Source organism: Thamnophis elegans, chromosome 15 (genome assembly GCF_009769535.1).
Source record: "Thamnophis elegans isolate rThaEle1 chromosome 15, rThaEle1.pri, whole genome shotgun sequence".
NCBI lineage: Eukaryota > Metazoa > Chordata > Lepidosauria > Squamata > Colubridae > Thamnophis > Thamnophis elegans.
In genome coordinates, this window is record NC_045555.1 from 45,436,100 (window position 1) to 45,508,188 (window position 72,089).

General features: G+C 40.3%; 1 protein-coding gene across 5 annotated transcripts; it reads left to right on the forward strand.

Moving 5' to 3' along the window:
* Positions 1-10,039: 10,039 nt before the first annotated feature.
* Positions 10,040-52,546, forward strand: TNKS2 (tankyrase 2). Of its 5 annotated transcripts, none has more exons than XM_032231612.1 (27): positions 10,042-10,431; positions 13,620-13,844; positions 15,772-15,867; positions 17,941-17,977; positions 19,668-19,743; positions 22,266-22,360; positions 24,192-24,258; positions 24,915-25,101; positions 25,283-25,404; positions 26,367-26,458; positions 28,196-28,274; positions 28,788-28,959; positions 30,098-30,177; positions 31,995-32,140; positions 33,010-33,175; positions 33,394-33,613; positions 34,154-34,263; positions 38,155-38,343; positions 39,573-39,822; positions 40,530-40,612; positions 41,928-42,048; positions 42,212-42,309; positions 43,422-43,496; positions 44,411-44,516; positions 45,698-45,884; positions 50,123-50,279; positions 50,785-52,546. In XM_032231612.1, exons 1-27 carry the CDS (start codon positions 10,182-10,184, stop codon positions 50,845-50,847), a joined length of 3,549 nt encoding a protein of 1,182 aa, XP_032087503.1. In that variant the 5' UTR covers positions 10,042-10,181; the 3' UTR covers positions 50,848-52,546. The 5 variants fall into 5 exon arrangements, with proteins under 5 accessions (XP_032087506.1, XP_032087507.1, XP_032087503.1 ...); XM_032231613.1 differs by having other exon boundaries at positions 30,101-30,177; XM_032231614.1 differs by lacking the exon at positions 38,155-38,343.
* Positions 52,547-72,089: the final 19,543 nt, after the last annotated feature.

Here is a 72,089-nt window from a genome sequence, read left to right on the forward strand (position 1 = left end):
CAATAGCAGTTAGACTTATATACCGCTTCATAGGGCTTTCAGCCCTCTCTAAGCGGTTTACAGAGTCAGCATATCGCCCCCACAGTCTGGGTCCTCATTTCACCCACCTCGGAAGGATGGAAGGCTGAGTCAACCTCGGCTCCTCATAATGGAGGAATCATAATGGAAAGAGTTCTAAAAAACACGAAGTTTGAAAACTGAAAGGTTTACTTCAGTTCATTTATTTGGGAAGCCTGCCATCTTTTCTCCTTCAACTCTTGCGGACTGGCAACACTTCATTTTTCATCTCAAAGCATTCCCAATTCCTTCTTTCTGTACCCAAAGCTAATCAATAACAATGACACTTGAAGGCTATTATATTAGGATTTGATTACGTTGTGTGTTTGCCAGGATCCATAATTAGATTGACATATTAGGCGAGCTAAATTAATTCCAGGGATGCTGTAAGGAACAGCTTGGTTCTTCTGTGCTTTTTTTACAACTGTTCCCTATTGTTGAGTAACTGCCCGTCTCAGTTTTGATGTGAACTGACACTCAGCCCTATTTTTAAATGGCCAGCTGCATTAAAAGTTTAGTTAGCAATAGCAACAGCAGTTAGACTTATATATCGCTTCATAGGGCTTTCAGCCCTCTCTAAGCGGTTTACAGAGTCGGCATATTGCCCCCAACAACAATCCGGGTCCTCATTTTACCCACCTCGGAAGGATGGAAGGCTGAGTCAACCCTGAGCCGGTGAGATTAGAACCGCTGAACTGCAGATAGCAGTCAGCTGAAGTGGCCTGCAGTACTGCACCCTAACCAATGAGCCACCTCGGTTGTTTCCTTGCTCTCCTTCAAAACTCTTCCTAGTTAGAAACCTGACAATGGAAACACCTCTTGATTTTATTATTAAATGTTCATATTCATATATCAAGTGCAGATCATGCTTCTTTTTCCGAAACCAACTTGTAATCATCGTTAAAAAAATACAGGTCAAGGACTATATCTCTGCTCCTCACTTGGATTGAACAGCTTGAATCCATAACTACAGTTAAGTATGTTGAGGAGAGCTCTCCCTTCACCAGAAGACAGGAGGGTTTATTTCATGTGAGAGAATATGCTTGGTCAGCCCAATATCATTCATTACACCAACAGTGTTCAAATTGAGAATGGCCATGAAGGTGCTGTTGTGCTTTCTCTCTAGCACCTGTTCGGTGCCCTGACAGAGAGCGCTTTATTTGTGAACTCACAACTTGCTTTACACTTCTATTTACATTTGTAAATATACACTTAACGTGGATGTGCGGCATCCTTTTGGACCATCCATAACAGTTTGGAACAGGGGTGGGATCAGTGGTGGGTTTCAAAAATTGTTCGAACCTACTCTGTGGGTGTGGCCTCCTTTGTGGGAGTGGCTTGCTGCCCATGTGACCGGATGGGAGTGGCTTGCCGCCCATGTGACGGGATATGAAGATGCCGACGACACTTGTCAGAACCACCTTAAATGACCCCACACACAGCACTGGCATGCATAAGAATATGATGCAAACTTGTTTTTTAAAAGGCGTCTTTGGTTTGCGTTAAAACAACTTCAACACACACAATGTTCTGATTGCACCACAAACGCAGGAGTCATCCTTACCTTTCACAGAGGCACTGAGTTTTATAAATAGGAGCATGATAGTGTAGAATAATCATATCCAAGGACCAGTGGTGGGTTTCAAAAAAGTTTGGAAGCTCTTCTGTAGGTGTGGCCTGCTTTCTGGGTCCACTGGTGGAACCTCTTCTAACTTCTTCTAGACTAGCATCATGTGGTCTTTTTAATTTGTTCCTCCGTTTTTTTAATTCTTCCTCTTTTTTAAAAATTTATCTTCTGTAAGCCGCCCGGAGTCCTTCGGGATTGGGCGGCCTATAAATTTATTAAATCAAATTAAATCAAAATCAAATCTTGATTTTCTGTTCTGGACAGGCGCGGAACAATCTTCATTGAAAAAAATGTATTTTTTTTTCCTTTTTTAATGTGCGCATGCACAGACCCCTTTTTAAGTGCAAATGTGCACCCGGGCAGAGCGCAAAGTTTTTGGGGCGCCGGCAGGAATCCACCCTTGACCATTGTGGTCCAGTTTTGATTTCTCCATTCCTGTGAAGCCTGAGTGTCTTATCCATGGTTCCACCACAAAGCCACGTTCGACTAAAGCGCGCTCGCCGAAACCGCGTAGCTGATGTCATCACAGTGCGACGAAAAAAGCACGCTGTGAACGTTAAAGCTAAAATTAACCCCTAAACCTAAACCTAACCCCCCTAAACCTAACCCTAAACCTAACCCTAAACCTAACCCTTAACCTAACCCTAACCCTAACCCTAACCCTAACCCTAACCCTAACCCTAACCCTAAACCTTACCTTAACTTGAATCGGCTTGCTTTCAAAGCGCTTTTTAAAGCGCCCTTTTTTCTCCGCAGTCGCTGTTGTCGCGCTGCTGATGACGTCAGTGACACGGTTTAATCAGGCACGCTTTAGTGGAGCGCGGTTTTGTTGTGCTATGCTTATCCATTACTTATGGCAACAGATTAGGTTCAGTATAACTGTCATTAGGAATGCAGATTAGTTAACGTCTATTGGCTGTGATGCCCATGTGGAACATTCAGATATTAGTAGGATTATGCCCCTAAATGCCACGAAGGATAGAAAACATGTTTCTTTCATGCCCCAGTTGTGGGCTTCCTGGAAACATCTGGCAGGAAACAGAAGGTTAAACAAGACGATGACCAGAATTTGCATGTTTTTTTAAAAAAAAAAGTAGGAATTATTAAGAAAAAAACTCCTATGAAATAAAATTAAATTGCCTTGGATTAAATTGTGAAACCAGGTAAGTCTCATTCTACCTTTGGATATGAATTGCTAGCACCTCGCTTAAAATATAGTGCAGGCAGTTTTGCATATCCCCAGTTAATTGTGCTTCAAGGTTTCACTTGCTAGTTTGTTCTTTAACAAAATACTTTTTTATTTTCCATTTTCATAATATATAATCACATGTGTACTGTTACATAACCAATATCATATTGTATTAATTAATAATTACATCAGTTCATCTGGCCATCAACTCCCGGAAAAAGGAAAAAAAAACTTATAAAGATAAAAACAAATTATTGGCTCTTCTGCTCTCCATACACCACTTTCTTCTGCCTCTCTCCTCCCCTCCTCCTCCTCCTCCTCCTCCTCCTCCTCCTCCTCCTCCTCCTTCTTCTTCTTCTTCCTCCTCCTCCTCCTCCTCCTCCTCCTTTTATCATGTTTTTTGCAAAGGATGGTTTTTATTTTTCATTTTCATAACATATAATCACATGTATACTATTACATAGCCAATATCGTGTTGTATTATTAAATATTTACATCAATTCATCTTACCATCAGCTCCCAAAAACAATTATTGGCTCTTCTGCTCTCCATACACCATATTTGTACCTTATCCATCACTTTCTTCTCCCTCTCTCCTCCCCCTCCCTACCTCCTTTCTTCCCTCCATCATCCTTTTCTATTCTACTTCCCCTTCCTTTCTCCTTCTCCTCTCTCCCCTTACTACTCCTCCTTATACACCTCACCTTCCCCCCTCACCCTCTCTCCTGTCCCTCTCTTCCTATCTTTCTTCTCTCCTCTGCTTCCCACTCTTCTACATCATGTCTTCCCTCCATCCTTTTCTACTCTACTTCCCCTTCCTTTCTCCTCCTCCTCTCTCCTCTTTCCACTCCTCCTTATTCTCCTCATCTTCCCCCCCTTACCCTCTCTCCTATCCCTCTCTTCCTACCTTTCTTCTCTCCTCTGCTACTCTTCCTCTCATTCACTTGGTGTATTTCAGCTTCTGAGCAAACTCCATTCTGTGTTGGTGGTATTTATACTTCCATATCAATGTACTTAACATATCTTAGTTTTAAAGAAAAAATAAGAGAAGACAGTATACATGTGCAATCATATTACTTTAAAAACTAACACCCCTCGTCAAGCCTAATATACTTTCCCCCCTCCCACCCTCCCCCCCAAACCCCCCACCCTTCCCTCCCCTGACTTCCCAGAACCCATACATAAATCTCTAACAAAAACAGTCTAAAATATATTTGAGAAAAGAGTAGGAAATTAATAACATCTTTAAACTGAACTTAGATCCTCCTTGCTAGGCTAACTTTAAACAATTTATATCATTCCTGATCTTAGTCATAAGCTACCTGGAATTTCTTAGTCCCATATTTATTTTGAGTATAATTGATCCATTTTTTTCCCAGTCTCATTTATATCTCTCGTTTGAGTAGTCCTTAAGACATGCAGATATTTTAGCCATCTCGGCTAAATGTGTGGCTTTCAATGTTGTTCTTGAAATATATGGAAATTCAGGTAAACTGCAGTGGCCTAATCTTTGGAATGATTACCAGCTAATTATGTTTTACCTTGTGTTTTTCTGCCCCCCTGTGGCAAAGAATATTTTAAAAACGTTACATCTTAAAGGAATGATCAGGAAATATTGAATCTTAGCTAGCATATAGTATATAGCTGAGTCATTACATAGAAGGATAAAGGATAAAGTTACCGTATAAAGAATTATTTCTTATTAATAATTATTATTATTACTTTGAGCATTAATGTTGTAGCCTAATAAATACTCATTGATCAGATGCATTTTTATTAGTTTGTTTCACTTGTAACAATGCTGCATAGAAGAGCATGTTACATGTCAGTGGTGGGATTCAAATAATATAACAACCGGTTCTCTGCCCTAATGACCATCTGGGTAGGTGGGGCTTGGTGGTCATGTGACTGGATGGGCGTGGCCAACTCAAGATCACTCATGTCGATGGGCGCTTTGCCTTAGCTGTGACAATGTAATAAGGGTTAACCGGAGAGGCAGTTTCTGTAATCAGGGCAATAAAGATTAGGCTGGAAACAACACCAGAATGTTTCCTTCCTGCCTTCCTTACAGGATTAGCCCTGTAAAGTGGGAAAAAGGAGATTTCTCCCAACAATCGGTTCTCTGGCGCCACCTGATGGCCAACCAGCCTCTCTGCGCCCTGCTCGGAGTCGGAACCTGGTCCAGGGTCCTCCACATTCTCATAAGGCTCCTCGCTGTCGGAGTCTGGTGGCAGCTCCAACGGCTCCTGCCTGGCCACAACTCTTCGCTAACCCTTGTTCCATTCTCATCTTTCTTTCTGATAGCTGAACTATCTGTCTATAGTATTTGCAGCTTGCTTATTAGCAATAGCAGTAGACTTATATACCGCTTCATAGGGCTTTCAGGCCTCTCTAAGCGGTTTACAGAGAGTCAGCATATTGCCCCCAACAATCTGGGTCCTCATTTTACCCACCTCGGAAGGATGGAAGGCTGAGTCAACCCTGAGCCGGTGAGATTTGAACCGCTGACCTGCTGATCTAGCAGTAGCCTGCAGTGCTGCATTTAACCACTGCGCCACCTTGGCTTATTATACCATATCCTAAATTATTTTTAAAAGCACTACACAAAACGTTTTCCAGACTGGCAAACTTTAAGGTGAGCTGGACTACAATTACTTGCATCCCCCAATTTAAGACTATATTTTGCTGTACACTTAATCCTTGACCTAGGACTGCTGTTCTAGGTGGCACAGTGGTTAGAGTGCAGCACTGCAGGCTACTTCAGCTGACTGCAGTTCGGCTGTTCAAATCTGGTTTGACTCAGCCTTTCATCCTTCCAAGGTGGGTAAAATGAGGACCCGGATTGTTGTTGGGGGCAAATATGCTGACTCTGTAAACCGCTTAGAGATGGCTGAAAGCCCTAGGAAGTGGTATATAAGTCTAACTGCTATTGCTATTGCTATGTTCAAATTTACAGTTATTCAGAGCTTCTGTGACATTGTGGGATAATTCTCATTCTTTATTCACGCTATTTGCAAAGCAATTAAACATTAACTTATTTACAATTCATATTAGGACGCTACCTTGATTAGGCAAATTTTAGATCATAAACAACAAAAAATCTTTCAACCTATCCATAACGTCTAATCAGGGAACATGATTTTTAAAAAGACAGGATAGGTGCTATTCAAATAATAGAGCAGGCATAAATAATAACTGTGGGTTTTGAAAAGTATTATTACTATTATTGTGGCTTTCCTCCTACCAAACCCCCTGAGTAATTCATGCAAAAGTTTAGATGAATTCCAAGTAGCTGCTATCACTTTCACTCCCTTCCCGCTTCTCTCCCGATAGCCCAACATTAACATCGTGTTTAGGATTCTAAACTTACATGAGTGAACAGAATAAACAGTTAAACAAAATGCTGACCGAGAGGGGGAAAAAATAAATATTTGGACTGGGGGAATTAAATGAAGCAGAACAAACACCTGCACAGAGAACCAGAGTGCCACATTAAAACTGGATTTTGGAGCAGAGATGTGTTGAAAGAAATGTCCTTCTGGGTTCGGCTCCAAGTGGGGGAAAAGACACTGGAGACATGGAGGCTGCTTGGAAAGATGGTTTATTGTTGGACAGGGCCACATGGCTTGAGCCCCGAACAGAAAAGGTGGATCACATGCTTCAATGTTGGTGGAGAAGAAGAGAAGGGCTGAGGGAGGGGCTTGCTAGGCTTTTTACACCCTGTTTAGTCTGTTTCCTGTTCCTATGTAAGAAATGTATTCTGATTGGTTGTCAGACTCCCATGGTGCCATGCAGGGGGCTACTCTCTAGGCTGTGATGAGTTCTCAGATGCCTTGTGGTCAGTTGAGTATATTATCATGACTTTCTGTAGCTGCTGGTGAAGTCTTTATTATGTAAAGTGGGCTTGCCTGCCCATCTCAATGGCCCATAAACTGGGGATGGGCAGGAAGCTACAGGCAACTCTTCTGTCTTTTAAAGCATGTTTCTTTCTTTTCACATCCAGAGAAATAGTCTGCCTTTTCAATATTTCCTAAGATATTTCATTTTTTTCTGGGAGAGGGCTGGATGATAACTTCCCACAGATACAAGCAGACTGGTTTAGTTAAATGAAACAATATTCATTCCCATCCATAAACTGCGAAAGAGGGTTTTATGTTTGAAAAGGCAACCGGACTGATTTTTTTTTTTTTTTTTTTTTTTTTTTTTGTGGGAGAAAACATTCCACTTCCTATTCTGGAAGCTTCGTTGGTTGCATTGGATGCTGTGGAAAAGGGAAGGGCAGTTATTGACAGTTGAGATTAGTTGGGGCGGGGAGTAAGTGGTACTAACAGCATGGAGGTGGGGGTAAATGGAAAGATTGTGTTTTGTAATGTTGGAAGGAAATGTCCTTCTGGGTTCGGTTCCAAGTGGGGAAAAAGACACTGGAGACATGGAGGCTGCTTGGAAAGATGGTTTTAATGGTGGACAGGACCACATGGCTTGAGCTCCTGAACAGAAAAGAGGGATCACATGCTTCAAAGACGTTGGAGCCGAGGTGGCGCAGTGATTAGGGTGCAGCACTGCAGGCCACTTCAGCTGACTGTTATCTGCAGTTCAGCAGTTCTAATCTCACCGGCTCAAGGTTGACTCAGCCTTCCATCCTTCCGAGGTGGGTAAAATGAGGAGCCAGATTGTTGTTGGGGTCAATATGCTGACTCTGTAAACCGCTTAGAGAGGGCTGAAAGCCCTATGAAGCAGTATATAAGTCTAACTGCTATTGCTATTGGGTGAAGAAAAGGAGCTTGTTGAGATTTGCTTGTTTGAGAGAGGGGGGAGGGAGGGAGAGAGGGAGGTGAAGGGATAAGAAAAAGAAAGAAGGAAACTTATTTAGCAAAGGAGAAAAACAAATGCTGTCACGTTAAATCGGAACTGAGCATGCCTGGCTGTGGAATTCTGGGACCTGAAATCCACAAGTCTAAAAAAAAAAAATTTGCTGCCTCACCAGCCATTAAACCTCACCGCACGTCACTGCGGTGATGGTAGTGGGGGCTTCTCTCCTTCCTGTATCTCACTGCGCAGGCGTCCAGCTGAAGCTACAGGCATCTCACTGCGCAGGCATCCAGCTGAAGCCACAGGCATCTCACTGCGCAGGCGTCCAGCTGAAGCCACACGCATCTCACTGCGCAGGCGTCCAGCTGAAGCTACACGCATCTCACTGCGCAGGCATCCAGCTGAAGCCACACGCATCTCACTGCGCAGGCGTCCAGCTGAAGCCACAGGCATCTCACTGCGCAGGCGTCCAGCTGAAGCTACACGCATCTCACTGCGCAGGCGTCCAGCTGAAGCTACACGCATCTCTCTGCGCAGGCGTCCAGCTGAAGCTACACGCATCTCACTGCGCAGGCGTCCAGCTGAAGCTACACGCATCTCACTGCGCAGGCGTCCAGCTGAAGCCACACGTATCTCACTGCGCAGGCGTCCAGCTGAAGCTACAGGCATCTCACTGCGCAGGCGTCCAGCTGAAGCTACAGGCATCTCACTGCGCAGGCGTCCAGCTGAAGCTACACTGTATCTCACTGCGCAGGCGTCCAGCTGAAGCCACACGCATCTCACTGCGCAGGCGTCCAGCTGAAGCTACAGGCATCTCACTGCGCAGGCGTCCAGCTGAAGCTACAGGCATCTCACTGCGCAGGCGTCCAGCTGAAGCTACAGGCATCTCACTGCGCAGGCGTCCAGCTGAAGCTACAGGCATCTCACTGCGCAGGCGTCCAGCTGAAACCACACGCATCTCACTGCGCAGGCGTCCAGCTGAAGCCACACGCATCTCACTGCGCAGGCGTCCAGCTGAAGCCACACGCATCTCACTGCGCAGGCGTCCAGCTGAAGCTACACGCATCTCTCTGCGCAGGCGTCCAGCTGAAGCTACACGCATCTCACTGCGCAGGCGTCCAGCTGAAGCTACACGCATCTCACTGTGCAGGCGTCCAGCTGCAGCTACAGGCATCTCACTGCGCAGGCGTCCAGCTGAAGCTTATACACATATATATATATATATATCTCACTGTGCAGGCGTCCAGCTGAAGCTACAGGCATCTCACTGCGCAGGCGTCCAGCTGAAGCTTATACACATATATATATATATATATCTCACTGTGCAGGCGTCCAGCTGCAGCTACAGGCATCTCACTGCGCAGGCGTCCAGCTGAAGCTTATACACATATATATATATATATATCTCACTGTGCAGGCGTCCAGCTGAAGCTACAGGCATCTCACTGCGCAGGCGTCCAGCTGAAGCTACACTCTATCTCACTGCGCAGGCGTCCAGCTGAAGCTACACGCATCTCACCGCGCAGGCGTCCAGCTGAAGCCACACGCATCTCACTGCGCAGGCGTCCAGCTGAAGCTACACGCATCTCTCTGCGCAGGCGTCCAGCTGAAGCTTATATATATATCTCACTGCGCAGGCGTCCAGCTGAAGCCACACGCATCTCACTGCGCAGGCGTCCAGCTGAAGCTACACGCATCTCTCTGCGCAGGCGTCCAGCTGAAGCTACACGCATCTCACTGCGCAGGCGTCCAGCTGAAGCCACAGGCATCTCACTGCGCAGGCGTCCAGCTGAAGCTACACGCATCTCACTGCGCAGGCGTCCAGCTGAAGCTACACGCATCTCACTGCGCAGGCGTCCAGCTGAAGCTTATATATATATCTCACTGTGCAGGCGTCCAGCTGCAGCTACAGGCATCTCACTGCGCAGGCGTCCAGCTGAAGCTTATATATATATATATATATATATATATATATATATATATATATATATATATATATATATATATATATATATATATATATATATATATATATATATATATATATATATATATATATATATATATATATATATATATATATATATCTCACTGCGCAGGCGTCCAGCTGAAGCCACACGCATCTCACTGCGCAGGCGTCCAGCTGAAGCTTATACACATATATATATATATATATCTCACTGTGCAGGCGTCCAGCTGAAGCTACAGGCATCTCACTGCGCAGGCGTCCAGCTGAAGCTACACTCTATCTCACTGCGCAGGCGTCCAGCTGAAGCTACACGCATCTCACCGCGCAGGCGTCCAGCTGAAGCGACACCACCGCCGCCGCCCCGCCCCCCGGGTGCGTGCGCACCTCAACCGTTCCGCCTCCCCGCCTGTTGCTGCTTTGGCCGCCGCTGACGTAGCGCCTCCCTCCCTCCCCCTCCCCCCTCCCTCCGCCTCACCGGGGAGACTCCAATGGCGGCGGCCGCTCCGCTGTGAGCACGGAGGGCGCTCGGCATGGCCGGGCGGCGGGGCGGCGGCGGCGGCGGCGGGGCGTTGGCGGCGGTTCCCTTGGGGGAAATGCTGCCTCAGCCGCTGTCGTCGTCGTGCTGCGTCGTGGCGGGAGCCTCCTCGGAGCCCGCCCGCGAGCTCTTCGAAGCGTGCCGCAACGGCGACGTGGAGCGCGTGAAGCGGCTGGTGAGGCCCGAGAACGTCAACGGCAGAGACACGGCCGGCAGGAAGTCCAGCCCGCTCCATTTCGCCGCAGGTAAACCAGCCTCGGCCTCTTCGGGGGTGGGGTGGGGTTGGGAGTGAGGGGGCGCCTGGTTGACAACGCGGCCTCTTTTCTCCTCTCACACACCCGCAAAAGCAGGTATGGTGGGTTGTACGTCTCTCTCTTGTCTCTCTTGGGCGGATAGGACGGAGCTGGAGAAGAGCCACTTGACGGGGAAGGGCGCTTTATTTATTTATTTGGCATGCCTGGGCGTATCGTTAATGAAATTGGGAGTGTTTGTGTGTGTGTGTGTGTGTGTGAGAGAGAGAGAGAGAGAGAGGGAGGGAGAGAATAAATGGGAGCGGAAAGTGGCCGTTAATGTGATTAACCTCCTTTGAAATGAAGGCTGGAGGCTCAGGATGAACCGAAATAAAACAATTTCTAAACAAAATTAAAAGTATGGGTGGGGGGAGGTAAGGGAAGAAGAAAGAGGTAAGGAGAGGAGGGAGGAAGAGAAAGAAAGAGAAGGAGAGATAGTAGGAGAGGAAGAAGAAATGTGGAGGAGAGGTAAGGGAAGAAGAAAGAGGTAAGGACAGGTGGGTGGAAGGGAGAGAAAGAGAAGGAGAGAGGGCAGGAAGAGGAAGAGAGAGAGGAGTAGGGAAGAGGTAAGGGAAGAAGGAAGGGAAAGGAGAGGAGGGTGGGAGGGAGAGAAAGAGAAGGAGAGATAGTAGGAAGGGAAGAGTGGGGGAGAGGCAAGGGAAGAAGAAAGAGGTAAGGAGAGGAGGGTGGAAGGGAGAGAAGGAGAGGAGGGTGGAAAGGAGAGAAAGAGGAGGGTGGAAAGGAGAGAAAGAGAGGAGGGTGGAAGGGAGAGAAAGAAGGAGAGATAGTAGGAAGGGAAGAGTGGGGGAGAGGCAAGGGAAGAAGAAAGAGGTAAGGAGAGGAGGGTGGAAGGGAGAGAAAGAGAAGGAGAAGAAAAAGGGTAGGAGTAGGGGAGAGGTAAGGGAAGGAAGAAAGGGATGGAGAGGAGGAAGGAAGTAGAGAAGAGGGAAGAAGGAATGGAACGGAGTGGAGGGTAGAAGAGAGAGGAAGAGAAGGAGAGATAGTAGAGAGGAAGAAGAAAGAGGTAAGGAGAGGTGGGTGGAAGGGAGAGAAAGAGAAGGAGAGAAGGTAGGAAGGAGAAGAAAAAGGATAGGAGTAGGGGAGAGGTAAGGGATGGAGAGGAGGAAGGAAGTAGAGAAGAGGGACGAAGGAATGGAAAGGAGTGGAGGGTGGAAGAGAGAGAAAGAGAAGGAGAGATAGTAGGAGAAGAAGAAGTGTGGAAGATAGGTAAGGGAAGAAGAAAGAGGTAAGGGAAGGTGGGTGGAAGGGAGAGAAAGAGAAGGAGAGAAGGTAGGAAGGAGAAGAAAGTGGGTAGGAGTAGGGAAGAGGTAAGGGAAGGAAGAAGGGGACGGACAGGAGGAAGGAAGTAGAGAAGGAAGGGAGGGTGAAAAGAAAAGAAAGAGAAAACAAGGTGTCTTAGCAGGTGCGAAGGATGGTAAACAAAGCATTTCAAACTATACCTTATACCCTTTCAAATGGAATAATAATAATATAAGAATGGCAAAGAAAAAGAATAATTATGTGAATGTATATCTATAACTGTATGTAAGAGAATAGATGACAGTAAGAATATAAAGCATAATATAGGTAAATAATATTTGGTCATAAGTAGCTAAGTTTAAATAAATAAAGAATTGTACATAAAAATGGATAACGAACAAGGAGATTATGAATGAAAGATAGAAATGTATAGAAGGGAAAACACTAACTGCAAAGAAACCGATTCGGAACTGCGGTATGATATACGATGGAACTTATTGTTCCTATGTTGTTTTTAAGTCGTGTGTTTGTTTTTGTTGATGTGCTTATGTGTTTAAAATAAAAATTTATTAAATAAAAAAAATAAAGTATGGGGGGGGGGTTTCCTCTTGGTAATAGGGGACTAGAATTAAAAGGTTATTAAAAGGCATTTCTGAATACAGCTAAGTCCTTGAGTTAACAGTCGTTCACTCATTTATTTATTTTGGTTTGTCAAACATGTAAAAGATAACAGGTATAAAGTATAAACATACGAACACAGTGAATGGATATAATAATAAATGGATATGAATAGTAAATGGATATGAATAAAGGACCATTCAAACTTTCGCAACATCCCGGTGGGTCACACGATTAAAATTCAGCCGCTTGGCAATTGCCTCCTACTTACAAGCAAAGTCGATGGGAAAGCCAGATTCCCTTTACAACTGGGTTACTAACTGTAATGATTCACTTAACAATCCTGGCAAGAGTGGTCGTAAAATGAGGCAAAATTCACTCAACTGTCTCACTTGGCAACATAAGTTTTGGGGCTCAATTGTGATCTTAAATCGAGGACCACCTGTACCTTGAAAAATAAAATGGTACTAGGAGGAGGAATAGGAATGAGATTGTCAAGGAAGTGGAATGGCTACTACAACATCTTCCATATCTATCTCTCATTCCCTCCCTGCCATTCACCTGGAGTGGAAAGGTGGTTTGCGGCCTGCACTTATGAGGCTTCTTTCTCCTTACCAAAAGGGAGAAGGATGCACGTAGATAACATTGAGTGCGCATACACGATTAGCCTAAAATAAGGATGGGCCTGTTTTGACTTCCTGATATGTCTAAACCACCTCCAAATACCTGTTTACATTTCACAGTCAGTGGCAAACTCAGGCAGAAATGCAGGTCATCTGGTTGAGGTTGCAGATCAACCCTCTAAAAAATGTCCTACGGTTGTTTCAAACGGAAATTAAAAGCAAAGGAGAAAAAGATAGGATTAGGAAGCTTCTGTGGAAGCTAAATATTCTTACTATTGACTCAGCTATCTGAAACTACTGAAATGTTGTGACACACAACCCCAAAGGGTACCATGATTTGTGGTATGGCACCAAAAGCTGTACATATATTTATAAGGACTAATAAGTCAATATTCAGGGGTATCCAAGAGCTATTTCCCCTTCTAAAAATGTAACTTGAAGAGACAGTTGCTTATGGCTGATAATTATTCTTTATTTTTCCAATTTGCTCATTTCTAAAGGTAAATATGTTTTTTTTCTCTCTCTCTCCACAATTCCAAAGTTTTGTTAGAAATGTTATGTTTCTTATTTGAAGAATGTACCCTTCAGCCTTTATTTTTTTTAGTGATTCCATACTAGGTCAAAGACTTCTTTTTATTTCAGGTTTTGGCCGGCGAGATGTAGTAGAATACTTGCTTCAGAGTGGTGCTAATGTACATGCCCGAGATGATGGAGGACTCATTCCACTTCATAATGCTTGCTCATTTGGTCATGCTGAAGTTGTCAATCTTCTCCTGCGCCATGGTGCGGATCCTAACGCAAGAGACAATTGGAATTATACTCCTCTTCATGAAGCTGCCATCAAGGGCAAAATTGATGTCTGCATAGGTAACACTTCGATATTCTTTTTCCAGTGACTTCTACATAAAAAAGTTCGAGAACCTTTCTTAGCATAACCAGACCTCCAGTCTATCCAAGTCAAATTGACATTCTTGATTTAAAGTACTTTCAAATATAATCAGATATTTTTGAAAGCCTTTGTTCGTCAAATATGTTGAATTTTGTGGGTTATTGCAAAAGAATCCTATTATTTTTCTTATGTTTGTGGGAAGTTGGCTGAGGAATTAGTAATATGATCAACATTAAGAATGGTTTAGGAGTTTATCCTTTAGTGTGTGCCTGGAAGTATAATTAACAGCCTAACATAACCTTATTACTTGATCCATAAATATTTTGGAGCAAACTACTATACTAATTGGAATTTGTCCTGATATGATTTTTAGACCTAGGCTCAGAGATGCAGTTTCCGTAATTTTTTTTTTGCCAGAGGGAAGAGACTGATAGAGATGCAAGATAAACATTTTCTGTTCCAGCTGGGAGAGAGAGAGAGAGAAAGATAAACATACATATAGCAGCAAAGGAAAAGAAATGTTTCCATTATAGATAGCACTGAAAATGTGGTATAAGATACTTATTCCTGAAAGATGTTTTCCAGGCTTGTTCTGCTCCTTTATTATCTTTTTCCTTGGTTCTTGCTTAGTCCTGCCACATAGAAATGTGAAAATATTCTTAGACTATTTTACAAATGTTAATTTTTGTCAATTAGTAATTAGTTGCTAGATTGTATTGAGTATTCAATTTTATTGCTTTAGATACTAAAGTATTATGGATTAGAGTATTTTCATGCTACTTTTTTGAGTGCTTTTAGGTAGAAAAATAGCATCAACATTTATGGTAATAAAAATATATGGGAATTTATATCTTCATTTCTGTAAAGTAGATATATTTCAAATACGCGCTACTACAATTTATCTTTATTAATACTGGTAATATAATTATCAATCTCAACATAAGAGATTAACCTCACCATTTAAGAAGGCTTGTAGAAGAAATAGGTGTTTTTGCTACAGTTTTTGCTTAATTGAATGTCTGGTTATCTGGCACATGAGTAACTGCACTTAAATTAGGCACAAGAAATAAATTAATTTCCAGTTCTGCGTATTTCCTTGAACATTTTTATGTCCATTTCCTTGGAAATTTAGCAGAGTTGCATCTGAATTGGTCAGCTGTTTTTTAAAACAACATGTAACATGGCTATCTGGAATCTGAAGATCAGGAACTTGAATATTTAAGGGAATTTTACCAATGTGGCTTATAGAGACTTTCTTAATTTTTGAAAACAAAGTTAAGTAAAGACAGTTGTTCAACTTGGCCAAACAAATGTACATGCAGATGATTTGAATATTTGAAGAGAAGCTGTTTAGCATAAAGATGAATTAAAGCAGTGTTTTTCAACCACTGTGCCGTGGCACACTAGTGTGCCGTGACATAGTGTAAGGTGTGCCGTGGGAGAATTACTTTATATATAGTCAATATAGGCACAGAGTTAAAATTTTTTAACATTTTCTAATGGTGGTGTGCCTCGTGATTTTTTTCATGAAAAAAGTGTGCCTTTGCACAAAAAAGGTTGAAAAACACTGAATTAAAGAAGCAGCTTGGGATATTAATGTAGCCTGACTGTATTGAATATGTTTGTGTTCAGATATATCCCACTAGATAAATTAATCACAATAGGCCATTGATTGGACTGAGAGATAAGAGCTGATGCTTCTCCTGGGAACATTGAACCTGAAGATAAATGTGAATCTCTATATCTCTGTTCCTAGTCTACCTTAACGACTGAACTGCACTCACTCTGATAGATACAACTCAAATAGTATGAGGAAGATTCATTGTTGGTTTTGAGATATAGCATGCCTGCTAGAAGGCTAAGCATTCCGCCACAGGATTTTAAATATACTCCCCCTCCTTTTAGTATTGTTGCAGCATGGTGCTGATCCGAGTATTCGTAATACTGATGGAAGAACAGCTCTTGACTTAGCAGATCCATCAGCAAAAGCAGTGCTTACAGGTGGGTGGAATCTTCTATAGTCCATTTCTTCTGGTAATTATTTTTTTTCTTAGCTTGATGGAATTTGAGGATGGTATAGATAGTTACTTGTTGTGACTCAGCAGAAGTTTGCTGTGAGTTGAGTCGGGATGCAGGAATAACAATGCAGCTGGGGCTCGTCAGTGTGGTCTTCTGGAGATAAAAGGACTGATGGTGCCACGCCCTGGTTGCAGAAGTCAACGTTTTGTGAAAGGCACTTGGATAAGTGATTTGCTTTCTGTAACCCTGATTCAAAGAGACACTTGGATAAGTGATTTTGCTTCCTGAAAACCTGGTGTTGCTGTAAGAGCTCTTCGTTTTTGCATTCTGCTGCGTAACTTTTTTTGCCAGAGACTTTATTTATGTTTATTTTTGAGCTAGCAGCCAGCATGAGCCCGGACTGATAAAGTTATTTCCTTTTAAGTCTGTCTGACTGTCGTCTGTGAACGAGCGAAGAAGGGGGGTCAGAACAGTTATTGATATTATTTATTAAATTTATTTATTAAAGAATAATGCTTCCATCATGATTCTGAACAAACATCAGTATCCACTTCAAAATAAAACAATGCACATATCGCATGTCTGGAAAAGTAATATAGAATTTTCACAAAGTAGTCTTTCTCCCAAAGACTCTGTCACCCATACTAGGAGGAAAGAGCAAACTTTTTAAAAAGTCCTGGGAAGAGCATATGAACCTATTTGGGGAATATCATTCCACAAGGCAGGTCTGCTTCCTGTGTATGGAATCTAAATAAAATATATGGGTTTTGTATACCGTTTTGTTATTTAAAAATTGAGAATTTTTTAAATTCCAAATGAAATTGTAATTTTTTTATGTCCTGCCTTTATTATTTTTATAAATAGCTCAAGGCAGTGAACATATCCAACACATCTTCCTTTGCTATTTTCCCCACAAGAATCCTGTTGGACTGAGAGAGAGTTACTAGCTTAAAGTCACCAGTTGGCTTTCATGGCTAAGGTGTGACTCACAGGCTTCCTCCCTGCCTTATATAGGTAGTCCTCGAACAATTCATTTAGTGACCGTTCGAAATTACAACAACACTGAAAAAAGTGACATGACATTTTTCACACAACCATTGCAGCATCCCCATGGTCACATGATCAAAATTCAGATGCTTGGCAACTGACTCATGACGGTCGCATTGTCATGAAATCATATGGATCTGCATGAAATTGCATTAAACAAGTCAGTTGTTTCATTACACTATTTCAGTTCTGTGCTGAAGCTGAAATGTGACTTGAGATGCCTTCACTGTTGCATATTTGAAAGGAACAAAAACTCATAACATTTTGGAATCCTATTTTTGTGTTGTTTGTTTAGAAATTTGGAACAACCTCTTATTCCCTATTAGGAGGGGCTCCTAGTGATGAAAAATAAGTTATATACTAAATAATTCTGAGTGTTAGCTAAAACCCACCTTACAGAAAAATTGGCTGTGAACTTGATTTTTAATTTTTTCACACACTGTAGAAATTATAGTAAACAATCGTAGCAAAAGTTTTATACACAATCAGATAAACACAGGGTATCCACGCAGACATAGCCTATGTGTACTAACAGCCACAAATTGTTTTATGCAATATAACATACTTAATAAAATGATATCAAGCAGGTCTTGATATCTTCAAGCAATCTTCAGTTTATTTTTTTTATTTATTTTATGTATTATTAAATTTATATAATGCTCATCTCCTTGATAAGGTGACTCTAATTTACTTGGAGCATGCGCTTAGTTGGATGTCCTTTGCCCAATCTTTCTTCGTTATCTCCACCCAGTGGTTCGCAGGGATGGAAGCTGTACTTGCTTTTTTATTAGCTGTGCACAGGCTGTGTCTCCATTGCAGGAGGATTTAAAAAATAACACATCTATTTGCAGTATGTAAAACCATTCTAACATCCATGGAATAAAATACCCCTCTAGTACTATTTTGAAGTTAGAATATTGGGCCCATTCCTATTAGAAAGGAAAATAATTCTAAAAAAAAAAATGTACATGAATTAGAAAATCTTAAGATTGCTGTGTTAATTTTCAGGTGAATACAAGAAAGATGAACTATTGGAAAGTGCCAGGTAGGTGATGTTAAGAAAACAAAAATTATATTTTAGTTTTGCTGGAAAAATAACATTACATCCATTCCTTGCATTTATAACTGTTGCAGTGCTCCCATGCGATCACCATTTGGACACTTCATTTCTATCTTCCAACAAACATTAAAGGCAAAAGTAACAATAAAATTCTTTCCTGGTCATATCTTCCTTAATGACTTGTGATTTACTTAAAGATTGCAGTAGAAATGATGTTGTAAGTCTCCAGCAATCATGTGATGTTTCATTTTGTAATGAGTTACCTATCCCATTTGTGGTCATTAGGCAAGGACTACCTGTATGCAGATATTTGTCCCATTATTTTGATGGGTGGGGAGATGGAGTTGCAGATTAAGGATATTAATGCACGTATCACATCAAGGCAAGGTTAGCAGCATAGTTCCCCTTCTTCCAACAACAGAACAATTGAGTAGATCTTTAGTTCCTTCAGGGGTATTTCTTAAATTTTAATTTGTTTCAAATGTAATGATCTCTTGTAATTAAATCTGATCTGAAAACATTAGCTTGAGTAAACATACCAGCAACAGTGTGTGCCAATCTTGCGAAGACTTACAGAAAACATTTGACCTCTGTCATTGCCAACAAAGGATATATAACAAAGTATTGAGATGAACTTTTGATATTGACCAAATACTTATTTTCCACCATAATTTGCAAACAAATTCTTTCCAAATCAGACAATGTGATTGTCTGGATTTGTTTTCTCATTTTTGTCTCTCATAGTTGAGGTCTACCTATGATGTCAATTACAGTCCTCTCTCATCTTTTTAAGTGGGAGAACTTGCACAATTGGTGGCTGACTAAATACTTTTTTGCCCCACTGTATTATACATTTATAGCACAGTTATCTTCGCCCATGTAAGAGAATGAATGAGAGAACTTGGAGGCGGAATGAAAAGAGGAATAAGCCTAGAATCTCTATGTAGCTACAAGCAAACTATGTCCCAACTCCCATTGAGTGCCACTGACCCTTATCTAACTCCCATCAGGTGCTGACTTAGTTGAGAAGATTCCCTGTGCATAGGCTGTTAGCAATAAATCAGCTTAATTGAATCTTCATATGTGGACCTGATCTTTCACCCCTTACAGGCTATTTGGAAGCAATACCAATTCAGCTACATTTGTGTGCAGGTTAATATGTATATAATATGTATACGTATTTCACAATACTTTTCCGTTTGTGCCTTTGAGTCAGTATTGACTCCAGGCAACTATCTTGACAAATCTCTATGGTAATCATGGCAAGGTTTTTCAGAAGTAGCTTGCAGTTATCTTCTTCCTAGGTGTGAGAGAATGATTGGCTCATGGTCACCCAACTGGTTTTATGCCCAAGGCAGTACTCGAACTCAATCTCTCGGTTTCTCGCCTGATGCTTTAAGCGCTATACCATGTGTTGTTGAAAAGGAATAATTAAATCTTGGCAAATGGGCTTCAAGCATAATGAAACATGCAAAGCATAATAGGTAGAAAGCTAACTACACTTGTAAAATCAAGCCTAAAGATACATATTTAATAATTAGACTTAATATAGTAATAGTTTGCTTTGCAGAGAGGAGTAAAATAAATAAATTACCTTATTACTAATCAGTTCAAGTTGAGTAAAATGAAAGTTTGCAGTTTACAAAATGTTCATGAATATTGATTTTCTTTTTAGGAGTGGAAATGAAGAAAAATTAATGGCTCTTCTAACACCATTAAATGTCAATTGCCATGCAAGTGATGGCAGAAAGGTATTTTTAAACATGTTTTTGAATTAGCAAATTAAGAAAATGACATTAAAGTTATATGATAATATTTCATGTGATGCAATCTTTAGCTTTGGGTGGTTTTCCTTATATTTTTACTTTAGTGTTTATAAAAAATGAAAGTTAAACAGAACTTTTCATAACTCAGGTAGCAATATGTCTAAGAAAACTGAGTTTGTTCAAGTAATATAATTCCCATATCATAAAATACTACCAAGCTAAGCATTAAATATATTTGTGCTTGCAGGAAAAATAAATGTAAATTGGTTGCCTTCTAGGTTCATATTGGTAGTATCTTAGAGAGCTGAAGTATTTCCTTACATCCAGTTTCTTTTTACATTCATCCTGAAGCACTTCTTTAAGTGCATTTCACAGTTCCTGGTCCTCTTAACAATGAGATTCAAGGCTTCTTGGTGTTTTCCTTGAAAAAGGTGGTTACATTCTGAAAATCATTGTGGAAAATTGGTTATCTTCTTTAGTTTAAATTGGAACTTGCTCAAGAGAAGTTCACATTCTGTTCAGTAGTTAGCACACCTGGTCATGTTTTTTGGTGTTATCACCAAGCTTTTCTACCTCCCTTTTACAAAAATGTAGTCAGTTATTTTTATATATTCCATCTGGCAATGTCTGTATATATAAAACCATTGCTTTAAGAGCCGAGGTGGCGCAGTGGGTAGAGTGCAGTACTGCAGGCTACTTCAGCTGACTGCTATCTGCAGTTCGGCAGTTCAAATCTCACCGGCTCAAGGTTGACTCAGCCTTCCATCCTTCCGAGGTGGGTGAAATGAGGACCCAGACTGTGGGGGCGATATGCTGACTCTGTAAACTGCTTAGAGAGGACTGAAAGCCCTATGAAGCGGTATATAAGTCTAACTGCTATTGCTAACTGCTATTGCTTTGGTTGTTGGAAGACAGTGTTAGCTATGAAGGAATAATTGGGTGGCAGAAACTGATTTCTCTTTCATTTTGGTTTCCTGAGTCAGAGTTCCCCAACCTTTCTGCCTATGCGGACTGGCGGAAGGAGGAGAGGGAATGGTTCTGCATGAGCACATGTGCACAGCTCCATTTGCACGAGTGGCATACATATGCTTGCCTGCTGCTCGTACTGATGGGGATGCGCACATGCGTACGCCCATTGTTTCCACAACCCGGTTGCAAACCCCTCACAGCCTAGAGGTTGTAGACCCTGGTCCTAAGTGATATAACTCAACTACATTATCCTATTTAATGTTTTCAACTTTACGTTCTAGTAGTAGTAAATCCTGTTTGTATACTTTGTTGATTTCAAGTTGATCATGAACTCATCAGTCACTTCATCTACATCAGTAGTATCATAAATTTGGATGGTGATCATATTAATACAATTGCAGTGTAGACAAATACTATTCTTGCTCTACCCTTCCTAACTATAAAAACAATGGATGTTCCTGCTGTGTTTTTCATATCCTGAACAGTATGATCCTTTGAATGAAAGTGTCCAATCCTAGTCCACTTCAAGATACCTAAGATATCAATTTGCAGCTTTTACATTTTTCATTCTGTTGAGTTTGCTCATGTTCATACTTCTTACATTCCATGTTCCCACTGTCTTTGCAGCTTCAGATTTTCTTTTCCTGAATGGCAACATCAACAGCTAGATATCCTGATTCTAGATAGTCTAGCCACCTTATAAATACCATTAGTTCTCTGAAAGATCCTGGGCTCTTTCTCAGTGGCACGTTGAGTGCCATTCAACCGGGGACTCATCATACAACACAGTATCATCAATCGTTCGATACTTTTCTGTCCATTTCTGGTTAAAAAAAAAACCAAATGTAGTTACCATTTCCTTCTGCCAGTATGAATTAATGCCTTTGGTATTGTCCATAAAATGAACATCTGCCTCCAGATGTTTATCATCATCACTGAGAGCATATGCACCAAAGACACATTTCTTGTGTGTCCAATCATACTTGGCCAATCAAGTATTCTATTCTTGTTGGCTATTTGCTTTAGTTAGCAACTAGGATGACCATGCCTTGGGGTGATCCTGCTGGGGATATATAGTATTGAGAACACTCCAGGTGTTGTTTGCTCATCCCTCCCAGGAACTCCCCTTCACCCACCAAGATGAGCCAGGAGACCAGGACTTGAGGAAAGGAGGGGAACTTTTAACAGATTATTCTTTTTAAGATCTCCCCGTGGAGATTCGTACCCTCACCACCCTCCAGACCTTCCGCACAGCCCTCAAGATCTGGCTATCCCGTCAGGCCTGGGGTTAAGATTATAGTCTGTCCCCACCCGAATGATGAATGAATGTTGCTTTTATTTTAATTATATGTTATTTATATATGTCATTGTGTGTCCTCCCGCCCTATCTGTTGTAAGCCGCCCTGAGTCCCCCCAGGGAAAAGGGCGGCCTATAAATAAATTTACCATTTACCATTTAAAATAAAATAAAATTAAAAGCTGTTTTCTAAGTTATATTTGTTGGTTATATCTAAGTTTATTCAATCTTTTCTTTCTAGTCAACTCCATTACATTTAGCTTCTGGCTATAACCGTGTTAAAATAGTGCAGCTATTATTACAACACGGAGCAGATGTTCATGCCAAGGATAAAGGGTGAGTGTCTTAAGAAGATGATGTGTTAGAGATTTTTTATTAATATACAGCTTTATGTTTTCCTATGTATTACCTGAAAAGAAAATAGATCCACATTTCAGAAAAAAGACAAAAAAAAGTTGCACTGTCCATTCCCCTTCATTTATCAACTGTCTTATCAAATATGTCAACCATGTACACTATCTATAGTATTTTTCCTACCTAATCAGCAATGATTACCAATTCCTTCTAAAACTTATTGGAGCTTATTTTCCCCAAGAAATAGGTGTTTGTGACAAGTGTTTGTGTGCACTTCTATATATGGATATGCAATGGCCAGAGGCTGCATTCCAACTAATGTTAATAGGATTAATAACTGTTTAAAATTAATGCATATAAAGCAGTACAATTGACACTATACCTAGAGAAAGAATTCATAGATTTCTCTGCTAGAGATGGAGCTGATTTGCCCATAGGAGGCGCAGTAGAAAGCAATATTTGAGGCTAACACATTATTGCCCACTACCAGGAATTCAATTCTGACTGGTTCAAGGTTGACTCAGCCCTTCCATCATTCCAAGGTGGGTAAAATGAGGACCAAGATTTTTGGAGGCAACATGCTGACTCTGTAAACTGCTTAGAAAGGTCTATAAAGCACTCTGAAGTGGTATATAAGTGCTATTCCTGTTGTTTTCTGTAGTATCTGGATAATCTTAGAGAGCAGCCCCATGTACAGTGCGTTACCATTCAACTGTTAGGTGACTGGCATATAAGTCCCATTCTAGGAACATCTGCAAATTCGCATATTAGATTGATACATACAAAGATCCTGCAGACTATTAACATCAAATAGCTATTGGCAATTGTAGTAAGTGGAGAAATGACATAATTTTCCCAGCCTTCCCTTATCGCCAACGCTTATTTACGTTTGGCCAAACTTGTTCTTTATCTTCCTTCATTAATATTATGGGTATCTCTTCTGCCACTTCATGAGTGCCGAGTTGGCGCAGTGGTTAGAGTGCAGCACTGCAGGCTACTTCAGCTGACTGCAGTTCGGCTGTTCAAATCTCCCCGGCTCGAGGTTGACTCAGCCTTCCATCCTTCCGAGGTGGCTGAAATGAGGACCCGGATTGTTGTTGGGGGCGATATGCTGACTCTGTAAACCGCTTAGAGAGGGCTGAAATCCCTATCAAGCGGTATATAAGTCTAACTGCTATTGCTATTTCCTGGAGTTTCTTTGTAAACCAGGGTGCCTGTTCAGATCAGCACACAAGTAGACCATAAAGTCAATGTGGCCAAGGTCTCCATTATCTACCTATTTTATAATTAACATCTTGGATGAACTATCTATCAGATTCTCAAGAAAAAAAACTCAGGTTTTCTATGGAACCTGATAAGGTCTTTAAGTCTTTGGAGGCAGGGTGATGATCTTGGAGGCCCTATGTCCCTGTGAGGCAAGGTGACAACTGAACTGGGAGGTAATCAGGCCGTGATTTGTCCACAACAATGGGTTGATGGTAAAGTCCTCTAAAGCTAGATCGCATCGCAACTGCACCAAGCTAATAACCAGATCCAAAGTGCAACCACTATTCTATATATCAGGCATTTCCTATTTATTATCTTTGGTTCAATAGCATCTTCCTCAATTATTCCTCCAGTTAAACACCCTGTTAATAGTTTTTTTATACGAAATATAATGTCACATTAATGTCACTATGTGCCAATTAACACTGTTGATAAAAGTCTTCTAAATTTTATCTGGTTTTCTACTTTGCCAGATAGACATTTGGGTTTTCTCTCTATTACTATAATGATAAATGATTTTTAGCAATTGTTTGTCTACACTTTTCAGAGATCTGGTGCCTCTTCACAATGCCTGTTCTTATGGCCACTATGAAGTAACAGAACTTCTAGTTAAGGTTAGTACGTAATAATATGCAACTGCTATGAACAGATTTCCTTATTATGTTTTACACCCTTGCAAATAATTTAATAAATGGAGAAGTGCTGTCAGTGTTTGTTCGTGAGCCAAGGTGGCGCAGTTGTTAAATGCAGCACTGCAGGTTACTTCAGCTGACTGCAGTTCGGCTGTTCAAATCTCAACCGGCTCAGGGTTGACTCAGCCTTCCATCCTTCCGAGGTGGGTAAAATGAGGGCCCGGATTGTTGTTGGGGGCGATATGCTGACTCTGTAAACCGCTTAGAGAGGGCTGAAAGCCCTATGAAGCGGTATATAAGTCTAACTGCTATTGCTATTGCTATTCATTAGATTGATACCCTGTCTTTTGTTCAAGAGGTCAAACCAACATAACTAGCCTTATATCCACCCATTAGTCCCACAATAATAACCTTGTTAGGTAGTTTGTTTTGAGATTGGTTGGTCCAGAGTTACCCTGTAAACTTCCATGTGCCAGACTAGACATGCTGGTGTGTCATGCAGTGTCTTATCATAGACTTCATAGAAGAAACATCCAACATGATAGCTAGAAAACTCTGTTTTTTTCACTTATTAGCTTTCCAATGGAATTGTTTTTTTTCCAGGAGAAAATTATACCTGATTCTCTTTCCTCTCCTAGCATGGAGCCTGTGTAAATGCAATGGATTTATGGCAGTTCACCCCTCTTCATGAAGCAGCTTCTAAGAACAGAGTGGAAGTATGCTCCCTCTTGCTGAGTTACGGTGCTGATCCTACACTGTTAAACTGCCATAATAAAAGTACAATTGATTTGGCCCCTACACCTCAGTTGAAAGAGCGGTTGGCATGTGAGTACAGAGAAAATAAACTGAATGGAGATTATTACCTTTTTTCCAGCTTCCTATATGGATCCATTCAACGGCTGGTCTTGATGATCATCCACTGTTTGTAATGGATTGCTATTTCTATAATTCTGAACATGCGTGACATTTGAGGCTTAAATGCCATAAACCTTTCTTTTTTCCGTAGATGAATTCAAAGGCCATTCGTTACTACAGGCTGCAAGGGAATCGGATGTGAATCGTGTAAAAAAGCATCTCTCTCTTGAAATTGTTAATTTCAAACATCCTCAGACTCACGAAACTCCTTTGGTAATTCATTAATCATACTTTTTCAGTGAAAGTTGTCTGTTACCGGTAGTCCTTGATTTACGATCATTCATTTAGCAATTGTTCAAAGTTATGATGGCACTGAAAGACTTATGACTTGCCTTCAAAGTTACAGCTTTTCGCCACTCCCTAATGTCATGTGATTTCAGTTTGAGTGCTTTGCACTTGACTCACATTTACAACTAGTTGCAGTCTGTTGTGATCACATAATCATGATTTGTGACCTTTGCAGCCCGCAAAGCCAACAGGGGAAGCCAGAATCGCTTAATAACCACATGATTTGCTTAATGATGTCATGGTGATTTCTTTAATGACACTAGCAAAAATGGTCATAATATCAGATCTGGTCATGTGATAATTCATTTAATGACTGCATCTCTTAGGTCCCAGTTGTGGTCATAAGCCGAGGACTACATTTCTGGCCAAATCGAGCAGATGATGAATCTTTCTCTACTGGAAAGAATTAAGATAATTTAGTTTTACAATCTCGGCATAGGGCATTGGTTGTACATACTTTTTATTAGACATTTTTTATCATTTCTGCTTTATATAGATTATTTTGATGTACCTTTTATTGTAGTCACCAGTTTTCAGCAATGCAACTATGTAGAGTAATTACCATTTTAAAATGATTTGGAAGTAAGGCTTTGGAGCGTAGTGCTCTTCCTTAAAAGGAGCTTGTAGTTTTTCAAGCTTTCACGCCATTTTTTTTTTCAAAGATGCAGCTTCCTAAATGAGTTGATTCAGTAAAGTTGCATGTTTTGAAGCAGCTGCAGCTTTTCTTTTTCAGATTCACTTGAATGCTGAAAAAGAGGGTCAACCATTGATTAGAAAAGAGGTCCTGTGCTCACCCACTTCTGAATAATGTTAAAAATATGCTCGGCCCTCGTTTCACTGGTTGTTAATATTAGCTAGCAAATAACATAATCTCATCCTTTTAATAGCACTGTGCCGCTGCATCTCCGTATCCTAAGCGGAAGCAAGTCTGTGAGTTACTTCTAAGAAGAGGAGCCAACATCAATGAAAAGACAAAAGAGTGAGCTGCTTTCTATTTTTCTCTTTTATCTTATTCATCCATGGATATGGTTGGAACAACGCATGCCGAACAGGTTTTCTCCCTTTCATTTTTATCCTCACAACTACCCTGTGAGATAAGATGTGAGAGCGAGTGACTTAATTCAAAGAAAATCAGTGACTTGGCATCAGTTCTTCCAGTATGGTTTTCTGTCTCTCAGCCCTTTCCAAGTTTTTGGGGATTGTGGATGGATTTGAATTTTGGAAAATGCCACAACATGAGTGTTCGTGGGGAGCTGTAAAATACAGGTTATAGGATGGAGGCCACCACTAAATGTCTTAGTGGCAGCCCTTGAAGAGTATTCGGAGACTTCAACTCGTCCAGAATGCAGCCGCGCGAGCGATTGTGGGTGTACCTCGATACACCCACGTTACACCTATCCTCCGCGAGCTGCACTGGCTTCCGATCGGTCTCCGGATACACTTCAAGGCGCTAGTCGTCACTTATAAAGCCCTTCATGGTATTGGACCTGGGTACTTGAGAGACCGCCTGCTGCCAATTACCTCCCAAAGACCCATTAGATCTCACAGGGTCAGCCTCCTCCGGGTTCCGTCTACTAGCCAATGTCATCTGGCTACGACCCGGGGGAGGGCCTTCTCTGTAGCAGCTCCGGCCCTTTGGAACGAACTCCCCGCAGAGATTCGGACCCTCACCTCTCTCCAGGCCTTCCGAAAAGCCGTTAAAATCTGGCTGTGTCGGCAGGCCTGGGGTTGATGAGCTCCCTTCCCCTCTCGACTTGTGTGGTTGTTGGCTATTTTAAATGCTTGTCTTGTACTTGTGTGTTCCCTTTCCCGTTTGAGTTGTTCGCCGCCCTGAGTCCCACAGGGAATAGGGCGGCATATAAATAAAACAAATCTCAATCTCTTACTGCAGTGAAATACTATTTCTTGAAAAGTGCTCTTTGAATTCACAATTTACTACACTATAGAAATGTTTATTTCACAGAAAAGCAAATACATTTATCTTCATTGCCTATAAATAACTTTTTAGAACTAATTTTAATTTTAAAATTTAGAATTATCCCCAATTACTTACCCTTTCCCTCAGATTAATGTCTGTGAATGTTGTTTTTTCTTTGGTATATACAAGCACATAGATATATGGTTTCTTTTATTGTTACAGTTATATGCTGCCTTTTCTCTAGGAATTCAAGGCAGCTTATATGGGATCTATATTTTATTCTCACAGCTTGGATTGGGAGTGAGTGATTGTCTTAAAATTATCCAGTGAGCTTCTGTGATCAACATCTTAATTACTGAACCTTGTTACTCTTCACTTGCTCTTACCTTTTCTGCTACCCCTTAGATCCTATTTGCAACCCAGACGTACATTACAGCATCTTTTACGTCCTTTTAAACCATTCCTTCCAGTGAGAGAGGAAGGTGTATCTAAAAATGGATAGCTTCCCACTGTCTAATCCTTTTCTTTCAACTAAAGGCCTGGGCCTTTACTATATAAGTTTGGAGCGCCTTAGAGAGAGACAGAGCAAGAAACCTGAATTCAGTTTGCTATTGAGTTGCCAAAAATATTTGAGATGTGCAAGGAAGTATTGGCTGCCAAAGGAGTGTCAAAGAATGCCAACAGGCATTGTGTTTATTTTAACTCCCATCACAACTGTACTAATTCTCAGCATTCTGAAAACTCATTCAGCAAGAACAAAATGGAAATAAATTATGACTTTTTTTTGTTTTTATAAAGCTTCCTGACACCTCTTCATGTGGCATCAGAAAAAGCCCATAATGATGTTATTGAAGTAGTTGTGAAGCATGAAGCAAAGGTATGAATCATTTTTAGCATAAATCAGTCATATTTTGGGGCAAAATGAAAAGAATGCCATGTTCGTTTATAAATGTGTATAATTAATCTTTGAGAAAGGTGCTTAACAATATTTAAATGATATTTTGGGGATTTGATAGCCAGTCATTCCTGTAGGAATCGTCAGATGATGGTATGAACAGCAATTTTGGATATTAATATAGTCAGCAGAGATGTGCAAAACATTTCATTGAATATCCTCAGAATGTCTGTTTCAGATTTTGAGACAAAAGTTATAATAGATTATTTCAAGGTTGTACTACTTGCAGTACATATGGAATGTACTGTTTGAGGTCAAAGAAGATTCTATGACTTTGGAGAGGCTGTTCAACCTTAAAATACTTGCTGCCTTTTGGTATCCTTGTTTTTTGTTTTAAATAGACAGTTCTCTATTGTTCCATTATGAATTGCTCTAAAGAACCAGATACCATACTCTGTGCTTCCTGCTTTGTTAAGATTCTCTGATAATTTTTAGGTCAATGCTTTGGATAATCTTGGCCAGACATCTTTGCATAGAGCAGCGCACTGTGGCCACTTACAGACATGCCGGTTGTTGTTGAGTTGTGGCTGTGATCCCTCCATTATATCACTGCAGGGTTTCACAGCCTCTCAGATGGGAAATGAAAGCATTCAGCAGTTGCTACAAGGTAATGTATCATTTTTGTTTGTGTTAAGCTTTTTTTTTTGCATTTTAACAAAGGCCAATTAGGAATCTTCACTGAATTCCCTTGAACTAGTAGTTTCCAGAAAAATGATCTGAAGAGGTTTCAGAGCAATGAACAAACAAAAAGTTAATTCATGATGGCCTCACAGATAACTAACAGAATGAACATGCCTGGTTTTTGTACGCAGTTCATGCATGGAGAAAAGTCGATCATGTTTCTGTTCTGTATGTGATGGAAGACCAAAATACCCATTCAATCTTTTCAGTTGTTCCAGCTGGTCATTTCATAGCTAATTTGGACTGATAAATGTGAATCTGTTTGACTTTGGCATTTATGATTACTAATAGCAATAGCAGTTAGACTTATATACCGCTTCATAGGGCTTTCAGCCCTCTCTAAGCGGTTTACAGAGTCAGCATATTGCCCCCACAGTCTGGGTCCTCATTTTACCCACCTCGGAAGGATGGAAGGCTGAGAACCTTGAGCCGGTGAGATTAGAACCGCTGAACTGCTGATAGCAGTCAGCTGAAGCGGCCTGCAGTACTGCACCCTAACCACTGCACCACCCCGGCTCTTAGATAGATAGATAGATAGATGATGGATGGATGGATGGATGGATGGATGGATGGATGGATGGATGGGTGGGTGGGTGGGTGGATGGATGGATGGATGGATGGATGGATGGATGATAGATATACAGACAGACAGATAGATAGACAGACAGATAGATAGATAGCAATAGCAGTTAGACTTATATACCGCTTCATAGGGCTTTCAGCCCTCTCTAAGCGGTTTACAGAGTCAGCATATTGCCCCCACAGTCTGGGTCCTCATTTCACCCACCTCGGAAGGATGGAAGGCTGAGTCAACCTTGAGCCGGTGAGATTTGAACCGCTGAACTGCAGATAACAGTCAGCTGAAGTGGCCTGCAGTGCTGCACCCTAACCACTGCGTCACCTCGGCTCTAACAGTGTGTAGTCTTTGAAAATGGAGCCACTTGCCTCAGATTGCATTTAAATTGGCATTTCTCCATACTAAATGATAATATTAATAGGACCTTTTTTGATTTTGTACTTTGGTACATGTAATACTTGATAAGTATTAAGTTCTTCTTCTACAGAAGGTGTTCCTTTGGGCAATTCAGAAGGTGATCGACAGTTATTGGAAGCAGCAAAGGCAGGAGATGTAGACACAGTAAAGGTAAAGACAATTTGATTGTTGCAGAAAAAAGTTAACATCTAACAAGAAAAGCAAATCAGTTTGGGTTTTCCTCAAATCTTTGGAGATAGAAAAATTGAAAATCAAATTCCACTGCACCTTAACTAGTTTGAAACAATCTCAGATTTAAAACAACGAATTTATAGGCCGAACTACAGACTTCTATCTTCATTGCTCCCTCAGTAATTGGCCAATTCAGCTGCTTTGGAAAAATGCATTTTTTTAAAAAAGGGGACCCAAAATGACCTAAAGTTTAAAGTTCAAAGTTTAATAAATTTATATGCCGCCCAATTCCAAAGGACACCGGGCAGCTTACGTAAAATAATTCTAAAAAGAGTACTAAAAAATTTAAAATAGAGAGAAGACAAATTAAAAAGACACATCATACACTCAATCTTAGTGGGGCTGGACCTCGTTCATGAGGTCAACAGCCCCAGGCCTGCCGGAACAGCCAGGTCTTAGTAGACTTCGGAAGGGGTCATTTGCATTACTGGGACAATTGTAATTTTCCAGTTAGGGCTTTGCTTATTCAAATATGGACTTGGATGTCAGAAAAAGTCGCCAAGACTTCACTGTATCGTCTTAGAAATATATGTAAACATGCTGATGAGAATGGTCAGTGTGATAAAGATATATGATAAACCTTGTACATTGGTGATAATGACAATAGACTGAAACTCTAAAAAAAAAATCTTTTAAAAATCATATGCTTGGCCTGCATAAGAATCATTTTTGTCATTTTTGTACTCCTATGGGTTAAGGTTTAATGTGGCTTTGTACTCAAAATTTGAAAGTTTTTAGACCCCAAATGTTTTTTTTTAATCATTTTGAAAGTGTTTCGTTATGAAATGTTTTGAACTTGAAATGCTTCCAGAATGATTGAATATCCTGTTTCAGTCTCAAAACTGTTCTTGTTCAGAGCAGTTCATATTTAAAGAGTATGCATACCGCTTTCTAGTACACTTGAGGTCCAGTTTACACTGTTAAAATGAATCACTAAATAACTAAGTTAACTGAGCAGTTCTTTCCCATTATATTCTCACAATAAAAGGTTAAACTGAGGCTGCTTCTCATTTACTTTCTCTACTCTATATACTCCCTTCATGCTCTCTAAAAAAAACTTTCAGGAGAGTTGGGAGATTTTCTTGAGGAAGGGGACCTTTGGAACTGGGAAGAAGATAAATAACCAAAACAAGCTCCCTCAATTATTTAGTGGCACCCCAGGATTTTAGTTAGCTTTTTGGTTTCTATCTAGTGTTCCAGAATAGCTTTTGTGCTTGTCTGTGTTCCTGGAATGTGATAACAACAACACTTGGAGCAGAGGGATGTCTTTTTAAAGTATAAGCATTAATTCATTCAATGTTCCAGATTGGACTTTTAAGTTAGTATTGATGGTATCAGAAATATAAAGCAGGGGGATTGAAGACTTGGTGCTGTAATGTCTATGCTGCTTCAATCTTAAGTAATTCCGTGTGAATTAAAAAAATTCAGTGCCAGCAAAAGAATCAACATTTTACTTTTAAAAACAAAGAATACATGATTAGTAGAATACATCTATAGTGCTTACATCTTGCTCGAACATTGTACATCTCATTCATTCCTTCATTCTTCAGAGGATCATGGAAGGAGCCAATCCTGCCTCTGAGGCCCAGTTATTCCGCAAGAGGGGAGCTCCCGCATGGACACCCGTGTCCAAGTCTCCCGCTGCTGGATTTCCTGACAGGGAATTTTCAGTATGTCCTTCCTACTTGTGGGGAGATTCTGCCATTAATGTTCACCTCAATTTTTGCATTCCACAGAAATTATGCACAACGCACAGTGTGAATTGCCGGGATATTGAAGGGCGCCAGTCCACACCACTTCACTTTGCAGCAGGATACAATAGAGTGTCTGTAGTTGAATACCTTTTGCAGCATGGGGCTGACGTCCACGCAAAAGACAAAGGGTAAAAATTCGACCCCATATTTGATTTGAAAATGCTTACTTTTCTTCTCTTTGTTTGTTTATTTGTTTCCAGGGATGGCAAGCCTTAAAGGTCTATATTCTTAGATACTTGTATTACAAATCTTATGCATAAAGCTTTGTGCAGTTAAGGCTTCATCTCTCTGCATATAACTTTTTTGTCTATATATGACAAAGTTATGAGTGAGGTTAATCAGTTAGTTATTTATTTGCTGCCCATCTCACATGCAACGACTCTCGGTGGTTCCTTGTGATGCACATTGTGGCTGGAAAATTTATAACGTGATACAAATGCATTGTAATGCAGGTGTTGGGTATCTGTACAAAGAGGAATGGGGAATCCCCTTTCTTACGCCACTTATTTGGGTTCTGTCATGATACATGGTATCTATTATATTGCCCTTTTATCATAATACTCTTTAATAACCACTTCAAGTATGTTGTGATAACTGCTTGAACAGTTGACATGTATGCTGTATTTCTAATGTGACTGACCATCCTGAAAAATGTAAGGGGTTGCCCCATGTCGCTTCAGCCCAGCTTACCCAATGCGAAGAGGCAACATCAGCCCAGTGTGACATCAGCCCGGTCTATCCAATGCAAAGAGGGGAACATGCCAGCAGTTTGGGGAGTGGCTTTAAGCTGGCCGTGCCCACTCAGTGCCCCCCCCCTTCCAGGTCAACTGCAGCCCTCAATCAAATTGAGTTTGACACCCCCGACCTAGTCCCTCAGTATACTATTATTTAAAACTTCAGATTAATAATTTTTCTTGAAGATTACTATGCCTTCTTTTTAGAGTGTTGAAAATATTAGTTTAAACTGAAGTTTTCTGCTTTCCTTCAAAAATTGCAGTGGCCTGGTTCCTTTGCACAATGCTTGTTCTTATGGACACTATGAAGTGGCAGAACTTCTTGTTAAACATGGTGCAGTTGTGAATGTGGCTGATTTGTGGAAATTCACTCCTTTGCATGAAGCTGCAGCAAAAGGAAAATATGAAATTTGTAAACTACTGTTACAGGTAAGTCGCTTGAAATGCATGCTTTATGAAAAGTTTATCCCATGACATCTAGTTGAGAGTGTGTGTGTGTGTGTGTGTAAAATTCAAATTAATTTATGTTTCACATGAGTAGAGGAAATGATCTAAGTTGTGCAGGTTGTGGCATAAATGCTAGAAGGAAAGGGTGAGTTGTACGTTATAATGGAATTAATTTTTTTTTCAATTTGTTACCAAATTAGCATGGTGCTGACCCTACAAAGAAAAACCGAGATGGAAATACCCCATTAGACCTTGTTAAAGATGGTGATACAGATATTCAAGATCTCCTTAGAGGGGATGCAGCTTTGCTTGATGCTGCAAAGAAGGGATGTTTGGCTAGGGTGAAAAAACTGTGTTCCCCTGATAATGTTAACTGCCGTGATACCCAAGGCCGGCATTCTACTCCACTCCATTTAGCAGGTAAGCTCTCTAAAAAATGTAGCTATGTTGCTGTATCACAATCCTCATATGGGAAAGCATTTGAATAGGATTCTGGGGTAGAACGTCAAGTGTATTGGTTATTATAAAGGGCTGAGCAAAATAAGTGTGTTAATAGCAATAATTGTTGTTATTGATTGACAAAGCCCTACTTCAGGCTTTTAATTTTGAAAAATGTCCCTAGAGATATACGAAGCTTACCTTAAAGAATCATATATGTGGATAATATAGTGTATTCCAGCATCTGTCTACTCTGAAAAGCTTCAGGTTTCCAGGGTCTTAGATCTTGGTTTTTCCTTACTGGCGAGGTAAAGGGAAATTTTAATGCAAAAAACATGTATCCTGCCATTGTGCTTTGCCCCATATGACTGCTGCTTGCATATGGCTGCCTGCATTGGAAAAAAAGTAGCTGTGGTTTAATGTTCAGAAAGCAGGAAAATAAGTGGGTGATGCTTTTTATTGTAATTGTTTAGTTGGATACAGAATACTTTATTGAAAGTATTTGTTCTTCCTCCCTCCTAGCTGGTTACAACAATTTGGAAGTTGCTGAGTACTTATTACAGCACGGCGCTGATGTAAATGCACAGGACAAAGGAGGTTTAATTCCTTTACATAACGCAGCATCCTATGGGGTAAGAAGCTTGATCTTTCATTGTAAACATTTTAAAATTATACCTCAGCTTTAAAGGAGCCAGCGTGGGTCTCTTAAAGCTTTCTGGCACTGCGGCTTCAAGGCTTTTCCCAGAATTTTTGTATTTGCATATATGGATAGAAATCTGTTCTGTCGTGATTGCTACAAAAACAGAGCAATAACAACAATGTGTCCCATCAGTAAATTTCTGAAAGATTCCAAAAAAATCCTTCATGTTTTTATTATCGTTGTTCTTTTCCTCCTTCAGTTTAGAATAGTTTATCCTATGGGAGGTCTCTACTTAAAATAATGATTTTGCGTGAAAATATAGAGTTTTGTTTTGTTTCCATTTTGTGCTTCTGGGAATCAAACTATGAGTTTGCTAATAGGATGAAGGAAATATGCCAATGAAAGCTCATCTATGAGCACAAATTATGTTTGGTTTGTTTTCAGTGGGATGATCCCTAGTCAAAATCGCAGCAATTCAGTTCTTTTTGCATAGTATTATTTCACTGATACATTGAGGTTTTGTGTGCAATGAAATCTATGGTTATTTCAATGTAAAGAGCAGAACGTATTTATGGATATTACTACTGTAATGTGGTGAACTAGGACTGAAGTACAAAGACCCATTCAGAGATAACCGTCATCTCTGTTGGTCACCTGATGACCTTAGGCAAGTCAGTATTTGTAAGCTTCAGCTCCTTATAGAATTATAATGAATGTAAAGCAAGAGAATCACATACTTAGCTTTGGTCTCATTAAAGAAATAACAGAATTTGGCTTTCCTACTTGAAGGAATGTTATATGTCCCAGTGAACTCATATTCAGTCATTTCCCGAGTTATATGGAATTAATAATAAACTGGTGGGACCACAAATAGACAAAGTATTAGAAAAGGGAGAACCTTCCTTCTCTTTGCCCCCCCCCCCTCCCCAATGAGAAGAAAGGACTCACTGGAGAAGAGCCTAATGCTGGGAACGATAGAGGGCAAAAGAAGAAGGGGATAGCAGAGAATGAGGTAGCTGGATGGAGTCACTGAAGCAGTAGGCATGAGTTTAAATGGACTCCAGAGGATGGCAGAGGACAGGAAGGCCTGGAGGAACGTTGTCCATGGAGTCGCGATGGGTCAGACACTACTGAGCAACTAACAACAACAAAAGTGCTCTAGGACTTTAGAATTCAAATAGACAGTCACTTGCCACAAAACACTCCAGACTTAACAATTGTTGATAAGAAAGACAAAAAAGTCTGGATAGCGGATTTGCAGAATAAAGAGAAAAAGCCCTTTAAATAGATGCAGAACAACTGTGGTAAAAGAATGCCAAGATATTACCAATGGTGACAAGTACCTTGGATGCAGTCCCAAAACATCTGGAACACCACTTTGAACACCATCGGCATTGACAAAATCACCATCGGTCAATTCCAAAAGGCAGCTTTACTTGAGACAGCTTACTTCCTTTGATGATACCTCTAGAACAGGGTGTCAAACTCACCGTGTCGCGTGATGTATCACAACGTTTCTCCCTTCGTGGATCTGGGGTGGGCATGGCCTGCTTGTGACACATTCAGTCCATGGGCCGCCAGTTTGACACCCCTGAGCTAGAAAGTAGGAGACTATGAGTTCAAGTCCTACCTTAACCATGAAAGGCAGCTGAATGATTTTGGACCAGTTTTAGGCTAACCCGGTACCTTACAGGGTTGTTGTGGGGGAAATCGGAAGGTGTGTTAGGTGTATTTGTCACCTTGAGTTATTTGTAAAAATAATAAAGGTGGGATGCAAATAAATAAAAACTATCAAAGAGCATATATCTTAGAACTTTGGGTTTTTATCCGTCTATCAGCACAACTGTCAGGTCAGCCGTCTTTCCCATGATTGTGATTCCTACGGAACCAGACTGAGAGACCATTTAAAGGCTCAGGAACCCTTTGCAGGTGTTATGGCTTAATTAGCTGATTAGAGTGGGACAATTTGAGCCTAGAATATGGCACCTCTTCACAATATTCTAATTTTCTGAGATTGTGGATTTGGTGTTTTCATGAGCTGTAAGCCATAATCATCACAATTCTGACAAATCACGGCTTGAACTATCTCGCTTTGCACGTAATGAGTCTATCTCATATATTAGTTTCACCTTTTAAGTTGCATTACTGAAATAAATGAACTTTTGCATGATATTCTAATTATTTGAGTTTCACCTGCATAGGCAAATATTACAGATAAAAGTCTAAAAAATTAGATCTGAGGTTTCCTGTCTTAGTTCTCCTCTACTCCCATCCTGACATTGTGAGGTTAAAGTGACCAGACTGTAGAGGACCTGATGATAACCACTTGAAAAAGAAAGCGTTGCTAGCAGTATGTTATACATAGACTCTTCACAATTATGTGCTTAGATGTAGTCACATTTTCTTCTGATCAAAAAAGATATTTTCGGGATTGTAAGCCTCATGCAGTAAGATGTTGGAGGTTTTGATGTAGTTAGGTCAACTAGAATTATCCTGACTTACTGAACGTTGGTCTCAGTAGATTGTGGAAAGATAATTTAGCTGGCACTTTGCTATAATCTGTCAGATCTAAATTTGTAATTATTATTTTTTTCAATATTGAAGTAATTTGAAAGAAAAGGTCTAAAGCAGTGGTTCTCAACCTGTGGGTCAGGACCCCTTTGGGGGGGGTCGAACAACCTTTTCACAGGGGTCGCCTAAGACCATCGGAAAACTCATATTTTTGAAAAAATACCAAAAACATAAAATAAGTTTATGGTTGGGGGTCACTACAACATGAGGAACTGTATTAAAAGGTCGCGGCATTAGGAAGGTTGAGACCCACTGGTCTAAAGCATAATAGACTTAAGTAAGTCTACAATTCGGTTCCACCACAAAACCGCGTTCGACTAAAGCGCACTCGATGAAACCGCGTAGCTGATGTCATCACAGCGCGACAACAGCGCGGAGAAAAAAGCACGCTGTAAACGCTAAAGCTAAAATTAACCCCTAAACCTAACCCCCCTTAACCTAATGCTAAACCTAATCCTAATCCTTAGCCTAATGCTAAACCTAACCCTAACCGTTAACCTAACCCTAACCCTTAACCTAACCCTAAACCTAACCCTTACCTTAACTTGAATCGGCTTGCTTTCAAAGGGCTATTTAAAGCGCCCTTTTTTCTCCACGGTCGATGTTGTCGCCCTGCTGATGACGTCAGTGACGCGGTTTAATCGGGCGCGCTTTAGTGGAGCACGGTTTTGTCGTGCCACGTACAATTCAGTTTTTCTTCACCTCTTCTTAGAATACTGCAAGGCTCTGTTAGTGGCAAGGATTTTGCATTTGCTTCAGTACTGCTTTCCTCTGTCAGTTTTTTTTTTTTAAACCAAAAGTTCTTGGCCAGATTGTATTCCTTTGTATATTCAAATGTTGGGATTATGACTTCAGCAGTCAAGACAAGACATACACATTATGTGCTGTATGTTTAAAAGGTCCATGTGGTTGCTTTAGAAAATGTAAGGTGGCCTAAACTTATCTTTTAAGGACAACTCTTTCACCAAGAGTTCGCTTTTTCTACTTGTGGGGAGGATGACAACAAAAACACTATAGCATATTTTTTTTAATGTCCATGATATGTAGCAAAATAATTCTAGTAAGAAATGGAGGGTGTAAGAATATATACAAACAACAACTTCACCACTCTTGAGGGGCTGCAGTTTAATTTGACGATCTGAAACTTCATCTTCTCAAACATCCACTTTCCAGCCAAGGGTCATTTGTGGTGAAAAGCGGCATTAATTAAAAATTTGTATATTGCACATTAATTTCCTGAACCAAATTATAGGGGGAAAAAAGTTTTTTTTTTCCTGAAGATTGCACTATATAAATGTATTTTATTTTCCAGCATGTAGATGTAGCAGCTTTGCTTATAAAGTATAATGCGTGTGTAAATGCTACAGACAAATGGGCTTTCACACCTTTGCATGAAGCATCCCAGAAAGGAAGGACACAGCTTTGTGCCTTATTATTGGCCCATGGAGCTGATCCTACTCTGAAAAACCAGGAAGGACAAACGCCATTAGACCTAGTCACCGTAAGTGATGGGAATTTTTTGAGAAGTTTGTATTAAGCTTCAGTTGCTGGCTGCTGACCAGGGCATCAGATTTGAGGGTTTTAAAGCACGTAGTTATCGTTGCGGACTACCAACTCGAGCAAAGGACAGCAACTCCACAAATCTCATTGAAGATGGGCATAAGGAATGGAAGTTTATTTAGCTTTTGTAAGTTCAGCGAGGGATTACGGAAGCAGTTATGTGTTTTCAACATTCATAACTAGTCCGTGACCCCAGAAACCACATTTAAAATACCTGCCATACTTGGTTTGTTGGAATTTGAGCAACCTATATGTTCCAAGATTCATGTTTCCTGGGCTATATATGACTTGGGAATCATTAAAGATGCGCAAAATCCATTGATCCATGAACTGTATTTTCAAGAGAACTTCATAATATTCAGTCCCCTTTGGACCATGCTGCTCCTGGGGATTTCAGCAGTTTCCGGAAGTAAATCCAATAAAACCAGAAGCAATTTGAGGTAGTCCAGCCATGGTGTTTTAGTTTGAAACACCATTCTTGCCGTATGTATGAATAATGTGGTTTTATATTTTAAATTGTTTTTGAATTAAAATTTATGAATTAAAATATCCCAAGGCCCATAAATGTAAGTGTGACAGGTTATTTTTAGGAAGTATTTTAACTACGTGAAACATTTTTTTGTTTGTTTCAAAATGTAATATGTCTTATATCTGTAAACTGTATATGCCATGAGTATACCATGAATAATGTAAATACATTGAGTTAAGTCCAAAATCGCCCATTCATTGTTATGCTTAAATTAGAACTGTTGTGTATTTAGCTGCATCCCGTAAGCATTTAGTGATTTTAAAATGCTATCCTACAATTGGATACTCAGAAATATGTTCCTTTGAATACAGCAGGGCACTCACCCAGGTAAGTGAGTATAGGATTGTAGGTTACACGTGCAGCATTTTAATCTTTAAGCTTGTGAGAGGTAGGTTAGAAAACAAGTTACGTTCAAGTTTGTAGCAGGAAATAGATTTTAATCAGACACTTAAACAAGTAGAACTCAGTCTTGGCATCGGAGTTACCATACTCAAGGAACCTCTGGGCAGAGTATCTGAAATGACATTGTAAGTAACAAAAAGAAAATTAGAGTAATTCAACTAAAGCACTTTTTATTTAATTGACTTGCAGGTATTTGTGACTATTTTAACAAAATGTTCTGTTTTTGTTTTAATTTCCAGGCCGATGATGTTAGCGCACTCTTGGCAGCTGCCATGCCACTTTCTGTCTTACCATCTTGTTATAAGCCTCAGGTTATAAATGTGTCTCAGAATACAGGAACATCAGCTGATTCGCTTTCTTCCATTCCGTCCAGTCCATCTAATTTGTCAGCTGCCAGTAGTCTGGACAGCTTGTCTGGTAGCTTTTCCGAACTCTCAGTTGTTAATACAAACAGTGCTGAAGGAGCCGCTAGTTTGGAAAAGAAAGAAGGTGAGCCCGGCATTTTCTACTGGGTCAGCTTTTAAGTTGCTAAACAAAGGGCAGTATAACTTAGTTATGCATTAAGACTAACATCTAATTATGATCTCACTATGCTTCTCCATCACAGATTCATATTTGGTTTACTTTTAATACAGAGTCATAGAATTGGAAGGGACTGTTAGTCCAACCGCTTGCTCTATGCAAGAATCCAAATTAAAGCATATTTAAGTGATCACTTAAATAATCATCTGTGGGTTAAATGTATCTATGTTTGAGTTGAAGCTTACACAAGTGGGCAACCATAAGACTGATTTGTACAATTTGTAATATCTTAAGATTTGGGGAGCCTGGTGTATCTTTTTCCTGGAAAAAATTAGCATCCCGAAAGCAATTAATTGTGGGCTTAAACATATTATGTTAACTGTAGGATTTCCCATGGAATCCTACATTCTACCCAAAAAAGTTTTTTAATGTGTACACTATACACTGGATGTATAGTGAAGATGAGATTTAAGAAAATACTAAAATGTTTAATTTGGCTAAATAGAATTTTAAGTGGAAGATAAGGTCACTTTGTACTTTAAAAGTATATTTCAATATGGTAGTTTTATGAAAATACTGCATTGGTTATTCTTGTAGTGAACATATATGCCTGTAGCATGATAGAATAACTTCAGTTCAATTTCTATGTAGCTAATAATTACTTTCATATTTAGTTCTCAGTGTAGATTTTAGCATCAATCAATTTGTGAGAAATCTTGGACTTGAACATTTGATTGACATACTTGAAAGAGAACAGGTAAGTAACCATCTTGGTTTGGAAACCAAGTAAACAATAAATTTCAAGGGAAACAATTACGAAATCATTGATTTAAATTTTAGCTTGGGAGAATATTTGTAAGCAGGATTTGTGGAGATTGATTATATCTTGAGTTTCAAAGAGCTAAGTTGAAATACTAAGGAACACATACCAGCTTTCCCTCATTAATGTCTCTAAAATATTTCTTAAACTAATATAAGGTACATTTTAGAGAATTGATTTTGCCTGCAAATTGTTTTTGCTAACTTCAGGAAATATAATGATATAAATACTGATTCACCTATAATAATTAGTAATTACTAATTACTGAAAGATCTAACCTGAAAGATTTGTAACAAATGTTTTTATTTTGAGTCCACCAGTGTTTTACTAATGAAATTAATCTGTTGATTGCGATAAAAAGGATTATGCAAGAAGCTTCCAGATTTTCAGCATCTAAGGCATGGGTGTCAAACTTGATAATGTCACGTGACATTTCGTGACCTTTTTTCCTTTGTGGAGCCGGGATGGGCATGGCCTGCACATGACGCCATCCAGACTGCCAGTTTGACACCCCTATTCTAAGGCATCATTTTTGCCTCAATTCATTACTCATTTATTTTGGAATTATAATCTGGTATAATTCTCTCCCTCTTTCTTTCTAATATGGCAAAACAGAGTTCCCAATTTACAATAAAATACATTGATACCGTCCTTCACATTATATGGTTAGTTTGGGTATAGCTGTTTTACATATGAAGAGGTAGCATGCATATCTGAGTTTCAGTTGTATAGCTACAAACCTTGCATGGCTTGTTGCCTTTGTGTGAAAGATTTGAAATGTGTAATAACACTTCATTTCCTAACATCTCAAACTAAATTAAATTTTAAACACAAGTATTAAAAAATTGGTGATAACGATAGTAAAAGAATAAGAGAAGTAAAATATCTCTTGGTCAAGCAGTGGGCTGTCACATATTTTTCTTAAATGCATTTTAAAGGAAAAAAGATTTATTTTCAAATGCAGAATATATTTCAATGGTTAAGAAAAACTTTAAGAAATTGTGATCGGATAATCCTTTTTGATAACCTAGGTTTTTTTTTTAAGTGAACTTGAATCAGATGATCAGATGCCATGTTATTAACATGGCAAAATTATTTCACTCTTGTTTCTAAGCATTACATAACAATATGGCTTCTATCAAAACATTATCACTTTATTAGTTGAAATGCAAAAATCTAACCACACCTTTTTGGCAATCTATTGAATTTTTAATTAATAATTTTAATATTTAATAATTCCTTTTCTTTGCAGATAACATTGGATGTACTTGTTGAAATGGGGCACAGAGAATTAAAGGAAATTGGAATTAACGCTTATGGTCATAGACACAAAATAATAAAAGGAGTTGAGAGGCTGATCTCTGGACAGCAAGGTATGTTCTAATAAGTAAAACATTTGAGCTATATTTTATGCATTTCTGTAGCTCAAAATTGTAATGTTTCCATTTTCATTTATTTTAGTCACCAAAAAAAAGTGAATGAATCAGACAGTAGGTCTAAAATGTACTCAAGATGTAATGTTGTCGTTTCTCTTAGGTCTTAATACATATCTAACATTGAATACTTCGGGTAGTGGGACAATCCTTATAGATCTCTCTCTGGATGATAAAGAGTTTCAGTCGGTGGAGGATGAGGTACATTATTGATGTATATCCTTAAATACTTAAACATTATGTCTATAGCGTTAGTTAAATCTATTGCTATGAAATGCAATAATGTAACTGTAATTTTCCTGGCATGATGATTCAGCAATTAATGCTGACTGCTGTACTTTGGAACAATTAGTCATAATTTCATATTGCTGTTTTCTACTCTTCAAACCCAAGGGCGGTTTACAATGTATTATAATCATAATTATGGCAATACCGTGTTTCCTCAAAAATAAGACAGGGTCTTATTTTCTTTTGACCCCTGAAATAAGCACTTGCCTTATTTTCAGAGAGGTCTTATTATTTTTGAGGTGCAGGAGGTGGCGAGCGTGGTCTCCTCATGGCTGCTGCTGTGTTGCAATATTTTCAGGGAGGGCTTATTTTAGTGCATGCGCTCAAAAGCCCAATTGAGCTTATTATCCGGGGAGGTCTTATTTTCAGTAAAACAGGATAGTAAATTATCTTTTGAGAGTTTGGTGGTGTGGCTAAGGTATCCAACTAGAAACCCTTAAGAATAAAACATTGAACAGAAGAAAAAAATCTTTTAAAATAATACGCAGTAGTTGCATACTTGCTTACTAAGAGCCAAGGTGGCGCAGTGGTTAAATGCAGCACTGCAGGCTACTGCTAGATCAGCAGGTCAGCGGTTCAAATCTCACCGGCTCAGGGTTGACTCAGCCTTCCATCCTTCCGAGGTGGGTAAAATGAGGACCCAGATTGTTGGGGGCAATATGCTGACTCTCTGTAAACCGCTTAGAGAGGCCTGAAAGGCCTATGAAGCGGTATATAAGTCTACTGCTATTGCTATTGCTATTACTGCTTACCGTATAGAAAGCAGTACTTCCAAAGAATTAATTGAAATGAGGACTAATGTAAAAATTTCATCCATCAACAACCTTCTTCAAATGAGATTATATGAATCTGCATTTGAGAGACTACAAAATAAGTCAATACCAATTAACATAACTCCGATAGAGAACACTGATCCGTTATGAAGAAATTATTTCCAGACAATAGTTTTATTCAGCTGACTTACATTCCGGTGTTTTGATTTAGATTTTATTCATATATTTATCTGTGTACATTTTAACATTAAGATGCAAAGCACTGTACGAGAACACAGAGATGGCGGCCACGCTGGTGGGATTTTCAACAGATACAACATCTTAAAGGTAATGTGTAGGTAGCTCTGCTACCCTTGTGAGTAATTTTCAAAGCTGAAAGGGGTTAGTAGTGGCTTCTAAACAGTGCATTGTTTTTAAAGAAATTTGGGGTTTGAAGTCTTCAGCTAAATTGATAACAGTGATTGATGTTCTAGTTGAAGTTATTCTGTATTGATGATTTTTTTTCTTAACGTTATTTATTATTTACTTACTATAATTTCATTTGAATTTGTGGTTTCAACTGTTATGCATGTTCTCATTCTGTCACTATTATTTCTGAAAAATATAAACATAATCAGTTCAAATGCAAATAATAGGTGCTTCAAAATAGGTAGTTCTCAACTTAAGAGCCGAGGTGGCGCAGTGGTTAAATGCAGCACTGCAGACTACTGCTAGATCAGCAGTTCAGCGGTTCAAATCTCACCGGCTCAGGGTTGACTCAGCCTTCCATCCTTCCGAGGTGGGTAAAATGAGGACCCAGATTGTTGTTGGGGGCAATATGCTGACTCTCTGTAAACCGCTTAGAGAGGGCTGAAAGCCCTATGAAGCGGTATATAAGTCTAACTGCTATTGCTATTGCTATTGCTAACTTAGGACCAATCACTTATTGTCTATTTTACATTATGACCGACTCCCCAAAAGCTACCACACTTACAGCTTTGTTCTGAAATTACAACATGCCCCCAAGGTCACAAGACTGCATTTGGGGTGCCCAATCATGTTGGGGACTATCTATAGTTAACATTTTTATGGTTAAATAAGGTTTCGGATTATCAAGAAGTCTATAAAAAGAAAGTTTATATTACCATTTATTTTAGGAAGAATAATTATCTGTTTATTCCATGTTAATTGTACAGTGCAAATGATATCAGAAGGTATGGAAGAACATTGACTGAAATTTTGGATTTTTTCCCCCCTTCTAGATACAAAAAGTATGTAACAAAAAGCTTTGGGAAAGATACACTCATAGGAGGAAAGAGGTTACTGAAGAGAATCATAATCATGCTAATGAAAGGATGTTGTTTCATGGTATTTCATTTTGTCTAAAAGTTATATTGCATTTCTTCAGATGATTTCAGTATATTGTTCAGATGATTTCAGCATATCGTTAGAAATTCTGATCACTGTATATACAAGATACTTATTGACTTTTAACTAATAATTGATTAATTGGTATAGTAAAAGAGTTCCTGTGCAAATCAGTCAAAATCTTATTAGTGAATTTCCAGAGTATGTAATCTATAAATACATACCATATGTACATTGATTCAAAATAACCAGACTGTAATGACATATCTCAGGCACAAAAGGCATTGTGGGATTGGGGGGGGGGGGGGAGGAGTTGTCAGACCTTACTCTATTGTGTTTACATAACAAATCCAGGCTAATTCCCTGATTAGCCCCTCTGTCTGACTTGAAAGGTTTCTCTCCAACAATATAACAGTGTGTGTGTGTGTACATACATACATACATACATACATACATATTAATCTCCGAGCCGAGGTGGCGCAGTGGTTAAATGCAGCACTGCAGGCTACTTCAGCTGACTGCAGTTCGGCGGTTCAAATCTCACCGGCTCAGGGTTGACTCAGCCTTCCATCCTTCCGAGGTGGGTAAAATGAGGACCCGGATTGTTGTTGGGGGCGATATGCTGACTCTGTAAACCGCTTAGAGAGGGCTGAAAGCCCTATGAAGCGGTATATAACTGCTATTGCTATTGCTATTAATCTCAAAGCATGATGGGCATTTCCATTGTATGCAACACCGCATAAAACTGAATGTTTAGTGATTGTGTATGCCTAATTTAGAGTCAGATGTTGGTTCTGTGGTACAGTCATAGATTTACATACCTTAAACCAAACTTGTCTCTGATGCACTAAATCAGTGCTGGTTAAGGAACATGTACATTAGTCTTCATGTCAGAATTAGTTGTAACCCAATTAGATGTCTTATTTCATACCAGAATCCTTACCAGATTACCCCACACCACACCACACCCCCACAATCCCAATATTTAATTCAGTCACAATGGGGTTAGTTAATTCAGTTAGTTAATGGGGTTGGTTAATTCAATCACAATGGGGTTATTTTCTGGGCTAGATGTTCCAGTAAGTTTTTCTGCTGCATAAGTGGCAGAAACTGTATGTATAAACATGGAAAATATACTTCTATTCGAAGAATATAAAACCCACTTTCTGTTTTATTTTCAGGCTCTCCTTTTGTAAATGCAATTATTCACAAAGGCTTTGATGAGAGACATGCTTACATTGGAGGAATGTTTGGAGCAGGAATTTATTTTGCTGAAAATTCTTCCAAAAGCAACCAGTATGTCTACGGTATTGGTGGCGGCACAGGTTGCCCCCTTCACAAAGACAGGTCCTGTTACATCTGCCATAGGTAAGTTATATTTATTTTTATGGCTACAGGCTCCTCTTCAGAGAATCTTGTTTGGCACACAGATTCAGTGGGTCTAAACAAATAAAATAACAGGAAAAACCAAACACACCGGTATATAATAGGTGGCACCTGGCTGAACAGTAAGTTGCTGTAAGAAGGATCTAGGTGTCCTAGTGAACATCCATTTAATGAGTTAGCAATCTGCTATAGCTGCCAAAAAAGCCAGTGCAGTTCCGGGTTCCATCAACCTGGGACCAAGGATAGCATCTAGATCACGTTAAATGATAGTACTGCTTTATACTGCACTGGTATGATTATACTTGGAATACTGCATCCAGTTTTGTATTGCCATGTTAAAAAAAAGATGCTGAGATTGTTTAGTATAACAAAGAAAAGGACTAGGGGTGACATGATAAGAGTCTTTCAATATTTGAGGGGCTATCAGAAGAGTTAACTATTCTCCAAAGTACCTTGGGGCAAGAAAGAAGTAACAGATGGAAGATGAATAAAGAGAGACCCAACCTAGAATTAAGCAGAAATTTCCTGACAGAACAATTAATGAGTGACAGAGTTTGCCTCCAGTAGTTGTGTGTGTTACTTCACTGGAGGTGTCAGGTGCTCCTTCGTTTAATAATCAAGAAAGAAGCCACTCAACTCCATGCTTTAGAATTAAGTGTACTTTTACTAATTACAAACGATGAGAAGCAAAGCAAAGCTGAGTCTTGAGTAAAAAAGCGCGAAAGCAATAGATATCATGTATAATTCAATCCCCTCCCCTTGGCACCCCAGTTCATAGTCCAATAATAATTCAGCCATCCGTCAGGTGGGAGATGTCTTCAAAATTCCATCATCAGGTTGGAATGCCGGACAGTTGTCCTTGGCGGGAAACTCCCTTCTTCCACATGCGCAGAGAGATGGACAGAATAACTCCTAACAATACTCCTCCAGTACATTATGATTCCCCACCCAAATACCATGCCCCCCAGCTCCCCGTTTCAATAGCAGCCGAAAAGCGGTAGCGAAGCAGAGGATGACAGGAGGTTTCCAAGAACAATGTCTCTACTATAGGATTAGTTGAATGGAAAGAGAAAGGCATCGTTTTAATTGATTAAAATAATGTTTAGATTTTACCCAGAGTCTTTACTGAGTGATCCTGTACTCAAGGGTATTTTTCTCCTGTGCGCTGCTTGGAGAGTCCAAGCATGGGTTAACACAGTCTATCTGCCCTAGGACTGAGTGAATTTTTCTTTGACCACACCTCCCTTTGCCTCATTGAGATCAGTTTAAAAACTCAGTCCGCCCCTTAGGACTAATGTTGGGAAGTTCCTCAGATCTAGATCAAATAGATTGGACTCTCCAAACTGTGCATAGAGAAATTTTTCCCCTTTTTTATTTTTGTATAGAACTCCCGTAGATAGAATAGGTAGACAAACCTCAAAGAAGGAAACCGATGTCCTTTTCAAGTTGCTGCGAGGGCTGCCGGGTTTCAGTGAGCGGCTGGTCGCACGCAGAGTAAGAACAAGGGAGTCGCTTGTCCGGTGGCTGCCGGCGAGTGAGGGGGCGACGGGAAGCTTCCTGTCTGGTTTTTCCCCAGCCGCTGTTGTTAATAGCGCCGCACGGAGCACTTGGAAGCTCCAGTGGTGTCAGCGGCTTCCCCAACCGCGGCGGCCTTTTTAAAAAGCGCTTTGCACACTTTTTTACTAGTCGTCAACCATCATCTTGGACTCTGTGAGCAGCGCGCGCAGTGGCGGACATTTTACAGTGACTGAATTACATTGGGAGCCGCAGGAAGATACGCGACATAGCGCTTAAGCCCCTCAGCCGCAGATCGGGCAGCAGGTCTCCCTCATTAATTGGGCAGGAATCGAGGGAGTCTTCCCCCGATACCTCCTGGGGCTACCCAGAATCACACAGTTCGTCCCTCAGAGAGGAGCTGGAACCCTTTCAGGGCATTCTAGCCGAGGAGGGCACTGGCTCGGGGGGGGGGGGGGGGAACGGGCCGGATCGCTCCAACAAGGGCTCAACCCAGGGAGGACAAAGGCTCAGCCCTGTCCGTGGAGATGAAGGAAGTAATTGCCCAGGCCATCTCCCAGGGCATAGTTGAGAGAATCAAGCAGAAAGATGCCCGCACGGCTGGAGTATCTAAAACAAGACCTCCCCCAGTTCAGGTCAGGGACCAGGCCCCAATCTCTCCTGGCACCTTGGTTGCCACAGAGGAATCGGTCTGGGAAAAGGAAGAGACCGAGGAATTTGAGTTATCTGAGGATGAAGATCTTCCTCTCGATAAGCCTGCCTTCACAGGGTTGTTCAAGCCATCCCTATTTAAGGCCATCCTACACAAAGCCAAAGCATCCACTGAGCTAGGGTCTACTCCTAAGAGTACGACCGTATCATCTTCCTCCTCTAAGGACCCCAAAGAAGGTCTGTTCAAGGAAAATGCTCCCACTCAGGAACCCGTTCCGGTTCCAGATTTATTAATGGACGTTATTCAAAAACAATGGGCACAACCCGATACCTTGACCAACCCTAGCGGTGAGGATAAATCCTTATATTCCGTAGAAACCAGGATGGAGGATACTTTGAAGTAGCCTGAGGTGGATGCTCCAGTGGTCTCCTTGACTTCCAATTCAAACCTGCCGGCGGACCTTCTGGAAGGTCTCAAAGTGGAAGACAAAAGATCCGAGAAGACGTGCCATAAGACGCATCAGGCGGCCGCTTGGGCCATCAGGGCATCCACCTCCGCATCCTTTTTCACCAGGGCATCCCTCCTCTGGCTGAGACAACTGAGATCCAAACCTCCTCCTGAGGGATCTCGGCGGCATCATGATCTCAGCAAAATTATTACCGCAGTGGAGTATTTGGCCAACGCCTCTCTGAATGCGGCAAAGTTCCCGTCCCGGGCTTTGGCATCCAACGTAACCTCACACCATCTGCTGTGGCTCTGCCACTGGCAGGCCGACATGAAGGCGGAGTGGAAGCTTGCTTCTGCTCCCTTCAAAGGGGGACAGCTTTTTGGGGACGCTCTGGACAAATTTGTGATTGAGACGAAGGACAAACGGAAAGTCCTTCCGGCCACTCTGAAGAAAAATGAGCGAAAAAACTCTGGTTCATTTAGGAAGCAGTCCTTTCGAATGCAGGAGTCCGTGTAGGCGTCCACCTCCTCTTCCTACCATAGACCTTACAATCATTTGAACGGCGAGCCTTCATCATCTGACTCTTAAGACTGCCTTTTTGGTGGCGATTACGTCCGCTCGAAGGGTCTCAGAGCTAGCGGCTGTTTCGGTCAGGGAAGAGCTATGCATAATACACCCTGATAGAGACATCTTGAGACTCGATCCCACATTCATCCCTAAAGTAAACACTCATTTTCATAGAGCCCAGGAAGCGGTTCTTCCCAACTTTTGTCCTAAGCCTACACATCCCAAGGAGCGTACTTGGCATAGGTTGGACGTGAGACGTGCTGTCCGCATCTATGTTACGAGGACTACAGACGTTCCGAATCCTCGTTTGTATCATTTCATCCTGGGTCGCTGGGCCACAAGGCATCATCTTCCACCATTGGATGTTGGTGGCGGTCCTCTGTCAAGATAGCCTATGAGCATCAGGGCAGGGCCGTACCAGGTTTCGTGACGGCACACTCAACAAGGAGTGCTGCCACTTCTGCAGCGTGGGCAACCCAAGTGTCCATCATTGACATTTGCAAAGCGGCTACGTGGGCTTCTCCCACAGCATTCGTCAGAAATTATAAAATTGACACCTTTGCCTCAGCCTCCTTTGGAAGAAGAGTTTTGCAAAAAGTTGCCGAGGCTCCGGACAATCTGGACAATTCCCGCCCTGGGACACAACAGCTTGGGTATGTCCCATGCTTGGACTCTCCAAGCAGCGCACAGGAGAAAGACCGTCGGCTTACCAGAACAGTCGTTCTCCGGGCGCTGCGGGAGAGTCCAAACCCACCCAGGGTCGTCTGAGGTGTTCAAGACCTTTACCTGTCAATTGACTATGGAGCGGGCGTCCCACAACGGGTACATCTTCGTTTTTAAACTGATCTCAATGAGGCAAAGGGAGGTGTGGTCAAAAGAAAAATTCACTCAGTCCTAGGGCAGATAGACTTCGCTAACCCATGCTTGGGCTCTCCCACAGCGCACAGAGAACGACCGTTCAGGTAAGCCAACGGTCTTTCTCACTAGATTTTTTTTTTTACATGTTTACTAATGAAATGCTTCTCTTGTTTAATATAGGCAGTTGCTTTTTTGCCGAGTAACTTTGGGTAAATCATTCCTACAGTTCAGTGCCATGAAAATGGCTCATTCTCCACCAGGACACCATTCAGTTACTGGACGACCTAGCGTGAATGGGCTAGCTTTAGCCGAATACGTCATCTACAGAGGAGAACAGGTAGTGTATTTAAGAGTTTTATTTTGTAAATATTAGAATGTTCAACATTCGTTCATCTAGAACAGTGTTTCTCAACCTTGGCAACTTGAAGATGTCTGGACTTCAACTCCCAGAATTCCCCAACCAGCGAATGCTAATCATTTTGACCATGGGCAACTCCCTTTCATGGCAATCATTTTGTGAATATACCATGTTATCTTTCAAAATTGCAGATATCCCCATTGGACCAAAACTAATGGGGACTTTTGGCAGTCATGTGGTAGTCTCTTACTTTCAGTAGAGTTTATTTCAATATAAAATCTTAAACTTAACTTAAGTTACTATAACAATTATATTTCTTCATTCAAAATTTGTTCTCTCTCTCTCTCTCTCTCTGTCTCTCCCTCCCTCCCTCTCTTTCTCTCTCTCTCTCTCTCTTCCCCCCCCCCCCTTCTCTCCACACACACATATACATATTTGGCTTCACATTCTGTAATATTTTGACCACCAATATTTTATCTTTCAGGCCTATCCAGAATATTTGATTACCTACCAGATTGTAAAGCCTGAAATTGCCACAGAAGCTTGAAGCTCCAGCTATTTTACAAAGGTCAAATTTAGCAGTAATCTTAATTGCTAATATATATATACACGTATATCCTCCCCTCTCCCCTGTTCCCCATCTTGCTGGTAGAAAATGTGAATAAAATCTTAACATTTTTGACAGATGAAGCTTTAATAACTGTATAGTACATTTTCTACAAATTCAGAAACTTTTTCAGCACTTTAAGAGATCTCATTCCAGGTGACACTGGTTTGTCTGTACTGAATTATAAAACAGATATTAACTTGAACTTTTGTTTTCTATTTGCCATTTCACTGAAAACTAACAAAATTGTTGCTATACGGGAACTCATTTTATTAAAAATGTGTTCTTTAAAACACTACATTTACACAGAGAACGATTGCGTTTGTAAAACTGTAAATAAGATATTTTCTACTAGCCTGATATTTATTTGCATTGTATTTGTAAAATAAGTGTTTTAAAACTACAGTACATGGAAAACCTATAAACTTCACATCCCCATCTGCACTTCATCACAAGCAGCTGTGAAAAGGGCAGCTTGAGTGTCTTGCATATTAAACAGCAGCATTCTTTCCTTCAGTTAGTTTAAAGGAGGAATGTGGATTCCAGTAGTTTGTTCCTAAATTGTGCATATTCCTGAGGAATCTAGTCAACATTCCAGTTGTTCATCACATTGATCACTACTTAAATATATATTTTGGATGGGTGTAAGTTAGGGTCATTTCTCTAAAGTAGGGAAACCTGATTCACATTAAAACAGGATATTTAAGAGTGAACAAGCCTACGTTCCTGATTTCTGTTTAGATATAATGGCACTATAAAATCAAAATGGATTTTTGCAAGTAAGACAAAGATGGGAAAGGGGTACCCACGTCCTTAGAACACTGAAAACTTTTTCACACACCCTCTTCTAAAATGTAATCTCCTTATTCCTTTAGTTCAATCAATATTTTTTCATCTTATAGGTTCATCTGTAATATATATCTGTATATATAATTCAATTTTTTCCATTGATCCAATTTTAAATGAGCAATTAATTGAAGTTCTTCAACTTTGTAAGACCATGTTCCATGATGTACTTTTAATTATACATCATTATTACACTATGGGTTTTTTTAAAAAAATAATAATTGCCAAGAGTGCTTAAATTGTCTGGTTCATACAGTATCTTAGATTTGAGTCTTAAATAATTGCTGTGCACGTGAAGTCAGTGCATGGATGGTTATAAAATCATGTGAAAAATATAGTAAACATCACTTTGTTGTGATCACTGCTGGGTAAAGGACAGTTCAGTTGAATAAAAGAGGTCTTTGCACCACCGCATGCTTTCTATTCACTAGCTTAGCCAAATACCTGAACAAGTATTCATGCAAACTATGCTAACTATGATTTAAGCATTAAAAACTATTTTTCATTATTGAAAACATTTCATTCTTTGTGAATGATTATTTAATGTGATGTAAATTATTGTAATATTGGTAGCATTTTAAATGGTACCACAGGATTGGTTAGAACGTTTTTTAATTTTGCATGGCATACCTATTTTTCAGAAGGCAGAATGTGTAATGATTTTGATTGTGTTGAGTAGAGGTGAGCTTCCAGCCTCCTGTGCAATTAGAGGTTTATTCATCTTGAAAGTGTCTTACCTGTATTGTATCTCTTTCTTCACCATTCAACCTAAATAAACTTCATTCACAAGCTTTTTGGTAGCATGTATTATGATTGTAAGTTGTTATTACAATTAATGCAACTGAGGTATTATTTAATATGTAGTTATTAATATTTGTTTCCTATTATATGGGTGTTTTTGACCCTGACCACATGTCTAAAGTCACCCTGATTTTTGGAGCGCTTCCACAAGGTTCATTCAACTCCAATATCTATTTCTCTCCTGCAGCACATAATGTACTCTCTGCCATGTCTTCATCATATTTCCTTCCGTATTTGGGCATATTTTGGAGTATTTATATATTGTACATTTTAAGTAGTGTTGATCTATGTATTGGAACAGTGCAAATGTCAAGGTAGCTTGGTGTTTTAGGATAAAGTCTTTGTTTTATTTTGTTTTGTTTTAAATCCACAGAGACCATGTTCAAAAATGAGCAGAAGAAAAAAAAACAGTTACTGCTGTAATTCAGTTAATAGCTAAAGATTAAAATAAGTTGCCTATGAATCACAAATCACTATTACAGCTATATGTTGAGGATAGAAATGAGGTAAGGTAAAATAGCTGGACAGGGAAGAAAAGAAAAAGATTAGTGGGAAATTCAGATTTTTCTGCAAAGAAAATTTAACAGTTACTCTATACCACATTCCTCTAAATCAATGGTTCCCAAACTTGGCAACTTTAAGACTTGTGGACTTCAACTCCCAGAATTCTCCAGCTAGCTCTTCTGGCTGGAGAACTCTGGGAGTTGAAGTCCACAAGTCTTAAAGTTGCCAAGTTTGGGAATCACTGCTCTAAATCAGTGTTTCTCAACCTTGGCAACTTGAAGATGTCTGGACTTGAGGTCCAGACATCTTCAAGTTGCCAAGGTTGAGAAACACTGCTCTAAATACTCAATCTCTTGTTACTCATAATGGAATTCTGTAGCACTCCTATTAAAGGGTGAATTAGCTGAAGGATGCTAACCTAAACTCCTGTGATTGTGCCTCCATGTGTAGATGGTGAATGCTGCAAGGGAAAATAATTAGATCCTCTCTCATAGTTTTTGTGGAATCAGTGAGCAAAGGAAGCTTCTCATCCATAGATTTGCAGTTTTCTAATATCACCATCAGACCCTAGTTCTATTTCAAACATTTGTGGGGAAAAGTTCTGTTCTAAGAGAAACATTGCTTTGTGGTGGTGAGTGGGATGTATTTCAGAACAATTTTGGAAGTATTCTTCAACACCTTCTTGTTTAATCTTAGATGTATAGGAAGAAGTTTACGGCTTTTTTAAAAAAAAAAAATTAATGAGGTGTTGTATCTTGATTGACAATGGAATTGGTAGGAGGTTGATTTTTCAGTGTTTATGTGCATAACTGTGAATAATTGTAAAACTTGTGTTTAAAGAATTTTCTTGCACAGCTGTATGAGTAAAGTACTACTGGTAGCTCTTAAACCTTTTGATATTATGGTCCATGTGAACTTTAATTTTTCCTCTCTTCGGCTGGCTTTTCTCAGAATGAGTGAAAAGAGTTCAAGGTTTTCAATTTCATTAAGTATGATGCATGGCATCTGATCACACTACACATACAGTTGAATTAACTTTTTATCATTAGCAGGATCACAAAGGAAACCTTTGTCATGATTTCATTTCAAAAGGAAATAGGCTCAAATGAAGACTTCACACAGTGAAGCCAGCGCCACAAACTGAATTATTGGTGGGAGCAAAGTTTTTTTTTTGTTTCTGAATAGTCAAGTTTTGTTTTTCAAATAGAGGTAACTGTAGACCAGTGTTTCTCCACCTTGGCAACTTGAAGATGTCCGGACTTCAACTCTCAGAATTCCCCAGCCAGCATTCGCTGGCTGGGGAATTCTGGGAGTTGAAGTCCGGACATCTTCAAGTTGCCAAGGTGGAGAAACACTGCTGTAGACAAAGCTTCGAAGAAATCTACCTGAGTTGGTACAGAAATCTTATATTTTTCATACCTTGATCTTGATTACTGAACAGGATGTTGAAAATTCTGAAGAAAACATTAGGTTTTAGTTTGTTTGGAAATGGAACGATTGCATTTTCTAATGATATGCCCTTTTGCATTCTACTTGATGGCCCTGATCTGTTTTCTAATGCTATTAAAAATGCAAGTACCTAGTTGGCCTGGAGAGCAGAGGTGAGATAAACAGACAATAATAACAATGAAATGTTAATGGACAATATTTAATGATACATACAGGTGTTTTTTTTTGGGGGGGGGGAATGCTTAGATATCTTACTTAACCGAATTAATTTTAGAATATGTTATAAAGGTGCAATGTCATTGGAGATCTATTGAAATTGCAAACGAATGCCAATAGGCGGTTGTGTCTTCTAATATAAATGATTCTAGATAAAAACATGTTTAAACAGCGGTAACTAAATGAGAATTATGGTACAGGGATAGTAAAATACATAACTTTTCTTTCTTGACTTAAAATGTACAACCTGATTTGAAGGAAGCATACGTAAGGATTGTGGAAGAAACATGCATAATATATTTGTAACCAATCGATAACGCTTTCAACAAGATGTAACGAAAGATGATTTTTTTGTTTTTGTTTAACTAAAACAATAAAAAAATTTCTCAAAAAAAAGAAAATGCAAGTACCTAGTTAAGTTGTGTTTGAGACTACATTTGATGCCTAAAACGATTGATGTAATTTCAGAGCTTTTTATTGGCAGGTATTTGAAATGTGACTTGAACCATCTAGCTAACATTCAAAGCAATAATTAAGATTTTGGAAAATTATACTTCATGAGAAAGTTGCTTTGTGTGCTGAAATCTGTAATAATAAAGCAACTTGGTAAAAAAAAAAAAACTTTGTACAAAGCTGAAGAAATGTAGTACCTCATCTGCACTAGGGGACACCAAATGCTAAACTCATCAGTTGTATGGGTTGGTGGTTCCTAGTATGTTATATCCTTGGGAATGAATTTCTGAAGTTAAACAAGCATCATTTTGAAAAAGTGGAAATCACAAAACAGATTTGGGTTTTTTAGTGATAAGCTACAAACTGATTTGTCATTTTATTATTCACTGTTTTTCTGATTTTTTTTTTTTCCAAACCTTGTCTGAGAAGTGAAATAAATATTTTTTTTAGATTTTTCTGCAGGAAAAGCTGGAGAAAACCCTTCATATTTGCTTTATTCTTTGAAGATTTACAGAATATCAAACGCTAAAGTATTGGATGTGAAAGTTCATATTACACTTTTTTATTCCTGATGCCAATGAAAAGCATTTTTCAAACTTCAGCAATTGCTAAAATTTTGTTAGATTCTGTAAATGTAACTACAAAGAAAGCATTCCATGTTTCAGTGAAAAAACATGAGATAAAATTACGGTGGAAACTTTCCTTCGGTATGGTCAAAAGTAATACTGTATATTGGATTTTGCAAAGTTTTTGTATCTACCAAATCCTTTTTTTAAAGTCACTTGATAAGAAAAGTGGTTAAATACATTTTTAAAAAATATATTCTACTTAATGGCACGGTTTGTATTGTTACTGGGAAGTCATAATTAAGGAGATGAAATATTAGGGTAAAAATATGGTAAGCTTGAATTGTGGACAAAAGCATTCAACAGAGTGCATGCATGAATGATAAAATCTGTTCTAAAAATCTTTTTGCTACTTTCCATAGAATGTACAAAGTCAATTTTGGGAATTGTTACATAGACCCTTTCAGAAATGCTATGGGGTAGAGAAATTCATACTGTGTTCACTTAGGTTCTTATTCCATGTTTTAACTAACATGCATGTGCTTTCTTGACCCATTCCATGACCAGGAATTCATTTGTGGGGATCCTATTCATACAGCAGAACAGATTTTCTCATGCAAAGACTGTTCTTGATCATGTCAGCAGTTACTGAATACATGGAGCCATTTATTTAAACAAATCTTAAACTGTCCTTGTAGAGATGGCCATTTATAAGAAATGTTGGTTACTCAGGCTGTAGCATTTTCCTTCCCACTCGCCTTGTTCAAGTACAGATTGCAACTTCTAATAGCAGTTTTAAAAAAATAGAAGGCAGTGTTTAATGTGTGTTTTGAAGTTAATCGTGTGACCCTTAATGTGTGAACAATGGTGACTTATCTTATTTTGAAATAATGTAAAACCAGATTAAACTGGCAACATGTTTATATTTTAAGATTTTTCCTTATGTTACTAAGCAGGCTGTGTATGATAATATTTTGGCAATTCACTCTCCTTCATTAAAGTTTCAAATCCCTGTTGAAGTATACTTTGATTAAGCCAACTCAAGGTCACAATAGATTGCAAGCTTCCAAAGTCTAGTTTTGTTAATTAAAAAAAATGTTTCTACTCACTTCTTTTTCTCTTGTATCAAAGAACCTCCACATTCAGTCAAAAGAATGAAAAACAGTTTCATGTTAAGAGCGGAGTTCATACTTTCAGAATGAAGAATCATGCATTGTTTGTTTGCAACTTAGTTGGGCCCAATATGGATTTCTAAACAGTCGCCTATTGCCATTTAAACCCTTCTCAGTTACCCAACAGAACTTGTGAAGGTTTGAAGTACAGTACAGAATGAGAGTGGACACCTCTGCCCAGTTGACCTGCCCATCCTAATCTTGGCTTCATATTGAGCAAAGCATTTTTCTTTTTTATTATTTTTATTATGCAATTTTCTTCATTTTATATATAAAATTTCTATATTCACAATAGCAGTGTATTGTCTTGGTGCAATCTCTTAAATACACATAATAAATCCTATACAAACAATTATAACATTCTCAAAATCTATTCGCCATGGTCTTCGCTTATCCTTATTGAAATATTTTCCGTTGTTTAAATACTTTGTTCAATTTTGTCTCTTAGTCAATAATATAAATCATTATAAACGTGTAAACATTACATTTATAACCATTATCCTCCAAGTCTATTAATCATCTTTAATTATCCTAATTATTCAATATTCATTTAATTACAATTACTTCATCTTTGTTTACATATCCTCCTTCTCACCTGCTTCTATTTTTAACCATTAATAAAATAGTTCCCAAGTTAAAAAAGTAATATTTTTCCCATTTCTAGTTTCTGCCTCTATACTAATTCTTAATAGAACAACTATGTTAAACAGTATTCTGCATCTATCCCTCATCTCTTGCTCATTTTTGTATCTCATCTCTTAATGACTTCTTGGCACATTTCCCATACTCCTCCCTTGGAGTCATATCTTTTTATTCATGTTTAAGTATTTCATCTGTCTCTACTGTTTCTTCACTCTGTTGAGCCTTCCTTTCAATGATCCTTTCCTCACTTCAGGGGTGTCTTTCCATGTATCCTCTTCGGTTTTTTGATCTCTTAAAAGTGTAATTTTCTATTTCAACATTATCTCTTTTTATCTTTTTGTATCATTTGTTGTTTTTCCTCCTCTGTCCTTTCCTCTGTTCTTTCTATTTTCTCTACTTCCTGGATTTCATATTCAGTTTGAATTTTCTGGTCTCACAACTACATCATGTATCAATTTCTTTATCTTCCTATGATTCTTTGTCATCATTTCCTGCGTACCGTAGAGCATCAATAATATTTCTTTTGATAATACACTTATTTCCCCCTGTTGTACCATTTTGTCTTATTTTAATGAATTAAAAAATTACTCAGTAATCTTATCAAGATCCCAATGTCCCAATTATTCATCACACCAAGAAAGCCAATATTAGAGCAGTTCACAAAATCACTCTATTAAAATAGTCAATTAGCAACCTCCACTTAGTTCCAAAATAAATCCAAGCTGTTTCCCACTCTCGTACTGTCCAACATATTTGTAATCCTCAAGATCCTAAGAATTCAATGTTTTCACAGTCTTGTCTGCAAAGACCAAGTATAATCAATTTGCAGGAGTTTAGTGTTTTCCATCCAATCCGTAGATTAAACAACTTTCACTCCTTTCACTTTTTTCAGATGCCAGTAGGTGTCACTGTTACTCTTTTTCTCCGCTTTTGCTGCGAATAAAATGTCTCCAAAAATATTTCCCAAAGTCCTTCAAATCAAGGTGACAATAAAGTATAATCCAATATTTTGAAACGATTTAAATTCCTAAAAACTAGCCAATCCAGTCTATCCTTTACCTTCTCCCTACAATTTCTTTTCTTTTCCAAATCTGACAGTAGCTCCAGGTCTTAGTCGCCACTATTCACCTCAGTTGAGTCTCACTTTGCAAAGGGGATGTTTTTAGGGAAACTTCCATGGCAAAATTTAGAAAATTCTTACCCAGACCAAGCACACTGTTACAGGACCTTCTCTTCTCTTCCATTTCAGCTGTCACGGCTTCAGTTCAGCCATAATGGCCGTCTTCTCTTCTGCCCACTAAAGGGGCTTTCTTCAGGTCAAATTTGAATTTGAATTTAATTTGAATTTACTTTATTTGTATGCCGCCCTTTTCCCTGAAGGGACTTAGGGCGGCTCACAATTCAAGGGAAGGGAAAAAAACAAACAAAATTACAAAACATAAAGACCATACACAGCTAAAAAACACAACAATCATACCATTCGGAGTGGGGCTGCAAGTCTTTAGCCCCAGGCCTGTCGGGACAGCCAGGTTTTAAGGGCTTTGCGGAAGGCCTGGAGGGTGGTGAGGGTTCGAATCTCCACGGGGAGTTCGTTCCAGAGGGTCGGAGCAGCCACAGAGAAGGCTCTCCTCCAGGTAGTCGCCAGTCGACACTGGGCGGGTGATGGAATTCGGAGGAGGCCTAGTCTGTGGGATCTTATTGGTCTAGTGGAGGTAATTGGCAGTAGGCGGTCTCTCAAGTACAAATGAGGAGACCGCACTCTCCTCGCGACCACCAAAGCATCCCCTCTTATCTTTGTCACCCCTACAGGGTGACTTTCGGCCCCGCAGAGCCTCCTGGCTAGAAGAATTTGTCGGGACTGCGGAGCTTCTGCTCGTCCACATGGCTTCGCTGCAACGTTGGCTGCCTTCCCCCAGCAAAGCATTTTTTCATAAAAGTTTTAAATTTACTTAGATCATGCAGAAGAAATATTACTGCTTCCCTTTGGACCTTTCACTAAATATACAAAAAATATTGGAAAAGTAACGCCCAAAGCAGACGGATTGATGTAAATGAAACAGAAGAAATCATTAAACCTGGGCACTGTATTCCATAATTTCATTTACAAACACTCTCACACCAATTAAATGTAACAATTAAGGGTGTCTCTCTCTTTTTTTTTTTTTTACAACCCTGTAATCCCTTGTATCAGGGTAGAGTCGGGGCAGCTGAATGGAGGTGAGAGTTTACTACCATCCTAACACCTAAGCGGAATTTGCAGCAGATATTTTCTCTTTGCGCTGCCTAGGATTGAACACGCAACCTTCTGAGTGACATGTGAGTGGTTCACCTCTAGGCCACCATGCAAATGTAGAGAACTAAGATATTGGGGAGAGCCAAACGCAAATCCACCATTCGTTCAGTTCTTTATGTCATATACAGAGCTGTCATGAAGCTTGAGTTTTTGAAAGGTAGAATACAAATCCAATAAAATAACTATATCTGCGGGACCGCCTCCTGCCACATACCTCCCAACGACCCAAAAGATCGCACAGGCTGGGCTTCCTTCGGGTACCGTCGACCGGGCAATGCCGCTTAGCGACTACTCAGGGGAGGTCTTTCTCTGTAGCTGCTCCGGCCCTGTGGAATGATCTACCCGTAGAGATCCGGACCCTTCCCACTCTCCCGGCCTTCCGGAAAGCCATTAAAACCTGGCTGTTCCGGCAGGCCTGGGGCTGTTGATCCCAAAATATGGTCCAGCCCCATTTAGAACGGAGTGCATGGTGTGCTGTTTTTAAATCTATCTTTTCTTTCCCTCTATTTTTTTTATTATTATTATTTATTTAGTCTGTACTGTAAGCCGCCCGGAGTCCTACGGGAGTGGGCGGCATATAAATGTTATTAAACTTGCAAACTTGCAAACTAAATATGCATCAGTCACTGGACATTTGTCTGATAAAAAATACTTTGACATTGATCTGGATGTACAGCTTTTCCTTCTTCACAGTTTACACAGCTACTTCTTGTAAACTGGCTCTATATTGGAAATGTACATGAAGTAGATTCCTTTTATCCCAGAAGCAAAAGGATAGTATACTTAAAAACCTCCTTAGTTTTGAAAATAACATGCAGTGGTCTGCTTGTTGTTTGAATCAAAGCAAAAGAATTCGACCCATGAGATTTTCAAGAACCATGCTATACTCCCAAGTAATCCGTGACCCGTCAAAACCGCGGAGGACAAAATCGCGATCGACGAAAGCGCGCATGTGACGTCATCACAGCGCGACGAAAAAAATTAAAAATTGAAATAAAATTAAAGCAAGCCGATTCACATAAAGGTAAGGGTTAGGGTTAGGTTAAGAGTTAGGGTTAGAGCGTTAGCGTTACGTTTAGCATTAGGTTAACGGTTAGGTTTAGGGTTAGATTTAGGGTTAGGTTTGGGGGGGTTAGGGTAAGGTTTTCGCTTTATTTTTACATTTTTCGATCACAGCGCGATGTTTTCATCGCGCTGTGATGACGTCAAATGCGTGCTTTCGTCGAGCGCGATTTTGTACTCCGCGGTTTTGTGGTGGAACCAAGTAATCATGTATGTGTGACCCAAAAGCCGAAGTGAACATATATGGGGCTTCACAGTTGACAAGTCTTAACAGCTTTTATGGCAGAATTGAATGAGAAACCCATAGCTCAGTGTCTCAAAGCCGGCCTAAGCAAGACCACCAGTTCTGACAATTAAGTCATTCACGTTTCCCACAGTTTTGTTGTTCTATTGATACCGAATGTGGGAAGTTACTTTCCAGTTCTTTATGAGTCTTTACTCAGGCGTGATCCAGACAGTTCTGCTGAAGTTGCTGGAATTTGGCTTTGAAAGATGGGCCAATTAACATCCTGGGCATTCTTGATAGGATTAGGCTTTTTAGGGCAGGCAAATTATTTGCATATCGCCTTGGCTTACCACATTAGTATTGTTTCCTTCATTCGTTTTAATTTGTTTCCCACCCTCACTCCCCCGGTCTCCTCATTCACCCGCTCCGAATGACTTAACACCCTTTTGTTGTCTACCAAGGTAGTAAATAAATAGGGAGCCATTTTATGAGTCCCATGCAAGGCCCATCCTCTGTGATGCTTTGAATTAAATGTACACCAAATGAAAAGTATAGTTGTAGTTCCAAAGCCACATTTCAAAATATTAACAACCTAAGTGATAAGTTTATACAGTTACAATAGATCAGTGTTTCTCAACCTTGGTAACTTGAAGATGTCCGGACTTCCAACTCCCAGAATTCCCCAGCCAGCGAATGCTGGCTGGGGAATTCTGGGAGTTGAAATCCGGACATCTTCAAGTTGCCAAGGTTGAGAAACACTGCAATAGATGAATGACAAATCACCAACATCTTTTTGACTGCTTATGGTTGCCAAATCATGACATTTATATATTCTGGTTTCCTATCATTACTAAACACGAAAGCCAAGAAAGGCAGGGTTGTGCCTTGGCCACTCCTTTAAAAGCAGAGAATTGAGGGCAGGTGAAATTTCTGAAGATATGTGACCTATAGCTTGTTGCCTATACGTGCAATGATTGAGTCTCTAAAAAGGGACCCTCTCCTGCAGATATTAACAGCTTGATAGCAGGATAGGTGGCCTTTCTCTTGGCCACCAGGTCATAAACCATTTCAGAAAATTTATATGGCTGCCCAACTCACTCCTAGTGACTGATAAAAGGACAAGGATTTAGGGCAGGAGTTTTATCTTTTGCTCTGAAAACAATTAATAAGCATCATCCTGTGATTCCCAACAATATTACACCGGTTAGTAGCCCATGTTTTTCAAGCTTCAACTTCCAGAATTCCCCAGCCAGCCACGAGAAACCCTGTAGCAACCTAAGTTAGCTCTTCCTTGCATTCAATGAAGCACCCAGACATTTTTCAATTGTAATCCCATTCAGAATGTATTGCAGTAGTTTGTCTTTAACTATTATAGAGGATAGAGTCACGACATAAGATACATGGTCACCAAATCCAATTACTGTACAATCGTAGTCATTGCCAGCTATGAATATAATGATCGCAGAAGATTAATGGGCCCTCAGATAATAATGCTGCTTTTATCAAAAGGACTTGTAATTTTATCCAAAACAGGTAGAATCTCAGAATCTGCCTCCTTGCTGTCCGTCACGCGTTCATTTTGTTTGGATTTAACATCAGCACATTCTTCTCGTCCAACTCATAATAAACTCCATAATCCTGGAGTTCTCCATGCTTGTCCAGGAAAACGCCTCGTTTTTCCTTTAAAAAAAGCAGCCATAGCTGAATTTTGCCATTTCTCCAGCATGAACTGAACCAAAATTTTCCATTTCTCCAGCATTGCTGATTAAAAGCAGGATTGCAGAGTCTTCGCCTAGGACCTAAAACATTGCAAAATCCGTGGCAGTTACTTGCTAAGATAATTTTGAAATGTGTACAGAACAGCATGCTAATTGTGCTGTTCTGTTTTGTATGCAGGTTTTACACGTTTGTATGCGAGTGGTGGGGTTTTATAATCCAATCCAGCTGTTCAGGTGATGTTCTCATGACTTTTTTAATGCTTGCAGCTTAGCAGTGGGCAATAAAAGGCATTTAAAATTTGGTTAAAATCTCCTTTCAGGTTTTCCTAGCGAAGCAGATCAGATCCAATTTGATTAGCAGAAGCCACGACGTTGCAAAAGGGAAATGCAACTGCTTTCCCCCCACCCCCCCAGAGAAACTCCTTTCCCCCAGGAAGAATCTTAAATAGCAGATTTAAATATTCCTGGGGGCCTGTTTTTTTTTTTAAATTTTCCATTTTCATAACATATAATCACATGTATACTATTACATAGCCAATATCCTATTGTATTAAGTAGTAATTACATCAGTTCCTCTAGCCATCAACGGCCAGAAAGATAAAAACCCATTATTGGCTCTTCTGCTCTCCCTACACCTCTTTCTTCTGCCTCTCTCCTACCTCCTTTCTTCCCTCCATCATCCTTTCCTACTCTACTTCCCCTTCCTTTCTCCTTCTCCTCTCTCTTCATTCCACTCCTCCTTATCCTCCTCATCTTCCCCCTTACCCTCTCTCCTATCCCTCTCTTCCCATCTTTCTTCTCTCCTCTGCTTCCCACTCTTCCTCTCTCCTATCCCTCTCTTCCTATCTTTCTTCTCTCCTCTGTTTCCCACTCTTCCTCTCTCCTATCCCTCTCTTCCTATCTTTCTTCTCTCCTCTGTTTCCCACTCTCCAGACGCCATATTTATACCTTATACGACACTTTCTTCCCCCTCTCTCCTCCCCCTTTCTACATCCTTTCTTCCCTCCATCATTTTCTACTCTTCTTCCCCTTCCTTTCCCCTTCTATTCTCTCCCCTTACCACTCCTCCTTATACACCTCATCTTCCCCCTTCACCCTCTCTGCTATCCCTCTCTTCCCATCTTTCTTCTCTCCTCTGTTTCCCACTCTTCCTCCCATTGGTGTATTTCCGCTTCTGAGCAAACTCCATTCTATGTTGATGGTTTTTATGCTTCCGTATCAATATACTTAACATATCTTAGTTTTAAAGAAAAAATAAGAGAAGACAGTATACATGTGCAATGATATTACTTTAAAATCTAACACCCCTTGTCAAGCCTAATATACATCCCTCCCTCCCACCCACCCACCCAGCCTAGGGGCCTGTTGAAGTATATACATCACGGGTTGTGCGTTCCTTCCAGAGCTAGGTTCTTATTGGTCTCTCTCTGGGTGGCATGACATCATGACTTGCCTTCAATAGGTTGTTCGTGGCTGCCAAAGAAAAGAAAACCAAGGGGGAGGTAGCCCACTCCCACTATGTGGTCTCAGACCCAATGAAAGGGCAACCTGCTTTGAGATAATGGAGACCCCCCTCACACACACATTCTCCTCCCAAATCTGCTTGCAGTTACTATTAAAAGAAAAGAGGAATTGTAACCCCATGCCCAAGAATATTCAGAGAGGAATTTTAAAGAGCTGTTAACCCTCCATCACAGGCATCTGGAAGGCCTTTGCTCTGACAGCAGAAACTTGTCCATAATTTTTAAATAGTTTGGCCCCGAAACTGAGATAATGGCTCCCTTCTAAATCCTTGACATCTACAAGCATGTAGCAATAGTCCCATGTGGCCTTTTACGTTATCTCTTTCCTATCAGCGGCACGTCAATAGCAACTATATTCACCATTCCTTTTTTTTCCCCTTCCTCTTTTTAAAAACCATGCCTCACTGAAGGCCAGTTGTGACAACAACACCCCTCTCCTCCACCTCCTTCTCCCTCCCCCATACTTTCACAGGAACACAAAATTCTCATAAAATCTTGGAGAGAGAAAAAAACAGTTTAATGGCATCCTTGGACATTTGGTCTACCAGGAAATAATCTTTCAAACTGAGCTCAGCTCTGGGTGACATCTTGGATCACACTGCCAATCTAAATTAAAATTTTTCAGCCCACAAAATGTTTTTCAACTTCCCATTCTCACTTAATGGTCCTCTTTAGATGCAGTTTATAGGCCCGTGATAGCAATAGCTATAATCACATGTATACTATTACATAGCCAATATCCTATTGTATTAAGTAGTAATTACATCAGTTCCTCTTGTCATCAACGCCCAGAAAGATAAAAACCCATTATTAGCTCTTCTGCTCTCCATACACCTCTTTCTTCTGCCTCTCTCCTACCTCCTTTCTTCCCTCCGTCATCCTTTTCTACTCTACTTCCCCTTCCTTTCTCCTTCTCCTCTCTCTTCATTCCACTCCTCCTTCTCCTCCTCATCTTCCCCCCTTACCCTCTCTCCTATCCCTCTCTTCCTATCCCTCTTCTCTCCTCTGTTTCCCACTCTTCTACATCCTTTCTTCCCTCCATCATCCTTTCCTACTCTACTTCCCCTTCCTTTCTCCTTCACCTCTCTCTTCATTCCACTCCTCCTTATCCTCCTCATCTTCCCTCCTTACCCTCTCTCCTATCCCTCTCTTCCTATCCCTCTTCTCTCCTCTGTTTCCCACTCTTCTACATCCTTTCTTCCCTCCATCATCCTTTCCTACTCTACTTCCCCTTCCTTTCTCCTTCACCTCTCTCTTCATTCCACTCCTCCTTATCCTCCTCATCTTCCCCCCTTACCCTCTCTCCTATCCCTCTCTTCCTATCTTTCTTCTCTCCTCTGTTTCCCACTCTTCCTCTCATTGGTGTATTTCCGCTTCTGAGCAAACTCCAATCTATGTTGATGGTATTTATGCTTCCATATCAATATACTTAACATATCTTAGTTTTAAAGAAAAAAATAAGAGAAAACAGTATACATGTGCAATCATATTACTTTAAAATCTAACACTTTTTGCAACTTTCTGATAAGCAAAGTCAATGGGGAGGCCAGATTCACTTAACAATCACGTTATACGAACCACAACTGTAGCGATTCACTTAACGCATGTGGCAAGAATAGTCGTAAAATGGAGCAAAATTCACTTAACAAATGTTTCACTCAGCAATGGAAATTTTGGGCTCAATTTTGGTCGTTAAGTCGAGGAGCAGTTGTCAGCAACACACATTATGTATGTTGTGTTTGGTGCTGGATTCGAATCATCCCGTTCCTTTCTCCCACTTGCTGATTCCTTGTGTTCTATTCAGAGCTTCGTTCACCAGTATAGAAGCGTGTTAACTTTACAACTGGCACTGAAGGAATGAATGTACAATAAAAGTGTCCCTGAATAGGACTTTGACGAGAAAAACGTCCATTTCGACATATGGCATAGCTTTCATCATTATTTTTTATTGAAAGTTTTTGAAAATAAAAAAGGCTTTTACAAATATTTACCTCCCCTCCCCCATCCTCACCCCCGAACCCCCCCAACCTCCCCCCCCCCACTTCCCAGAACAAATACAGGATATAAATCTTTAACAAAGATGTTCTAAAATAAACTTAAAGAAAGTTAGTATCATCTTTCATTTGAGCTTTAACTCCTCTTTTGTTAGGCTAACTCTAAACAGATTATATCATTCCTTGATTCTTCAGTCATAAACTATCTGGAATTTCTTAGTCCCATATTTATTTTGAGTATAGTCAATCCATCTTCTCCACTCCAGTTTATATTTCTCATTTGAGTGGTCCTTGAGATATGCTGATATTTTAGCCATCTCTGCTAAGTTTGTGACTTTTAATGTCCATTCTTGGATAGTAGGCAAATCTTCCTTCTTCCAGTATTGCGCCACCAACAATCTCGCTGCTGTTATTAAATGCAAAACCAAGTTAGTCTCTATAACAGTACAATCAGTAGTTATACCTAACAGGAATAACTGAGGGGTAAACTTTATCCTTTTTTTAACAACCTTTTGCATAATCCACCATATTTTTATCCAAAATGCTTTAACCTTTTTACAACTCCACCTTATATGGTAATATGTAGCATCAGCACAATCACATCTCCAGCATTTAGGTTGTAAATTCGGATACATACCGGCCAGTTTTTTTTAGGATCTAAATGCCATCTATAAAACATCTTATAAAAAGTTCTCTCTCAAATGTGGGGCTTGTGTGAGTTTTACATTTCTTACCCAGATCTTTTCCCATGTATCCCAACATTATCGTCATAGCTTTCATCATTGATGTAGCATTGTGTTTCCTCTCCAACCCAAGTCTCTCCAGCCCTGGGAATTCTCATGCCCTGTTCACACTAAAAAACTGTGTGTATGATCCAAGTGGCATGTAATGTGACTTAGAAGAAAGGCCGGGTGTGTTCCAGAAGGGAGGGTCTTTTTCTTTGGAAAAGCCAGTTGTCCGTGAATAAAATCACCCCACCAAAACATCACACCACTTCCTCCATTCAAGGACAAAAAGAGGGCTGAGTTAAAGATGGCCCAGCCTGTCCTTTTCTTGTCTTCCCCTTCACTCAAGGTACACACATAATCAGCCTTTTGAAAACTCGAGAGCTCCAAAAAGAAAAATTTGGCCCTGAACAATTGTACAGCTCCGCATTTTCCTCAAGGAAGACACGTAGGGCAGACAAGGAGCAGCCCAGTTCTAAAATGCCAGATTAGTTTCAAAGCTGTTTAATATTGTGACCCGTCAAAACCGCGGTCCACAAAAGCGCGATCGACGAAAGCGCGCATTTGACATCATCACAGCGCGACGAAAAAAATTAAAAATTGAAATAAAAAGAAAATTAAAGCAAGCCGATTCACATAAAGGTAAGGGTTAGGGTTAGTGTTAGGGTTAGGGTTAGGGTTAGGGTTAGGTTAAGGGTTAGGGTTAGGTTTAGGGTTAGGGTTAGGGTTAGGTTTAGAGCATTAGGGTTACGTTTAGCGTTACGTTAAAGGTTAGCGTTAGGTTTAGCGTTAGGTTAAGAGTTAGATTTAGGGTTAGATTTAGGCTTAGGTTAAGGGTTAGGTTTAGGGTTAGGTTTGGGGGGGTTAGGGTAAGGTTTTCGCTTTATTTTTACATTTTTCGATCACAGCGCGATGTTTTCGTCGCGCTGTGATGATGTCAAATGCGCGCTTTCGTCGACCACGATTTTGTCGTCCGCGGTTTTGTGGTGGAACCGTTTAATATTTTATATGAGATCTCACTGTACAAAATTCCTTCCCCCCCCCCCCCCCCCCATCATAATGAAACATTTGTGGGCCAAGAAACGTTAGCCTGAATCTGTAGCATTTCCAACATTCTTCTTTTGGTATTTCGGAGGGTGCTTAAAACTTTTAAATCCCCGAGGAAATGTCATGAATGAAGCAACATCGTTTATGCAGAAAAGAAAGTTGGAAACAATGTTAAAGGAATGCCTGTCATTTCATTCCTCCCAACTTTCATCATTGTCTCGTTCCAAGTTTTTGAGAAAGTGGTGTAGAGCAGGTTTCTATGAGGAATTTCTTCAATGCTGCTACTATAATACAATACAATACAATACAATACAATACAATACAATAGCAGAGTTGGAAGGGACCTTGGAGGTCTTCTAGTCCAACCCCCTGCCTAGGCAGGAAACCCTATACCGTTTCAGACAAATGGCTCTCCAACATCTTCTTAAAGACTTCCAGTGTTGGGGCATTCACAACTTCTGGAGGCAACTTCTGTTCCACTGATTAATTGTTCTAACTGTCGGGAAATTTCTCCTCAGTTTTAAGTTGCTTCTCTCCTTGATTAGTTTCCACCCATTGCTTCTTGTCCTGCCTTCAGGTCTTTCGGAGAATAGTTTGACTCCCTCTTCTTTGTGGCAACCCCTGAGATATTGGAAGACTGCTATCATGTCTCCCCTAGTCCTTCTTTCTATTAAACTAGACATACCCAGTTCCTGCAACCGTTCTTCATAGGTTTTAGTCTCCAGTCCCCTAATCATCTTTGTTGCTCTTCTCTGCACTCTTTCCAGAGTCTCCACATCTTTTCTACATCGTGGCGACCAGAACTGAATGCAGTATTCCAAGTGTGGCCTTGCCACCTGTGGTTTGCAATAGCAATAGCAGTTAGACTTATATACCGCTTCATAGGGCTTTCAGCCCTCTCTAAGCGGTTTACAGAGTCAGCATATTGCCCCCAACAACAATCCGGGTCCTCATTTTACCCACCTTGGAAGGATGGAAGGCTGAGTCAACCCTGAGCCTGGTGAGATTTGAACAGCCGAACTGCAGAACTGCAGTCAGCTGAAGTAGCCTGCAGTGCTGCGTTTAACCACTGCGCCAACCTCGGCCCCATCACGGGCCTATCACACTTTATCCAAATCTTGCCCGAAATTGCTGGGAAATTGTGTTGCTTAGTCTTTGCCATTTTGCCGGTGAATTCTGCAGCTCTGAATTCTACAAGTCCAGAAGAACTGATTGCACAAAAGCTGGTTGAAGAGACCCACACGTGGCCCTGCAAATTGTTCAGTTGCATTATCTGGTCCCAGAGCAATTAACATCACTGCAGCAATGGTTGTGTTTACAAAGAAATCAAGACGTTTGGAAGATCACACATATTCCATATTGCCATCGCTACATTTGTGGAGGAAGCGAGTAGCGTTGATCGTTTTAGGTTGTTGCTTTTAAACATATCTAGCAAGGACAAGGATATTTCTCCATGTAGAACTGAAGATTTAAAAACAAAAAGGCTAAGGAGTTATTCATAGGTTTGTACACACACATGCTGAACATTTTTCAGCAAAAGCTGACTTACATAATCAGACATCGAGAAAGCGAGGACAGCCGCATATGGTCTTACCTGAAAGTGTTTTCATCATAAATAAAGACAAAAAATGTGTGATGATGGCTACAATGGTTCCACCACAAAACCGCGGTAGACTAAAGCGCGCTCGACGAAACCGCGTACCTGACGTCATCACAGCGCGACGAAAAAAGCACGCTGTGAGCGCTAAAGTTAAAATTAACCCCGAAACCTAACCCCCCGAAACCTAACCCTAAACCTAACCCTTAACCTAACGCTAAACCTAACGCTAACCCTTAACCTAACCCTTAACCTAACCCTAAACCTAACCCTAACGCTTAACCTAACCCTAACCCTTAACCTAACCCTAAACCTAAACCTAAACCTAACCCTTACCTTAACGTGAATCGGCTTGCTTTCAAAGCGCTTTTTAAAGCACCCTTTTTTCTCCGCGGTCGCTGTTGTCGCGCTGCTGATGACGTCAGCGACGCGCTTTAATCGGGCGCGCTTTAGTGGACCGCGGTTTTGTCATGCCACGGGCTACAATTAGTAGTGTCTAATCATAATGTACCCTATACTTTTAGTGTTCTGAGTAAGGCAGTGTCAAAAGTCTTCACAATCTTAATTTCTTTCACCTTAACAAATCTTAACTGTTGATGAAGGACTTGGAGCTCGATCCCTTTGGGAGAATCAGGATGGCAACAGAATAGAACCATCACACCAGTGCTTTGTAGGAGTTCAAACTTTATTTTTTTTTTTGAAGAGACTCCAAGGCAAAAGTCAATCCAGTAATTATTGGACCTTGTATTTTTTTAAAAAGCCTGTTTTTAATATTCCTCATTTTAAGGGTTATATTTGAATATGCCAAAAGAATCCTCTTTCTGTTTATGCAAATTCGGGTTGTAGGACGAAATCGATAAAATTAGACATCACTTTCCAGAAGCAGACAATTTGGCTGCCCCTGAAGAGTGTTCGGAGACTACAACTGGTCCAGAATGCAGCCGCGCGAGCGATATTGGGTGTACCTAGGTACACCCATGTTACACCTATCCTCCATGAGCTGCACTGGCTTCCCATCGGTCTCCGGACACGCTTCAAGGTGCTGGTTATTACCTATAAAGCCCTACATGGCCTAGGACCTGGAGCCAAGGTGGCGCAGTGGTTAAATGCAGCACTGCAGGCTACTTCAGCTGACTGCAGTTCAGCAGTTCGGCTGTTCAAATCCCACCAGGCTCAAGGTTGACTCAGCCTTCCATCCTTCTGAGGTGGGTAAAATGAGGACCCGGATTGTTGTTGGGGGCAATATGCCGACTCTGTAAACCGTTTAGAGAGGGCTGAAAGCCCTATGAAGCGGTATATAAGTCTAACTATTGCTACTATTGCTATATCTCCGTGACCGCCTCCTGCAACATACCTCCCAGCGTCCAATAGGATCGCACAGGGCGGGCCTCCTCCGGGTGCCGTCAGCCACACAATGCCATCTGGCGGCTCCCCGGGGGAGAGCCTTCTCTGTTGCTGCCCCGGCCCTCTGGAACGAGCTACCCCCTGAGATCCGGACCCTCCCACTCTCCTGGCCTTCCGTAAGTCTGTTAAGACCTAGCTGTTCCGGCAGGCCTGGGGCTGTTGACCTCTTGATTGAACTTCAGCCCCATTATAACTGAGTGCATGTTGTGTTTTTTTCTGTTTTAAACTGTTATTGTTTTGTGTTTTTAATCTTTTTAATATTTTAATTGCTTTTATGTAAGCCGCCCGGAGTCCTCCGGGATTGGGCGGCATACAAATTATTAAAATTACAAAATTACAAATTTATTGCAGGGGTGTCAAACTCAAGGCCCGAGGGATGGATCCAGTCCACGGGGTGCTTAGATCTGTCCTGCGGGGTCGCCCTGGAACCAGTGAAGGACTGGCCTGTAGTGCCTCTGCCAGCGAAAATGGAGCTCTACCCCTCCCGAGCTCCATTTTCCATGGCAGAGGGTTGCAGGAGGCCGTTCGCAGCCGAAAACAGAGCTCGGAAACCCATTTTTGCTGGCAGAGCACTCGACTCACCACAAATACATGAGTGACACCGGACTGGCCACGCCCACCCTAGCCACGCCCACCCAGTATCCCCAAGATCGAACACAACCCTCCATCAAATCAAGCTTGCCACCCTGGTTTAATGGTTAAGGTGTGATTTAACCATTAGGAAGAGCCAAGGTGGCGCAGTGGTTAAGGTGCAGTACTGCAGGCCACTTCAGCTGACTGTGATCTGCAGTTCAGCGGTTCAAATCTCACCGGCTCAAGGTTGACTCAGCCTTCCATCCTTCGGAGGTGGGTGAAATGAGGACCCGGACTGTGGGGGCGATATACGCTGACTCAATTTGCTAAAAAAAAAAATTGTAAACCGCTTAGAGAGGGCTGAAAGCCCT

Coding starts and splice junctions, on each gene's coding strand:
- TNKS2 (XM_032231612.1), top strand. CDS start 10,182: ATGGCCGGGCGGCGGGGCGGCGGCGGCGGCGGCGGGGCGTTGGCGGCG. Junction 26,459..28,195: donor ATCAATGAAAAGACAAAAGA/GTGAGCTGCTTT, acceptor GTTTTTATAAAG/CTTCCTGACACCTCTTCATG. Junction 34,264..38,154: donor ATAACGCAGCATCCTATGGG/GTAAGAAGCTTG, acceptor TTTATTTTCCAG/CATGTAGATGTAGCAGCTTT.